This window comes from Marmota flaviventris, chromosome 19 (genome assembly GCF_047511675.1).
Source record: "Marmota flaviventris isolate mMarFla1 chromosome 19, mMarFla1.hap1, whole genome shotgun sequence".
Lineage (NCBI taxonomy): Eukaryota > Metazoa > Chordata > Mammalia > Rodentia > Sciuridae > Marmota > Marmota flaviventris.
The window spans coordinates 21897614-21956084 of record NC_092516.1 but is presented as its reverse complement, the minus strand read 5'-3'; the positions used below and the strand labels follow the sequence as shown (position 1 = coordinate 21956084).

At 43.4% G+C, this 58471-nt stretch overlaps 4 protein-coding genes and 1 non-coding gene across 7 annotated transcripts; 3 read left to right on the top strand and 2 right to left on the bottom strand.

Moving 5' to 3' along the window:
- Window positions 1-17762: 17762 nt before the first annotated feature.
- Trim72 (tripartite motif containing 72) lies at window positions 17763-32017 on the bottom strand. 2 transcript variants are annotated; one of them, XM_027948731.2, is made up of 7 exons: window positions 29685-32017; window positions 24993-25389; window positions 22244-22339; window positions 21926-22156; window positions 21388-21410; window positions 20633-20751; window positions 17763-19731 (listed from the first exon to the last, which is right to left on the bottom strand). In XM_027948731.2, exons 2-7 carry the CDS (start codon window positions 25380-25382, stop codon window positions 19157-19159), a joined length of 1434 nt encoding a protein of 477 aa, XP_027804532.1. In that variant the 5' UTR covers window positions 25383-25389; window positions 29685-32017; the 3' UTR covers window positions 17763-19156. The 2 variants fall into 2 exon arrangements, with proteins under 2 accessions (XP_027804532.1, XP_071461463.1); XM_071605362.1 differs by lacking the exon at window positions 29685-32017 and having other exon boundaries at window positions 24993-25681.
- Window positions 23096-24207, top strand: Pydc1 (pyrin domain containing 1). Its single transcript, XM_027948732.2, has 3 exons — window positions 23096-23518; window positions 23781-23824; window positions 24004-24207. Exon 1 carries the CDS (start codon window positions 23220-23222, stop codon window positions 23487-23489), a length of 270 nt encoding a protein of 89 aa, XP_027804533.1. The 5' UTR covers window positions 23096-23219; the 3' UTR covers window positions 23490-23518; window positions 23781-23824; window positions 24004-24207.
- Window positions 32018-33584: 1567 nt separating the features above from the next.
- LOC114103189 (U6 spliceosomal RNA) lies at window positions 33585-33687 on the top strand. Its single transcript, XR_003584618.1, has one exon. It is a non-coding gene; the product is annotated as a U6 spliceosomal RNA (small nuclear RNA).
- A 1108-nt stretch (window positions 33688-34795) lies between these two features.
- On the top strand, window positions 34796-36042 carry Pycard (PYD and CARD domain containing). The gene is made up of 3 exons (XM_027948540.2): window positions 34796-35135; window positions 35355-35411; window positions 35686-36042. The coding sequence occupies exons 1-3, from the start codon at window positions 34862-34864 to the stop codon at window positions 35937-35939; spliced, it is 585 nt and encodes a 194-aa protein (XP_027804341.1). The 5' UTR covers window positions 34796-34861; the 3' UTR covers window positions 35940-36042.
- Window positions 36043-45338: 9296 nt separating this feature from the next.
- Fus (FUS RNA binding protein) lies at window positions 45339-57171 on the bottom strand. 2 transcript variants are annotated; one of them, XM_027948389.2, is made up of 15 exons: window positions 57096-57171; window positions 55564-55588; window positions 55270-55424; window positions 54246-54390; window positions 53922-54109; window positions 53202-53412; window positions 51581-51615; window positions 50034-50066; window positions 49384-49487; window positions 47898-48027; window positions 47470-47571; window positions 47238-47361; window positions 46518-46621; window positions 46271-46418; window positions 45339-45707 (listed from the first exon to the last, which is right to left on the bottom strand). In XM_027948389.2, exons 1-15 carry the CDS (start codon window positions 57106-57108, stop codon window positions 45668-45670), a joined length of 1557 nt encoding a protein of 518 aa, XP_027804190.1. In that variant the 5' UTR covers window positions 57109-57171; the 3' UTR covers window positions 45339-45667. The 2 variants fall into 2 exon arrangements, with proteins under 2 accessions (XP_027804190.1, XP_027804191.1); XM_027948390.2 differs by having other exon boundaries at window positions 54246-54387.
- Window positions 57172-58471: the final 1300 nt, after the last annotated feature.

Sequence of the window (58471 nt, the reverse complement as noted above, 5' to 3'; positions counted from 1 at the left end):
TGTGCCCTGTTTCAATGTGGAAACTTTGAGCAAAAGCCTGCCTAACCTGAGGCCCCCACCAAGCCCTGCACCAAGTGTAAACAAAAGTGACACTGGACTGAAGAATTGTCCCCAGGGCAAAACACCCCTCCTCTCCTTGCAGCCATCTTCCCAGGTCCCATACACTAGGCTTCTGGAGGGAGAGGACCCAAATCCCACAGCCATGATGGATCCTCAGCACCACATAAAATAAATAAACAAAATAAAGATATTGTGTCCATGGATAACTAAAAAATATTTTTAAAAAAGAAAAGATAATACATCTTAGGAACCCCAAGTTATAGGGATGATGAATGACCAAGCAGCAAGCAAATATTCTCCTTCTGAAGAGATTTTAAGGGCACAACGAGCTAGTAAATGTCTCCCCTTAACTTAAAATAATTATCAAAAGGTTAATTAGTATCTTCATTTTTGAGTGAGATCCCAACCCAAAGTCATATGAACAGGAGACTTATTCTAAGCCCCTACCCTCAATTTACCTATGGAACAACAATTTAATCTGTTTGTCACTGAGAGGAAAAATACTTAACACCCTCAGTCTCAAAAGTAATGGGAAAGGGCTGGAGTTGGCCCAGTGGTAGAGTGCTTGCTAGTATGTGTGAGGTGCTGTGTTCGATTCTCAGCATCGCATATAAATAAATTAAATAAAGGTCCATTGACAACTAAAAAATATTTTTTAAAAGTTATGGGAAATAATGTTTCATAATTTTATACATCCAAACCTAACCTGATTATTACCAACCAGGGAAAAAAGGGTTAAAAAGCTCTAGGCAGAGATTTCCCTAGTTTGGCTGCACTGAAGCTTACATTGGAATGCCAACAACAGACTCAATAAGGGGTCTAGACTAAAAAGGAGGAGGAGCAGGAGGAGGAGAAAAGTATATCCTTTTTAACTTTTCCCCAGGTTGCAAGACAAAAAAATGACTTCAGTCCGCCCCCACCCTTCTTATTCTCTCATGCTGCTTGACTGTAATAATTAAATATGGTTTTGGTTTTTTGTTTTTGTTTTTGTACCAGTGATTGAACTCAGGGACACTGGACCACTGAGCCAACATCCCCAGCCCTATTTTGTATTTTATTTAGAGGCAGGTCTCACTGAGTTGCTTAGCATGTTGCTTTTGCTGAGGCTGGCTTGAATCCACAGTCCTCCTGCCTCAGCCTCCCAAACTGCTGGGATTACAGGAATGTGCCACCATGCCCCACCAGCTAATTAAATGTTTTAGGATGGAAAATTATAAAAGTTTCCGGATGAGAAAGTATTTTGTCTGGTAAAGTAATATTCCTGGGCTAAATTCCGAAATGAAAGAGGACAAAACTAAAGATATGAAGTTGTGAATGTCAAAGTAGATTGCAGGTTTATGGAAGGTAAATCTCAAAAAGTCTGTGATTAAATTGGCTACAATTAGCAGTCAGATGAGGCTACTTTAACCTTAATGTACTGATATAAAGCAAAATCTAAAACATTGATTTGCTCTTATCTACTTGAGGAAAATAAGTCTTAAGGGAAGTGAGATTACACTTGTTTTCAAATGCAATGATTACTTTGTAACTGGTTTAAAAAAACAACTCTTATTTAGGTTATAACAATATTGTTGACACCCTAAATTTATGCAACTAGGTATACATATGTATCTTTCTAAGCCTTGTCTCAGTGTTATATAAAAGTTTATCAAATGAAAGTTTATGTAAATTTACTGGCAAAATAACCAATAAGTGCTCTCTTTTATATATAGTATCTGACATAGAAGGGCCACACTGGGCTGGGGTGTGGCTCAATGGCAGAGCACTTGCCTGGCATGTATGAGGCACTGGGTTCTATCCTTAGCATAATGTATAATTAAATAAAGGCATTCTGTCCATCTACAATTCAAAAAAAAAATTTTTTTAAAGCCACACTTCATTTGAAGACCTGTCTCATCTGCCTCATATCTGTTTGCTCTAAGTCAATTTCTTTCTTTCTTTTTTTTTTTGGTACCATGGATTGAACTCAGGGGTACTTGACCACTGAGTTACATCCCCAGCCCTGTTTTGTATTTTATTTAGAGACAGGGTCTCACTGAGTTGCTTAGCGCCTCACAGTTGCTAAGGCTGGCTTTGGTCTCAGCCTCCCAAATCTCTGGGATTCCAGGCATGCACCACGGCCCAGTTAAGTCAATTTCTGATGATTAACACTGTTTCCTAAATGTATAAGAGATTTAAGGCTATCTTTTGATTTTTGTTAATACATGCAGACCTGTGATTATTGTTTGCATACATTCTGGATTCTAAATTGTGCATTAAAATTTCAACTTAGTTAAATGTGAAACATAGGAAAGCATTTTACCAAGTTGCTGTTCTCTAAATTAAAATTATATATAACAAAATTCTCCACTTTGTATAAAAATAACAAATTTGGATAAAGTAACTTGTTGTCAATAAGTTATATATACAAGTTTGTGTTACTCTTTTTTAAGTTTTTTTTAATATTTATTTTTTAGTTTTAGGTGGACACGATATTTTTATTTTATTTTTATGTGGTGCTGAGGATCAAACCCAGTGCTTCACACATGCTAGGCAAGCGCTAGACCTCTGAGCCACAGCCACAGCCCCAAATTTGTGTTACTTTTCACACTGGAATTAGAATGTCAATGTATTTTTGGAAGGTATTAAGGAGAACCTGATCTGTTCAAAGGTAACATTGTAAAACATGGAAGCATTCTGCCACTTTTTCCCAAAAAAGAAAGTTAAAAGCTCTCTCTCTCTTTTTTTTTTTTTTTTTTTTTCAGTGTTAAGCCAAAGCTTTATAAAATTGTGACTTGCTTAGGTGTGTTTTCAACTTCTGAATTTCATAATTGATTTTTTTTAATTGGTTGTTCAAAACATTACAAAGCTCATGACATATCATCTTTCATACATTTGATTCAAGTGGGCTCTTTGCCTATCTTTGGTTCAGGTGTTATGACTTGAGGCAAACAAGCGACAAGGAACCAGTCGGGTGAGGGTGAGGGTCCAGTGTTCATCCCACCTTACAGCTAACATCTGTTCAGCATGCTCCGCAACTAACAACTGTGATCTTAAATGGGGCATATAATCCATAACTCAGCAAAATTCAAGATAGCTATTACACAAACTGAATGTGTTTTTTCTCTTGTTAATTTCATTTTGTATTTTCTTTGTATAATTCTACGGCTGTTGCCAGTTAATGTTTTGCAGAAGTACTTCTTCAAGAACAAACATAATAATAAGCCATCACCTACAGGACAGGATATAAAGCTAACTTTTAGGAGTAATACAGACCCTAATTAAATAACAGGGGTAAATGACTGTAAGGTTATAGAAATTAAAGTTAAAGCCCAGTTCTCTTACCTTAAGACTGGTGAGATTGGCTTGCTGAATGTTTAAGGCCAAGGCTTAAAGATTCAGGCTTTTTTAGAAAAGAAAACAATATTTGGCTCCTGCCCTCTGAGTCAGCCTAAACCCAGAGAATAAGAGAACTTCTCTAAGGTGCTTTACAACTCTGGGCCTCAGGACTTCCCAATCAGGGAGATTAATGAGACTGCTGGAGAACTAAAAGTCAATCGGTACACCTGCTGCAAAGAGGAGGGTCATTGAACAAAGGAGACATCCCTGATATTCCAAGGGAAGCCACATCATCAAGGAGACCCTACCTTTTTAGATGGCACTAAAAAGAGCTAAGAAGCTTCTCTCAAGTTCCCCAAGAGTGACTCCAATGGGAACTCAGCTGACTCTTAACAGCAGATGGAAACAAGGTCAATTTGGTTAGCTTGGTCTTGAGCACCTAGCAAAAACAGTTATAACCAAAATAAGCCCTACCCTGGCACTTAAAAATGAAAGCAATCATTCTTCTAAATAGAACTTACAATGTACACTTGTGTCATTCTCACAGCCCTGATGCCCTTCCAAATTCTGATGTAAGAAAGCCCCCTAATTTTTACCTAACGCATAGGACTAAAAACATCACCAGGATTAGCACAGGAGCAGCAGGATCAGGAACCTCTATTCACTATAAAAATTGTCAGCACAGGTCATTGCAGATATCCAACAGATCACCAACAGATCACCAATTTGTATTGACTCTACAAAATCAATTGGACTCTCTGGCAACTGTCATCCTGCAAAATCAGTCAGGAAAGAGTGCCATTTCTATGTAAACCAACTGGGAATAATAAGAGACAAAGTTAAATGGCTCCAGGACCATCTAGAATATGAAAAATAGATCTGATTCAGGATCCTTTGTGAATCTGGAATATAATAAGCTTAAAAATGTCACCCATCTTAATATTTCTTTCATTGGGAATTCTTTTTTTTTTTTTAATAAAATGACATTTATAATGGATTTGATAGTCATTACAGAATCATATATTTAAGTTTTCCTTTATACATAAGATCACAGCCAAGGAGGTCAACAATTTAAAATTTTATCACGAACTATTTTTGCCATTATTCTCACAACTAACCATTTTCATGCTTACTACTTCATCTCAAATGGTGACCAGTAAATTTGTTTAGACAGTAATAATAAAGTGCTTTTTCTTTTTATCAGGATAATGAAATGAAATTAAGTAACATACTAAAGATACTGAAACTTTTGATTTTGACCTCTGAAATAAAGATCTATAGGAATTTTTCTAATTAACTTTCAAATCTTCCCTCAAACTTTCTGTTTAATGGCTCCCATGGTTTCCACTGCAGCATTTTTCTTGCCAGACTTAGTTCATTTTCAGCCTGAAGAATCACCTCTTCTATTTGGCCATGCTGAAGTTGCTCTTCTAATTTTTTAACATCTGATTCCGCTTTAACCATTCCCAGTTTCTCATTTGTAATCTGCTCTGTATATTTTCTATACGCTGCATTTTTAGGGATTTGCTCAAGAACATCAAGAATCTTTGTGTACAATATTCTGAGCCTCTCGTGTGGACTCTCACACACAGCCAATCCCACGAGGCCAGTGGTCTTCTTCAGCACACCCGCCATGACAGTGCCCGGGAATTCTATTTCACAATATATGTGTTTTTTTGGTTTTGTTTTGTTTATTTATTTGTTTGTTGGTTGGTTTGATGGTTTCTGTTTGTTTATTTGTTTTGTTGTTTGTTTTAGTACTGGGGATTGAACTCTGGGGTACTCAACAACTGAGCCAAATCCCCAGCCCTATTTTGTATTTTATTTAGAAACAGGATCTCACTGAGTTGTCCAGTGCCTCGCATTTGCTGGGCTGGGTTCGATACCTGGCGCCACATAAAAATAAACATATAAAATAAAGGTATTGTGTCCATTTACAACTAAAAAATATATTTGAAAAAAAGCAAATGTGCTCTTTATTCTGCCTTTAACTTTCCATATTGCTCTGGAAACTAGTTCCTGGGGCTGGCTCAGTTTCCTCACCAACAAAATGAGCCATTTTGGCCAAATAGTTGCTGAAGCTCCTCTTAAGGAGGACCACTGAATCCTGACCAACCAATACACAATAGATGTTTCTGGCAAAATCCCTCTAGTCCCTCCCAATTGCTGGGAGCCCTAGCCCCCAGCCCACCTGTGCCCCTTATTCATCCCATCCTCTCCCAGGGCCCCATCTCTCAATCCCTATCTATTTCTCCTTCCAGGACCCTGGATTTGGCCCCCACCTTATTTTTGCAGAATCTTTGCTGACCTAACCTCTACCCAAGGTCTCCCCTCTTTCCCAATTGTCCTCCCATTCAGACATCCAGAGATCCTAGCCCCTAAACATTCTCAGGAAATCTGTCCTGGATTAGGTCCCCGAAGATCTAGTGTAAGACCTAAAGGTCCATGAAACTACCACATTCCCTTCTCCATGTCTGCAATGTTGCTCCTGAACACAAAGGTGTAGGCAGATCCAGGTCTCAGCAACTCCAGTCCAGAGAGTGTAACTTGATTCTCACAGCAGAGGTGACTCAGCACAGCTAAGGACATCAACAGAGCCTGCTTTGCTGGCCATGCCCCTCCCGAGTCAGTCCCACTCCCGAGTCAGTCCCATTTGTTCCCCTGCCTCTCCCCTTTTGTCCTGCCCCTGTGCAGTGGCTGAGGATCTCTGAAAGCCCTCCTGTCACATCCACTCTGATCTCAGGAAGCTGAGACTCAGACTTCAAACAAGAGTTGGAATATGTGACTGACATCATCATGGGTCCGTCCCCCCCCCCCCCCCCCCCCCCCGGTTTTGCACTTCTGTGTGTTCTGGGGACTTCCAACCACTGTAGTTGCTTATTCCTGCCTAGAGGCTTTCTCCAAGCTTCAGAAAGTGACCCTACCCTTGTAAAGAGCAAGATAGACATGCAGGGGAGTGAACCCCTTGAAGCAGCCCTTCCCAGTGACTGACAGGGGTCAGTGTGTAAGTGTCTCAGGTGGGATGAAACAAGTATTTTCTCACCATTTCCCAGTGGGATGAAGTTCCAACTCCCATAATACTAACCTGCTTCATTGGCTCGTGTCTCACATCCCTCATCTCCATGAATGTATGAATGTTTCTTTTTTTTGGGGGGGGGGAGTACTAGGGATTGAACCCAGGGGTGCTTAACCACTGAGCCATATCCCCCAGCTCTTTTTTTTAATTATTTTTTTTAGTTGTAGATGAACACAATACCTTTATTTTGCTTATTTATTTATTTTTATATGGTGCTGAGGATCAACCCAGTGCCTCACACACATGAGGCAAGCGCTCTACCACTTGAGCCACAACCCCAGCGCCACCACCACCACCCCCAGTCTTTTTGTATTTTTTACTTTGAAACAGGGTCTCAAAAGGGTGACTTTGACTTGGTATCCTCTTGCCTCAGCCTCCCGAGCCACTGGGATTACAGGCATGAGCCACCATGCCTGGCCCCATGCCCAGCCCCATGCATGGTTCTTGAACCATGCCACTAAGCCCTTTTTCACTGGAATCTTTGTCATAAGATCTGCTTCTTGGAGAACCCAACTACAGTGTGATGTCAGAGAATATGTAGGCCAACTGCTTCCCACTCTAGATAAGGAAACTGAGGCACAGGGAAGAGAGATATCTGTCCTTTCTGAAACCTGGTCATCACCATGAAATAGCCCACGTGGCTTTCTTTCAGTAGTGTTTCCCAGACTCTTCATGCAATCTACCAACAGCCCCAATTTTCCCCATGATCCATGTACATTTTTCATATCTGTGATAACCACATTACACCTACAGTATTTAGCTAATACAGTTTAATAGACTTTTTATATTAAATTTATGGTTCAGGGGGTGCTAGGGATTGAACCCAGGAGCACTTTACCACTGAGCTATATCCTTAGTCTTTTTTATTTATTTACTTATTTTTATTTTGAGACAGGGTCCCATTAAATTGCCCAGACTGAAATCAAACTCACAATCCTCCTCCTCACTCAGCTTCCCAAGGTATTGGGATTACAGGTGGGCGCTAGTGCCTCAAGCATCTTTTTTTTCTTGTTAATTTAAAGTTATATATCAATAGATAATATATTCATATGATTCAAAATTCAAAAGGTTCAATAATGTTCATAATGAAGTCTTCCTCCCTTTCCTACCACTGGCTCCCAGTTCCATAGTCCCAGTTTCTTGTATATCTTTCCCAAAATAATCTCTTACTATATATATTTAATATATGTATTTAAAGTTAATGTTATTCAAAAATCATAAGTAAAAGCCAGAATCGCTTGCTTTTGAATAGATGGTAATAATAAAAATAAATACATGAATATAAAGGAAAATAAAATTTCTAGGAACATGAGCTTGACAAAGGCTTGGATCTGAGATTTGTTCTTTCTCTGTTGCAAATATGAATACTGGAGAATAGTACTGAGGATTTAAAAGTCCCATCAGAGACTTTCCCCCTATATGAATCAGCAAGCTTACGGGGGTCCTGAAAAGTGAACAACATTCTGTTAAGTATGTCACTGATAACTGCTAAGGCTGAGTCCCACAAAACCATCAATTTATCATTGGTAGTGCATCCCATCCAGAGACAGACCACATCTGACGGTCTTGAGCTGTAAACTAGCTCTGAGTCAGAATTGGCTTTGCCACTTCCTACTTGTGTTAAGCATTAATATTCTCACTGACTTGAAAAAGAAAATAGCATTGATAATCTCTGATTTACAGCATTCCTAGGCATGTGTCCCATGAGACCTCTCTCTCTCCCTCTCTCTCCCTCCCTCTCTAGTTCTCATTCTGTCATCACATGGACACTCAGATGGCACTTACTCCTTACCAAAAATGAGGAGACACAGAGAAATATAAAAAATAAATCCCGGGGCTGGGAATGTGGTTCAAGCGGTAGCGCGCTCGCCTGGCATGCGTGCGGCCCAGGTTCGATCCTCAGCACCACATACCAACAAAGATGTTGTGTCCGCCAAAAACTAGAATATTAAAAAAAAAAATTCTCTCTCTCTCTAAAAAATAAATAAATAAAATAAATCCCATTGGTGGCATATGTTGGCATTTGTTTTATCTTTTTTTTCCCAGAGAATTTATTTTCATAACTGCAACCATAGTGGATTTACAGTTTGAAATGTTTGTTGTACTCTCTTATAACATGAGTATTTCATTAAAAATAGTTTGGCTGGGCATGGTGGCACACACCTGTAATCCCAGCAGCTCAGGAACCTGAGGCAAAATGATCAAAGTTCAAGGCCAGCCTCAGCAACTTTGCAAGATCCTGTCTCAAAATAAAAAATAAAAAGGACTGGGGATGTAGCTCAGTGGTTAAGAACTCCTAGTTCAATTTCCAGTACAGGGGGAAAAAAAAAAAAAAACTGTTTGACATTATATCTCATACTATTTGGTTCATAACATTCCGTGGTGGTTTGAAGGAAAATAAGGTTACACAGTTAGAGCTGTCTCTATCTATTCATCTAGACTGAACAGGGTATGTTCCCTAGCCTCATTGAGTTTCCTCAGTTGAGTCCTTTCTTGATACACCCACCTCCATCCCAGTCTTGCTAAATTCTCTGCTTAGCCTGTACTGGGACCAAAGTTGGAAAACAGTATCAATAATTTAGATTGGCCATGATTACCACCAATTTTACTAACATAAGCCATCCCTCGAAGGATCTCAGAATACCTGTCAAACTTAGGATGGGGGTTAAATAATAACTGTGTGGAAAAGATCTGAACTGCCGAAAACTGACTTCATCATTTAGTCTCCAGTGAGAACTACTGAGAGCCTCAGCTATCTCCAAAAGAATGGAGATGTAATTCTCACATTCTGCAAGAGGGTTGAAATGAGTTTATGAATTTGAAAACATTCTATAAAATCCTAAAGCAATACCTACATAAAGTGTGACTGCATTGAAATTAGGATATTATGAGTTAGGGTTCAAGTTTCAAGCTCCAGTTTAAAATAGTCTAGAAACAAGCCAGGTATGATAGCACACACCTGTAATCATAGCTACTTAGGAAGCTGAGACATGAGTACCACAAGTTAGAGGCCAGCTTTGGCAACTTAGTGAGACCCTGTCTCAAAATAAAATAAAAAGGACTGGAGATATAGCTCACTGGCAGAGCACTTGCCTAGCATGCAGGGAGCCCAGTGTTCAATCCTCAGTATCACAAAAAGAAAAAATATCTTAGAAACAATGAATTTTCCTACAATGTGCTGGTATCAATACAAAGAGCACATGCTCAGGATTCAGAAGTCCTAGTCCACTGGCAGGAGCTCACAGTGCAAAGACAAGCATGTGTCATCACTCAAGCACTTTGAGGTCACAAAAATACCCCATGCAGATGACACTTAGGACAGAACTTTTCAAATTTTTTCTCCAAAAGCCACAAGGAAAAGAACTCCATAAAAAAGGACAAGGTGTCAAATTAGGAGAAAATACTTGCAACACACATATGTAATAGACAAGGATAACTATATGTAGTATATAAAGAACCACTATAATTCATCAAGAAAAAGGAGCAAAGTGATAGAGCGTGTGCCCCTGGGTTCAATACCTAGTACTAGAAAAAGGAAAAGAAGCCGGGCACCGTGGTACACTCCTATAATCCCAGAAGCTTGGGAGGCTGAGTGAGACAGGAGGATCATGTGTTCAAAGCCAGCCTCAGCAACTAAGTGAAGCCTTTAAGCAACTCAGAGACCCTGTCTCTAAATAAAATACAAAATAGAGCTGGGGATGTGGCTCAGTAGTCAAGTGCCCCTGAGTTTAATCTCTGGTACCAAAAAAAAGAAAAAGAAAAATGAACAAGTAATATATTTATTTATAATTTTATATGTATACACATATACATATGTATATGTGTATACATATATATTTTTCAAGCTTTATTTATTCATATATATATATATATATTTCAAGCTATTTTTAGAAGAGGATTTATAACTGATCAATAAATGCATGCAATGATTTTGAGGTGATGAGTAGGCCAATTTTTAATTATTACACAATGTATACATGTGTTGAGAAGTCACACTGTACCCCCATAAATATGTACAATTATATGTAGTAATTAAAAATAAAAATATAATTTTTAAAATACATGCATGGAGTTGGAAGCATAGTTCAGTTGTGGAGCACTTGCCTAGCACAGGTGAGGCCTTGGGTTTGCTCCCTAGCTCTACACACACACACAAAAAAAAAAAAAAAAAAAACATGCAAAAAGAAATGTCTGAATTAAAACTGAAACCATGTTATACCATCTGTTTATTTATTTCCTATCATGTCTGCAAAAAGAAAAATAAACTTTGAATTTGATAATATTGAGTGTGCTGGAGAAGATTTGGAGAAACTATTCTCATGTGGTGTTGTTTGGCGGGTAAATTAATAGAATCTTTCTTAAAACTCCAAAGTTGTGCCAGGGGTGTGTCTCAGTGGTAGACTACTTGCCTAGCGTGCATTAGGCTCTGGGTTTGATCCCCAGCACCAAATAGCCTTTTTTTTTTTTTTTTTTTTTTAAGACAGGGTCTAAGTTGTCCAGACTGTCCTCAAACTTCTACTCTTCCTGCTTCAGCCTCCCAAGTCACTGGGATTATAGGCATGCACCACCACACCAAGCTAAAAGCCCCACATTTAAATAGGGTTACATGGGCTGGGGTTGTGGGGCTGGGGTTGTGGCTCAGAGGTAGAGTGCTCGCCTAGCATGCGTGAGGCACTGGGTTCAATCCTTAACACCACATAAAGTAAAATAAAGACATTGTGTCCACCTATAATTAAACAATAAATATTTTAAAATAAATAAATAGGGTTACAGACACACCCTTCAAGATTTCCCCGCCTAGAGAAAAAGCAGGTCCAGACCTGCAAAGGTTCTACTCTCGTAAACTTCCTCAATGAAACAGAGAGTTGTAGCTTTTCCCCTCATATCCCTACAGGGAATGCCCATACATCCAAGCAAGCAAGAAGTTGCTCCAAAAGAACCCCTTGTGGAGACTAGTGATACCTCTCCTGGGCTGCAGGAACTGGACAGCCTGGATAAAGCTGGGTTAAGTTCTTAGGAAAACTTATGAGAGTAGGAGATAGAAATGTGTTAGTCAGACAGGATTAAGGGCTGTCCCCCCATCCCATGCAGGAGTTTACAAATAGGGTAGACAGCTCTTGACCAGTGACTCCACTGAAGCCTGAAGTTCTTCATCAGAACCCTAAGCCAGTCCCTGAGGCAAAGCAGCGCACGATCAACATACTGATTGGACAGGGGACTCATGAACACCAGGTGCCCTAGTGGACTCAAAGATGAACTGTTTTTAAAATTCTAGCCTATGGTCTTCAAGTCCAACTTACCTCCCCTCTAACCTTTTCATATAAACCCATAGACAACAGACATCTGTGAGCAACTCACCCCCTGCAGAAGCTCTGCTTTCTATTATTTTTTAAGAAAATATTTATTTTTTAGTTTTAATTGGACACAATACCCTTATTTTTTTAATATTTATTTTTTTGTAGTTGTACACAATAACTTTATTTTATTTATTTATTTTTATGTGGTGCTGAGGATCGAACCCAGGGCCTTGCACATGCAAGCCGAGCACTCTACCGCTGAGCCACAACCCAAGCCCCTCTATTACTTTAATATATTCCTGCTACTTTGCTCTCACCCTTCATGTCTATGGATCTCATTCTCAGAATTCAGGAGACAAAAAGTACCACATAGATCCTTGCCTCTCATCTGTTCCTTCTCCTCAGGGTTTGGAGTCCTAAATGAGCAAAGAGACTAGTGTTGGCTTCTAACCTGGAGGATTCCACAGGAGGGATAGATATAGCTGGGAGCAGCTCAAGGTGGTCAGACAAGGAGAGAAATAAGAGCATGTCCTTTTGGCTGGGCAAAAATATGTAAAACACCCTAGAGATCAAGTGAGTGCTGACAAAAGTAGCAGACTCGTTTTGTGATAGGCCCCTACCCAAGACAGCTGATTGCCTTGGCAAAGGGACCAGGCAGAGAGGATGCAGGAAATGCAACCCAGGGAGGAGTGGGAACAGGGCAAAAAAGGGTTGTTAAAGAAGACTGGGGATTTAGCTTGGTGGAGTGCTTTCCTAGCTTGTGCAATCTAGATTCAATACACAGCACTGCAAAAAAATAAATAAGGGAAGAAAGAAAGGCCCAGGTCAATCAGAGTGTCCTCCTAAATCATCTTTGAGGAACCCAACACCTCCCATGGGGAGGATCTCAGACTACAGGCATACCAATCATGCGTCACCCTGCCCTTTCTCCTCATATCAACCCTAACTTTTAAAGAGTCAGCAGAACAACAGAAAGGAGGATTCTGGGGAAGGCTGTGGATCAAGAAGAGAGTGCAGCCCTGTGCCGTGGTGCAGCTTGTAATCCCAGAGACTCGGGAAGGACTGAAGTTCAAGGCAAACTTTGGTAACTTAACAAGACCCTGACTCAAAATGAAAAATACAAAGGGCTATAAGCTCAGTGGTAGAGGGACCCATGGATTCAATCCTGATATAGAAAAAAAATTAGAAAAAAATCCAATTAATGGAGATATGGTAAAATAAGCAATGGCATATCCATACAATGGAATACTATGCAGAAAATATACTTGGTGGGGGCAGCTGGTAGGAATTGAACCCAGGACCTCACACATGCTAGTCAAGTGCTCTACCACTGAACCATACCCTCAGCCCAGTGTAGTAACATGAACAGATCTCCTGACAGTATGGTTCAATGAAAAGAGCATGCACAAAATTACACATAGAATAATGTCAAATTCATGTAGAGTGTCAAGTATATAGAAAGAAAACACAATATATTTTCTATGGGATATTATATACACACACACTATTGTTCTGGGGAACAACAGTAGAAAAAAACAACTCCAAATGCAGTCTCTCCCACTATATATTCAGCATGCTTCTGACGCCAGGGGTGGGAGGTGGGTTTCCTACACATCAAGCAAGTAATGTTGTAGCAACAGACACCAGCTAGGTGCCTTCAAATCTACCTGGGGAAAGGATCAGATCCCACAAGTTGAGGGATCAGTGCCCTGCTGCCCTGATTCAGATGCCAACTACAGGTCACCTGTGCTTCTGACTAACCAGTTATAAATCAGGTGTCAGGTTCCTAAGACCCCTCCTTGAATTTCATTAATTTAATAAAGAGACCTACAGAACTCAGGGAAATACCTACTTATATTTACAGGTTTACTATAAAAGATATTACAAAAGACACAGATGAAGAGATGCATAAGGCGAGGCCTGTAGGAAGGAGTGCAGAACTTCTTTGCCCTTCTAGGGATACCACCCTCCAGAAACTTCCATCTGTTCAGCTACCCTAAAATTCTCCAAGCCCTGGCCTTTGGGGATTTAAGGAAGTTTTATTTTCTTAAATGTAGGTGTGATTGATTATACCATTGGCCCTCAGTGATCAATTAACCTTCAGCCTCACTCTCCTCCTGGAGGACACTTGGCAGATGGGGCTGAAAGTCCTAATCCTCTAATTCTGCCTTGGCCTTTCCAGTGACCGGTCCCTAACCTGAAGCTCTCCAGGGGCTGCCAGTCATCAGTAAACTCAAGTCAAGCAAAATAACATCACTTTAGAAATTCCAAGGATTTTAGGAATTATATGCCAGAAAAATGGGATGAAAAATCAAATATATATTACTGGCCAAATTGGCAACAAAGGAGGAAGAGGAAGGAAAAGAAGAAATCAGGAGTAGGGACCCATGCCTGTAATCCCAGTGACTCAGGAGGCTGAAGCAGGAGGCTCAAGAGTTTAAAGCCAGTCTCAGCAACTTAGTGAGGCCTTAACAACTTATTAAGACTCTGTCTCTGAATATAAAAAGAACTGGGAATGTGGCTCAGTGATTAAGTAAGTGTCCCTAGGTCCAATCCCTGGTACCAAAATAAAAAAAAAAAATCAGGATTAGAAGATGTAGGTGACAAAAATTGTATCCTTATGTGTAAGATATTAATTACATTCCCTCATTATTTATATTGTTTAAAATAATTTTTAAATCTTATATTGCTGAGAGTCTGGAGTCTAAAATAAAAATAACCAGCACCAGTGCAAAACTTCATAGACATCTCTTGTTTAATCTTGAAAACTCATGCAAACTCTGCATTCTGCTTTATAATATGTTTATTTAAATACAAACAGTATGTTCAATTTGTGCTTATGGTTAGATTACACACTCTTCTCACTGCCATCACTGTCAAGAATAATAATAAGGGCTATGGGTGTGGCTCAGTGGTAGAGCTCTTTGCCTGGCTCTGAAGCCCTGAGTTCAATCCCCACCACTGTAAAGTTTAAAAAGAAAAAAAAGAGAGAATATTTCAAGATGCACCATACACCTGTAGAGTCAAGTCCTTTAAGGTGATCCTGAAATAGAGCCACTTTTATATTAAAAGTAAACTCCCTGATAACTGGTTTTCTGCAGCCGGAGTTTCCAAGGAAGTTGAAACTATGACACTTTCTCTGATTAGCACAGCCTAGTTAAATCTAAATATGTGTATTTCCTGACTTTTGTTTCTATAATTTTTTTTAGGGGGGCCATACTGAGGATTGAATTCAGGGGCACTGGACCACTGAGCCACACCTTCAGCCCTATTTTGTATTTTATTTAGAGACAGGGTCTCACTGAGTTGCTTAGTTGCTTTGCTTTTGCTGAGGTTGGCTTTGAACTCGTGATCATCCTGCCTCAGCACCCCAAGTCACTGGGATTACAGGCATGTACCAATGTACCAGGCTTGTTTCTATAATTTTTAAAATTTTTTTTTAGTTATAAATGGTCCTTTATTTTATTTATTTATTTTTTTGTGGTGGTAAAGATCAAACCCAGTGCCTCAAGTATGCTAGGCAAGCACTCTACCACTGAGCCACAACCCCAGCCCTGTTTCTATAAATTTTAAATGCTTCTACAGTTCCAGCAGAGAAACAACCTAACTGCTTATCTCCAATATGATCAAGCTGCTTTAAATTCTTTTTTTTTTTTTACATCATTTGCTTATTTCTTATGGGCAAGTGACCAATTCCATCAAGCTAGGATAGCCAGGAAACAAGTGTTTCCCTGCCTTTACTGCCAGTAACATCTTCATGCACCCCAGGATACCAAAACTGCAGTGTAAAGAGCCACAGAGCTCTATTAGTTGCAAGGCCTAGAGATGTGAAGATAAATGAGATATGGAGTACCAAATCACTGAGGACATCAGAAGGCACAGGAAATGTCTTAGCAGTTTCTCTAGGTTCCCAGGTCCCCCAAAGCAGATGGGGGAGTATTTGTCTTAGTTCATTTACTGTGGCCATAATAAAATGCCTGAGATGCAGTAATTTACAAAAAGAGGTTTCTTTACGTCACAGTCCTGGAAGTCCAAGAGCATGGCACCAGCATCTGTTCAGCTTCTGGTAAAAGTCACAGGCTGCTCCATGTGTAGGAGAAAAACAAAAGTTGGGTGTGTGCAGAAGAGAGGATCATGTGGTAACAGAGGAAGTAAGAGAAAGCCAAGGAAGCCAAACTCACTTTATAACAACCCACTCTCCCCAAAACTCACCCACTCTCAAGGGAATTACTTTAATACCTTAATGAGGGTAAATCTTTTTTTTTTTTTAATATTTTTTAGTTTTTTAGGTGGACACAATATCTTTATTTTTATGTGGTGCTGAGGATCGAACCTGGTGCCTCATGCATGCTAGGCAAGCACTCTACCACTGAGCCACAATCCTAGCCCATGGGGTAAATCTTGCATGACTCAAAATACCTCTGCTTTCCCGTTTCTCAATGTCATTATACTGGCCAGGTATGGTGGCACACACCTGTAATCCCAGCAGCTCAGGAGGTTGTCATGAGGATCACGAGTTCAAAGGCAGCCTCAGCAATTAATAAGGCCCTAAGTAACTTAATGAGACCCTGTCTCAAAATAAAATCTAAAAGCTGGGGATGTGGCTCAGTGGTTAAATGTCCCTGGGTTCAATCCCTGGTATCAAAAAAAAAAAAAGAGGGGCTGGAGTTGTGGCTCAAGTGGTAGCACGCTTGCCTGGCATACGCAAGGCATTAGGTTCAATCCTCAGCACCACATAAAGATATTGTGTCCACCCAAAAAAAAACTAAAAAATAAATATTTAAAAGAAAGAAAGACCATCATTACACTGGGAGCAAGCGTCAATTTTGGTGTGGACAAACGATATTCACACCATAACAGTACTAAAAGAGGAGATACTGTCCTCTAGGACACAAATGCTGAAAGGATCCACTTCTTTGTTTACATTTCATCATCTTACATCCCAAGGGAGATTGACTGGGTCAGACCACTCAACAAGGAACACCTCAATTTGGCAGTGTTGCCCACAAACTCCATCTCTCACCCAGTCAGCCATGGCAGACATGGGATCATTCCCATCAATGCACACAGCTCAAGTCGGGGCAACACTATGCAGCAAGAACATGTGGCCACTGTGAAAAGAAAGTTCCCTGACATAATTCCAACCAAAGGGAACATAAATGACTGAGAGGTCAGACTATGACTAAACATAGCAGAGAGACAAAGACAAGGATAGTACCTGGAAGACACAGGACTCCTCGGATAGTTGGCTTTGGCTGCAGGAGTCCCCCAAACAGTCAAAGATGCTTCTCTCCTTCCAATCTTCTCTTCTTCACTCAGGGTAGGATTTCATCACAATCTGATGGCCCTCCCCATTTTCTCTCACACAGGTATCTGCCCTTATAAAGTTCTTGAATATTTAATCTTGGTATTGCCTTCTCAAGTACCCACTTCCTGAGAAAGAGACTAGGGACTCTTCGATACCAGCATCTCTCCTCAGCCACCCATATAGAAAGTTCAATGCCATGGATGTACATTAGGAAGAAGGTGCTTGAGAGATCCAGAATGGACAGTGAGTAACTCTGGAGGCTTAGACAGTCAAGACAGGAAAATAAATTGTAGTGTTTGGAGTGTCTTGAAGACATTCCTAGAGAGAGAGTTCCAAGATGTAGGGAGTGTAGGGACCCCAAGAATTCTATAGGGCCCAAGTGTAGGAATACATGGGACAGTGATAGAGGGTGAGCATGGAAAATGACTGGGAACCTCAAATGCAGAGCCAAAGACTTAGGGCTTGATCCTATAGGCAACAGGGAGTTGTTGAAAGTTTTGAGCAACTAAAACATCTGACCACATTTGTAGGTTGTTATTGGAGTCATTTGCTTGTTTTTTGTTTTTGTTTTTGTTTTTATTTTCCAATGCTGGGGATGGAACTTATTTTTTTAGAAAGATCATCTAAAGGCAAAGAGGGCAATTCGAAGGCTACTGTCTAAAAACAGGTCATTTATCTCTTCACACAGATTTAATGAGGAAGCTCGATTATAATAGTTTTTATTAATGGTACTGGATTCTACAACCAAGTAATCCTTTTAACTTTATTGCTTTACTTTCTAGCATGAAAGAACTTCTTAAATTAATCCTCCATGTCTCCCAAAGCCAAGGTCTACAGGCCTCCCTCTGAGAGATACACTCAAATGTATTCCCCCTTTAAGTCTTTCTTATCCCACTCACAATCTCCTTTTACCTTCTCAGTCCCATAATCAGCCCCCATCAAGAAAATCCCCACACAGATTCAGGGGACCCCAGGCTCTGTCTGTTACACAGCAGTAGTGACAGATCCAGCCTGTGAGAGTGAATGATCAGGGCCATCACCTTCCCTTTGGATAAATGGTAGAGCAGCCTCTAATCCTACCTGCTCAAATCCCCAAAGGCCTCTCCCTCCAGCAAACTCACCTTGAGCCTTAATGGTTACTCTGGAGCAGCCTCTGAGATAAAACTAAAAGTGTGAACCAAGAGGTAAGTAGTGAGAGGTCTATTCTGTAAACCCTAGTGGGAATCTTTTATTTTCCACAAGCAGCAGGGCCCAAAGAGGGTTTAGCATCAGGTTTTTTCTCTTGGTGGGCAACCTGGGGGATTTCCTTGGTGTCTAAAACATTCCAGAAGCAAAGGGAAATAAGTTGAAGTTTGATTTATTTACCCACCAAGGATCTGGCAGTTTTTAAATGTCTGTAGAATGGAGGAATATATTTTGGACTTATGACTTGATCTAACTAGTGGCTGTCTAAAGAGGCAGGGTGTGCTTCTAAGTGTGATCCCACTGTGACCAGCAGCATCAGGATCCCCAGTGAACTTATTAAAAGTGATCATTTCTTGTTGCCTCAGACCTACTGCATCAGAAAATCAACTATCTATGTTTTATCTAGTCACTACTCCATGATTTGAAAAAGACCATCTGAAACAAGCACTAAGTAAAAGGTCTTCAGGTTTGGGGAGTCTAGAGCTCCTGCCCCAGGGCCTTACAGAGGAGTGGGATGTGAGGCTCCAGGAACCCCTTCTACAGATTTCTCAAACTTCTCACCTCAATCTTCACCAAATCTAACCCGCATTCCCTCTTCTCCCTCAACCTCAGTTTCTTCCTGGAACTCTGGGCCTCCTGGTCCCCAGAGAAAGATTACCTAACTGACCTGACTCTGGATCTCCCTTCCTTATGGGTCCCATTCACAAGGACACCCTAATCTCTCAGTTGTTCCCATTTATGCCAACTCCCATACTTTTCAGAACTTTTGGAGACACCCCAGTATCCAGCCCCTCTGCCCTGTCTTCAGCCCTGGCCACCCGCCCCCCACCCAAGTCCCTCCAGGCCTGACAAAGGAGACTAAGCCTCCTATGGTCAGGACCCCAGCACCCCTCTCCCACCCAGACAGGTGGCTCAGGCCTCCTCCCCATCAGGCCCCACAAGCAGTAGCGGCTGGGCGTTCTTGCCCTTGTCATGCCAGCACACGTCAAAGAAGGGATACACCGGCCCAGGCAGGCGCTCGTGGAAGGCAAAGAGCAGCTCCAGCGCGTCGGAATTACTAGCATCATAGAAAGAGAGGACACCATCACAGAAGCTTAGGTAGAGGCCCACCCGTGAAGGCCGCCTGTCAGAGTTTCGCAGAGCACGTGGCTCCTTGGCCTCCACGTGCGCCTCCAGGATCTTGCCATCGCGCAGCCCCAGCAGCCAAAGGCCCTGTGAGGGTACTGCGTGCAGTCGGCCACGTCGGGTGGCATCCGCTGCCATCACGCCGAGAGCCCAGCGAGGCTTGTCGCCCACCTCTACCTCCCAGTAGTGCTCGCCATCGGAGAGCAGCTGGTGAGCCACCACCGCCACGGCCTTGTCGAACTGGCGAGTATCCTCGCCCGCTGGCGGCGCTTTCTGCTCGGAGCATTCCACACGGCGGCCGGAGGGAGACACCACCAGACTGGGGTGCGCTGAGCTTGGGTCAAAAGTCAGCTCCTCCAGCGCTGCCAGAGAGACAGTAGTCAGGCCCTTGCCTCCTTGAGCCTCCTCTCTACCAGCGTAGGGCCAGCTTGTTTCCTCTAATCCTCTCAATATTTCTGGATGTGGGCCCCTCTCTGCTTTCTAGCTAGGGCCAAAAACACACCACTGAACTTCAGTTTGCTCAGCTGTAAAAGGAGGCCGTGATTACCTCTCTAGGTGGTGGGGAGCAAGACTAAGTTGATATAAGGAATACCACTGACTATCTGAGTGAGGCCCAGGGTCACAGAGCAAGAAATAGGGTCTCCAGCAGCATCAAGCACACATTCTAGCTTGACCTATCCTCTGGGCCATAGTTGTCTCTTAAATATGCTGGGGACACCTCCAATCCACCCCAACCCCCAGAGGCAGTAAGGGCAGCACCAGGCATAAGTGTTTGTATGGAGCTCTGTAACCTACAGCACTCAGAGGTGCTCTAGCTCATTGGAATGGAGGCTGAATTCTTGGACCTCCCCAAATATAGTCCATTAATATCAGTGTCTCACCTAGGCCAGAGTCCTCAAGGTTCCAGGAATTCTGCAGATCCTCAGCCCCCAATTAGCAGAAATCATCAACTCCATACCCAGAGAAGGGCAGGGACTGGCCAAGGATCATACAGGGAATCAATGGTTCAAACCCAGGCCCCAGCCTCCCATCTGCTGCAGCAGCAAAACCCGAGATTAGCTGCATTCTTTCCTTGTCAGAAACCCACTGTCAACCCCATGCCCTTAAAGGTCCTCCTCCAAGTACAAGTTATAGGGCTGCAGAGGTAAAAAGGCAATGGGCACCTTCCAAGCTGGGGTTGGCAGGCCTCTCTACATGTGGCTGGGGTCTGCTATCAACACCCGCACCCCATTACACAAACCCTGAGTCAGCCCCTCCCAGTACCTGGCATCAGAGCCCGGAACATCTTCTTCCACACCTGAAACTTGAAGTCATCTGAGATCACAGGCAGTTGGATATCCAGACGTGCAGGTGGTGGTGACTCTGACAGGATTTTCTGCAGTCTGGAGGTGGAGAGATGAGAGAGAAGTGATTGTGTGCAAGAAGAGTAAGAGAAAGTGCCCAAGGACAGAAAGACAGAGGCTATGGGAGAGGAAGCTCCAGGATCTCCCCACATCACACTCCTGCTTAAAACTCTTCTACTGAAGTTTCACTTTGGGAATGTAAAAAAAAAAAAAGAAAGAAAAAAAATCCTGGAAATGGATGGAGATAGTTGTTGCACAACATGAATATACTTAATGCCACTGAACAAAAACTGTGCATTTAAAATGGCCAAATTTGTGTTATATACATTCAACCACAATATGGGGGCAGGGGACCTTCTGTTGAAACAAAGTCCAAGCTTCTCATCCCTTTCAGTTCTTGCACTTGCTTTTCACTCTGTCCCCCACTGGCCACCCCTTTCCCTCTCCAGCAGCATCAAGCACACAATGATGCCTCTGTCCCTGCCCATGTCTACCCTAAAGTCCTCAAGAATAAGGACCAGGTCTGGTTCATGTCTATGTTCAATACAAAGTTCAGGGACACAGTAGTGGGTGAATAGGGGTTTGCAGATTTATTGTGAGTAGAGGGTAAGCCATCTAGTGACCCTAGAAGACTAGTACAAGTTGGGCTAAGGAGTAGAGCCAAGTTGATCTCACCTGCTGGTCACCAGGCAGTATTTCTGGAAAGAGAGAGAAAAAAAAAAATAATGGAAGTAAAGCACACAGGAAGGACTCCAGGGATTTCTGAGGATGGGATAGACAAACACAAATGCTGAGTATAAGATCAGGAAAAATCAGAGAAATTAAGATACACACGCTCAAGGCCATCCCAGTCTTTTACCTTTATGTAAATTTAAAAAAAAAAAAAAGTGCCCCCTCACCAAGAAACTTGAATTTACCTGTTAAATATTTACACTAATAATGAATAAATAAATAATTATTATTTTTAGTAAAAAAAAAGAAAGAAAGAAAATTGTACTAATTATGCAAACCTATAATGTCTGTGATATGGATGGTACCCACTTAAAGATAGTATTCTTCTGCACTGTCCAGCCTAAACACAGTCCTGAAGCCTACTCCCTGAATATGTGACCCTGGTTCATCCCTGACCCTCTCTGGGCCTCAGGGTCCCCATTTGACAATGGGATGAAGCCTGAGCCAGGGGACTTGGGAGAGGAAGTCATTCAATGCTCACCATGAGAAATTCAGTCTGTGGCTTGTCAGCTACCTCCTCCAGCACCTTCTCCATCTGCCGCAGCTGCTCCAGGTAAGAGTTCAAACCTGCCAGCTCCCGCCGCAAAGCAACTCCTGCCTCACCCCGAACTTTTTCTGCCTCACGGTCTAAAGAACCCTCCAGCGCAGCCAGGAACACCCGCATCTTGCCCAGCTGCTCCCCAACAGCACTCCGGAACTGACGCACTGTCTCCTGGGGGAAATGGGAGAGAAGCAAAAGTATTTGGCTGGGAACTCCCAGCCTGGACCACCAGCAGGCTCTGCCATGCTAGCCCCTCACCTCCACCTCCATCAACTGATGCTCCAGCACAGCCACACTCTTCTCCTTGCGCATACAGGCCTCCTGCAGCTGCAGCTTCTGCTGTGGGAGTTGTGTCTGGGAAGCAGGGCAAAAGAGGGAATTTGTGCTGCCCACTCCAAACCCACACCTTCCCCCTAAACTCATCCTCTGTAGCTCAACCTCAAAGCCAGCTCTACTTCCAGCCACATCCTCAACCCCAAACACATTTGCATGCCTTAAGGCCATGGTCAGTCAATTTTGTTAACTCATCTCTGGCCTTAGCTTCCACTGACCCTACCCTCTCATAGGTCTTTGCCAGAATCATAAACACAAATGCTGTTTGGACTCCCCCCTTCCACCCCCAGTCAGGGAAGTACAGTACTTGGCACATAACTGGCTTTCAGGATGAATAAAGGATGTGGAAAAGAAGAAATGTAATCTCTCCCTATTCCTGACTTCACACCTTACTTAAAAGCAGAACATCAGCCTAATTTCCAGCCAGGCTTCCTGCACACTCTGGGCTCTGGGAGCAGGCAATTTAATACATAAGATCCCTGCATGGACCAAGTAAACACAGCTGGATCCTACCCAAGACCTGTTAGTTTGTGAAATGAGAGTATAGGGAAACTCCTAATTGCTCCTGCCAAAGCCACTTCTTGCTGCAAGGTCCTAGAATCACCCATGCCTTACTGCCTACATGGCTTCCAACCTCGATTTTTTTCCTCTGCAGAATGGGAGCAGCCATGCCCACCTCAACAAATTGGAACCTTCTATTCTCTCAGGGGGAACCTGGGGGCCCATTAGGTGTTTGCGGAGTCCCCGCCCAGCAGGAGCCAGCCTCCTCCTGGGCTGGCTGCCAGATCAGTCTCCTCCCTAAGACGTCCTCTCAGGCGTCGTCCCCGACTGGTGCGGGACAGACAAGTCTGGAGGCTCAAGGAGCTGGCTTTCGGAGGTTCAGAGGTTGCAGAGCTGAGCCATGGGGAAGAAACGCGACGCCATCCTGGAGGCATTGGAGAACCTGACCACGGATGAGCTCAAGAAGTTCAAGCTGAAAGTGGGGGCGGTGCAGCTGCGCGAGGGCTGTCGGAACATCCCGCGGGGGGCGCTCCTGCCGCTCGACTCAGTGGACCTCACCGACAAGCTGGTGGCCTTCTACCGTGAGGACTACGCAGCAGAACTCACCGCAGCCGTGCTGCTGGACATGGGCATGCAGGAAGAGGCGACGAGACTTAAGGGGGTTGCATGAGTCTCCAGCACCGAGGATTCATTCATTCTGTATGAGTCTGGTACCGGGGCACGGGACCCAACCCCTCTTGCTCGCAGGGCTCCAGGTGTCCAGTTCTGCCCCCGAGTCTTCCTGACCCCTCCTCCTTCAGGTTCCCTCTTAAGCTCCCCTTCAGACCTCTGGCCAACCCCTCCCTGTAGTTTAGCGCTGGGCTGATGTGGATCCTGGATGATTGGGTCCCTGGAGCCCTTCGAGGTTCCTGGGTCGCCTAACACCCTGTTCCATTTAATGGGTTTTGTTCTATCTTCACAGATAAAAGATGGGCGAGTTTGGGAGTTCTGGAGTCATCAGCAGAGGTGAGAGCATGGACTGGGCAGGCCCCTGGGAGGAGGCTCCTGCCATGGGCTAGGAGACCACCAACCAGGACTGGGCTGACTGCAGAAAAGCAGAAGCGGGAGGGGCTGTTAGGCTACTCCCCTGGGGAAGTCTATAGGCCTCAAATACCAGCATAAAAATGGTTATCTACCCCCTCTAGGAGACTGGGGGCTAAGAAGAGGAGCAACAAAATGCTGATGAAGCACCCACCCCCACCCCGGCCCACGCATACACAACAGTAGGGGAAGACAATGACTTGTCTCCTCAGCAGAGATCAATCTAGGAATCCGCCCTTGCCTCCAGACTCCGCTTCCCCCAAACCTGCACCTGTCGTTTATAACCCAATAAATACTTCAAGACAGACCTTCCTGGACCTTTGGATCTTCTTGGCAGCTACATGCATGTGATTTGCATTCGTATAATATGCGCAAGCTAATGTGTGCCATTGTCTCCATTCGTCAATGTTTGTATCTTTCCTGGGTGCCCATGAGGTTTGCAAAACTTGGGGCACATACAACTATGCGTGAGCTGTCGAGGTATTAAGGACTTATAGCTCCTCCAGAAAAGCAACCTGGACTATGCTCTTAAGTGCCACCCTAGGCCTGCACACTGAGGTGCAGGACTAGGCATGCCTTGCCCTTCCTGCCTCCCTTTCTCCCTTTCGGTTAGGCCCCATGTGGTGACTCTCAGGCATGTGGGTTTCGCAGCTTAAGTTCGTGTTGGGTGCATGGGCCTCAGCCAAGCAGCTGTGCACTACAGGAGAGCATGTGCCCCGCCTCCTGGCCATGCCTCAAATCTCAATCCTCTAGTCTTATGGGATCCCACGCCACACTTACTTGCCAGCCTGACAGGACCACCCGGGTCATCCAATCACACATGGGCCATCAGGTTTAGCCCTCAGTTCAGCAGACTCCGCCCCCACAATTCTAGGTTACTCCTGGGACTGCCACTGGGAAATCTAGTTGAGCAGCGCTGCTCCCAGCCCGCCCCCCTACACTGGCCACCTTGACCCATCCGCTTCCCCTAGCAATTCCAGGAGCCCAGGGACCTCTGAAGTCAGATTCAAATCAATGCAGCAACTTCCTGATCCTTCAGGTCCCATGCTATCCAACAACGCCATCCCACCCGGAACCCTGCAGGGTCCAGCACCTTGAGGCGCGCATGGGCCTCAGCCGCAGGCAGCAGGCGGTGGCCGCGGTGTGAACCAAGAGAGGCACAAACACCGCACACTAGTGCTCTGTCCTGCTCGCAGTAGATGCTCAGAGGATCTAGGTGTTCCTCGCAGTGGCCTTGTGGCACCTGTGCCAGACCTTCCACCAGGCGAGCCAGCTGCAGGTTGGTGTTAAGCGCCTGCGGCCGTGTGGGTGCCTGACAACAGGGGCAAAGCACTGTGCCATCCGCTGCTGGCTCCCCTGCCACACGGCCCAGGCAGGCGCGGCAGAAACTGTGGCCGCACTCAGCGGTCACAGGAGCGTCGAACAGCTGCAGGCACAACGGGCAGGATAGCTCCTGGTGCAGGAGACCTGGTGCAGCAGACATGGGGAACCTGGGAGGAGAAAAGGTGGGTCAGGGAGGCCCAAGGGCCTTGGCTGAGTCCTAGTCTGTGTCAAAGGAAGGAGTTGCAGCCTAAAAAGACCTCACATCCCATACTGGAAGGGACTCTGGTTTGGGCCAAGGGGAAAGAGAACTCAGTTTCAGTCACAAAGGCAAATTCAAACATTTCTTCATTAAAAAATATATCTGCCATCCGTGTATGTATAATATGTCAAAATATACTCTATTGTCAGGTATATCTAAAAATAACACATTTTTAAAAATATTAAACACACACACTCACTCACATATCAGTACCCTTAACAACCCCAGTTCCTAAACACAAAGTCAGGCTCCAAACAGTCTTGCCCACTATTCTTGCCCATCCTGGCCCCAGGCATCAGCCTCTAACTCAGGCCTGGTCAACCCCCAGCCCCAAATCCTCTAGAAATTCACCCCTAACCCTCCTCTCACTCATTTCTTGGATTCCCCAGCCCACCCCTCCCCCATATTTCCAGGCCCACAGGACTCACAGGTCTGGTTGGAGATCTTAGAACAAAAGAGACTCCCAGGAGGACCAGTAAGGGTCAACCCTACTGTAGGAGAGTCAGATACACAACAGGAAGACTCAAAGCAAGGACAGGGATCTTACAGGGGCAGCTGGCAGTGGACACCACAGATGATGGGCACATAGTGAACAGAAGTCAGACCCTCCCAGATTAAGCCATGGCCCCAGGACTATATTTAGCTGTCCTGCCCATCCCCTCCCATCACTTCTGGAAACTGTTCTAAAAGTGAGGGCTTAGTCGTCAGCAGGCAGGCATCTCATATCAGGCCACCTGTCCTGGCCCATCAGCTGCTCTCTCCCCAGCCCAGACTGGAGACAGAGCCTTCTACACCACAGAAAAGCCAGAAAACTGGGAGAGCTCTCCCCTTCTTCATGTCCACCTCCACACCCTATGGATTCCTTCCTCCTTGCCTATAACCCCTCCCCAGTTTGCCACACACTCATTTCCCAAGTTTACAGCTCATCAAGTCACAATGATGTTATTATCTTGCAGGAGGGCTTGAAACCCTGAAACAGTTTCTTCTGAGCTAAGGGAAAAGGATTTCTTCCCTAGTGCCAGCACAAGCCCTGAAACAAAGTGGGCTCCCCTAAATGCTTGGAGATTGGAAGTTAAACAGATGAATAAATGAATGGACTGAATCCAGAGCCTGAAGCCCACAACTCAATTCTTCCTTGGGAGCCTCAGGCCTTCCTGTAAGCTTATCTTTCAAGTTTCAGTTTAAATTTCATTCAGAATAAAAAACCAAAGTCCTCCTGAGGCCTACAAAGCCCTACCCCATTTGACCCCTTTCATTGCTCTGATCTGTTTCTCAACTCTCCCTCCCCCTTATTCTTCAGGGACTTTGCACTTGCCACTCCTTGACTGGAAGACTCTCAAACCCAGATATTACAAGACTTCTTCCTTTTCCTCTCAGATCTGTACTCAATGTCACATTTTCCTTTAGACCATTTTTTTTTTTTAAGACAGCATCACACTAAGTAGGCTAGGCTGAGCTCAAACTCAGTATCCTCCTGCCTCAACCTCCCAAGTAGCTTGAACTATAGGACATAGTACCATACTACCACACCCAGCAACTCCCTGATTTTATAACTCTTATCTCCCCAACACCTCTCCTGCTTATTTTTCTCCATAGCATTTATCTCCATCTGACATGCAATGCATTTTACTTGTTCGTTGGTTTACTGTCTGTCTTCTCCTATTAGAATATAAATTTTGTTCAATGCTTGACTCCAGCTTAAAATGATGTGTCCCACCGTAGGGGCTCAATGAATACTCAAAGAATGTAATAAACACAGACTCAGACTCAGTCCCTCTCATCTGGCCTCAGTCTCAGCTTTGCTCAGCCTTTACCCAGTTTTGCTCATTCCTACCTTGAACTCTCTCTGTCCCTCTCAGTCTGAGTTTCTGTTTCAGTCTCTTAATCTCTCCCCTTTGGACTCTCTCTTTGCCTCTCTTTTGGGTTTTTAATATTCAGTACCTTAAATGTGCACATGAGATATTCTGAATCAATTGTCAGATTTTTATTAAATAACTCACAGTAAATGCTCTGGACCACCTTGGCCCTAGGATGATGTGATTTAAAAGCCAGGTCATTTAACCTATGTAAGTAACCAGACTCCCCAATGGTAAGCAACAAGAAAACACTATTTTCTTTGCTTAAAAAGGGGAAGGAAGCAGGCACAGTGTGCACGCCTGTAACCCAAGCAGCTCAGGAGGCTGAGGTAAGAGGATCATGAGTTCAAAGCCAGTCTCAGCAATTTAGCAAGACCCTAAGCAACTAAGTGAGACCCTGCCTCTAAAAAATAAAAAGGGCTGAGGATGTGGCTCAGAAGTTAAGCACATGGACTCAATGTCTGGTACCAAAAAAAAAAAAAGAGGAGGAAGCAGTTGTCACCCTCCTCTGCTTGAATATTTCCCCCCTACTCCAACATTTTAGTAGGTACATAAAATCTCACCAGGAATCAGATAGCCCCTTGCATGTCTTAGCTTTTACGACTAGTCCCAGGACTTGTCTCCAAGTTTGAGAATTCATTCCTTTTTGCATGTTCCATGCTGACAGTACAAGCTCACACTGACCTGCTTTAAAAAATAGCTACACTTGGCTTCTTGGCATCTTGGAGGCTGAACCTAGAGACATTGCTCAGGCTGTAACCATTTGGTCCTCTCAGGAAGGAAAACACTTTATTCTTTATTCTTTTGCATAAAGAGCAACTACCTAAGGCTGGGATTATGGCTCAGAGATAGAGCACTCGCCTAACATGCATGAGGTACTAGGTTCAATCCTCAGCACCACATAAAGTATTGTGTCCACCTATAACTAAAAAATAAATATTAACTTAAAAAAGAACGATTACCTATACAAATAACTATAGATCTAATTCTGTTAGCAGGGAAGTCTCAGGAAGAGTAGTATTCTTTACTGGGATATTGAGAAATAGAGGTAAGTCTTATTTCCCCAGTTCTTTTTGTCTCTGAGTCTGATTTCTTCTCTGCCGTTTTTTGTTTTTTGTTTTTTTAAAGAAAGAGTGAGAGAGACAGAGAGAGAGAATTTTAATATTTATTTTTTAGTTTTCAGTGGACACAACATCTTTGTTTGTATGTGGTGCTGAGGATCGAACCTGGGCCACACGCATGCCAGGCAAGCGTGCTACCGCTTGAGCCACATCCCCAGCCCCTTCTCTGCCGTTTCTGACAGCTCAGACATGGCCTTGAGTAAGTAACAGGAAGGGTGTGGGGACTGTGGTGTATTTGGAGGTGGTCTCTGAAACTACAAGTCACTTCACTTAGGCTCAAAATCCACCATCCAGAATTTAGATTACATTTGAAATTTCCATCAGTTCCAAGTAGGACTTGACCCTCTCATCCACAAGAGTGGGTATCCAGGGTTGGGGTTGTAGCTCAGCAGTGGAGCACTTGCCTGGAACGTTTGAGGCCTTAGATTCAAACCTCAGCACCACACAGAAAATATAAATAAAACAAAGGTATTCTGTCCATCTACAACTAAAAATATATTTTTTTTAAAAATGGGTATCCAGGACTGAGAGGTGACATCAACTCAATCCTTCTCGGCAGATGAATCTGGCCTCTATCCCATGAAAGGGACATTTGACTATCTTAGGCAGGTGGCAAGACAAAAGTGGTGCAAGAAGCCATATCTAGGGAAAGATTGGCTCAAAGACTTTGTGGGAGGTCTGGCCCTGGCACAATTCTTTTTTTTTTTTTTTTTTTAATATTTTATTAGTTGTTGCTGGACCTTTATTTATTTATATGTGGTGCTGAGAATCAAACCCAGTGCTTCACACATGATAGGCAAGTGCTCTACCATTGAGCCACAATCCCAGCCCCCACACTTCACAATTCTTAACTCATTTAAGTTTCATAACCCTATCACTATTTCTCTTATAGAGAAGCCTTAACAAAGAGATAAAGTAGCTCGCCCCATGTTCTGGCAATCTGTGGTCCATCTGGCCCCAGAAGGCATAGTCTCACTTCAGCAATTCAATAGTTACTTTATTGAGTAAGGATAACACATCCAGGCATCTTACCTCCACCAATCATTCTGGCTCTTGTCCAGGGGGGCAAGGGTAAACCTGAGCTGAGACCTGGAGATTCTTGCCTACCTAGGGTCAAAGCTCAGAGGCTTGAGCCTCTGAGGCTCAGAAAGGGGTGTGGATGGGTGGGTATTAAAGGAGAAGGGTATACTGTGGATTCCCAGAAAGTCAAATGCTCCCATTCCTACCTTCCCAGGTAGAAACCATGGTGGCAGTCTTCAGAAACCAGCAGGCTTTGTCTTGATCTCCCTGGGGGACACAGGCAAGTCACTGCCCTTCTCAGAGCACTGATTTCCCTATGGGTTGGTGAGGTGAACACATCATTGACATAGCCCCAGAGAGAAGGGACTTAACTTTCCTAAGTCACACAGCTAGGAGACAGAGGATATGGGATTCAAATCTGAGATCCCTCAACTTCCTGCTTTTCCCATTATTCCTTATTTTCTAAATGTTTTGTAAGTTCTAGAGCATTTTTAAAATAGAAAGTTATACCATTACTATTAATGTTATCAAACATATTTCCTGTACACATAAGCTCTGCAAGCAATTTGTCAGTTTTTGAAGGCAGGGAATGGGACTCTGGGAATCTTGGTTGCAATTTGGGACTAGGAGATAGAAGGACATGTGTTTAACCATTTCATCACTCACTAGCAGGGTAGGCTGCCAAAATAATTTCTGAAAACCTGTTTTCCCCACAGTAAAGTAGAAATAAATACACATATCTCATGGGACTAAGAACTAAATGAGATTATGCATGTTAAGTGCTTAGCACAGTACCTATAAAACAATAAGAGTCAAGACATGGAAGTTCAATAAGACAGTGAAAAAAAGATTCTTCATAAACTTTGTTTCCTTCTGGGTTCACAATGGCAGTATGCTCATTAACCTGCCCAAGGTATCACTTGTATTCACTGAGCTTCAGTCAAAAACTGCTTGTAGGAATGAGGATTCCAGCTCTGAATCACTGCATTTCCCTTGTCTCTTATGTCCCTAACCAAAGTGCTAACACTCTGAGAAGACGTCAGTTAACAATAGCAGCCAGGAGATTGAGGGGCTTAGTCTGAATATGTGTGTAACTAGGATAACACTGGTTGGATGCCACATGGGCTCAACAGGAGTGGTCCTGGATAGTGTTACCCAGAAACAAAAGAAAGGGACATAGTATCACCCCACCATAACCTACATGCTCACCTCCCTTACCATCAGAAAGTTGGGAATGAGGAGTAGTCCACTGATTGTTCTAAGCATCACACACATACACACTTCCTCTCACACTCCCCTCAGTGCATGTTCCTGCAGCACCAAAGTTTAAGTTGAACACATTACATTGGTTTTACTGGAAGCAAAGTCCTCCCCATCCAAACACAGGTTCAAGAGAAAACAGGTTTAGCCAAGTGCAGTGGCCTATACCTATAATCCCAGCAGTTTGGGAGACTGAGGCAGGAGTCCCGCAAGTTCAAAGTCAGACTCAGCAACTTAGCAACACCCTGTCTGAAAATTTAAAATATAAAGAGTTAGAAATGCAGCTAATGGCAAAGCACCCCTGGCTTCAATCCCTGTACAGAAAGAGAAGGGGTGGGGCAATAGAAAGGAAGGGAGGGAAAGAAAGAAAAGAAAGAAATGCGTGTGAAGGATCACATCCTAAAGAAGAGCACAAATAATTTTTTTCTTAGAAAAGGTGATTACTGATAAATGTCACAGGAACTCGCCAGGTGGTACATGTGGCCCAAAGGCCAGCAAGGTGAAGATATGCCTGAGAAGATTAGCAATGGTTGTTGAAGGTCAACACAAGTGGCTTGGCCTTGATTCTGAGAGCTCTAGAGAGAAGGGACAGGGCCATATACATGGGTTAGAAAGATATATCCTTCTGGCCACAGGGTATAAAAAAAAAAGAGTTGGAGAGTCTAGAAGGACAAATACCAGTGAGGAGCCACAATAAACTGCCATAGGTCAAGGAACATTGGCTGTTACACAAGTGCCACTCATGGTAAGGATAGCTTACCCCAGCCTGTGAGGGACATGCTACAAGGATAGGAAGCAGGGCCCTGCCACCCTGCTTGAATCTCTTGACTATAACATTCTTCAGACACCACAGCTTCATTCACTCCTTCATTCAGCCAGTCTTTACTGATAATCTACTATGTACTGGATACTGTCTTGATGCAGGGGATTCTGCAATGAGCAAGACAGATCACTGAACCTGCACTGAATCTGAAAGAGAGGGAATTGAAACTAAGAACTTTTCAAAGAACCAAACTTTTCTCCCCAATTTCTACAAAAGGAAAAGAGGACCAACAATACCTTTTGCTACTTTTAAAAGCTCTAATTCCCATCTCTTACTACCGCTCCAAAAAAAAAAAAAATAATTGATCGATGCCCAGCAGTGGCAGACTTAGGAGGCTAAGGCTGGAGGATCACAAATTCAAGACTTAGCCATTTAGCAATACCCTGTCTCAAAAATTTTTTGATACTGAGGATTGAACCCAAGGATGCTTTACCACTGAAGTACATCCTTAGCCCTTTTTTTTTAATTTTATTTATATTTTACTTTTATTATTCTTATTTTTGACATCAAGGATTAATCCACTTAAGGAATGAGCCATCCCCAGCCCTCTTTATTCTTTAAGATAAGCTCTAAATTGCTGAGGCTTTGAACTGGTAATCCTCCTACCTCGGCCTCCTGTGTCGCTGGGATTACAGGCATGCATCACCCACCTGGCTCAAAATAAAATTGAGTTAAGGATATAGCTGAGTGGTAAAGTACCCCTGGGTTCAATTGCCAGTACCCTCCCAAAACAGTCTGCATGACTCTAGACTCCCCATAGCAGCCACTGTTGCCCTGTCTTCTTGTCCTGAGAAGGCACCTCCAATAAACATCAGCAAATAAACACCCCCAACAAAAATTTTTTTTAAATCCCTGAACCAGAGTCAACCTTCTAATGAGATGAATATTCAACAAATGAATAAATGCATAATGATGTCAGGTCATTTCACTAAAAATAATTATTCTTCTAACCCACCTAAAATGGGAAAATTAAGGATTCCCAATATTCATTGCTATGGTTCATGTGTTGGAAATTTCAACAATGGAAACTTTAATGTGATTAAGCAGTGGTAGAGCATGTATAGCATGCATGAGACCCTGGGTTTTTATCCCCAGCAACATACACAAACATATAATTGCTGAGAGCTACAAACAAGTGTTATGAACAAGGGTAGGAAGGACTCTAAGCCTGGTATCCCATAGAAAGTAACATTTCACTTGAGGACTAAAGATCCAAGCATTTGTCAGGCAGAGATTTCAAGGTTGAGGGAATAGCACTTGCAAAGACAGAGAGGCAAAGGATCCTGGCACATTTGAAGAACTGAGAGACTGCAGCTTGGAGATGGAGGGAAAATTGGCTGAGACACGTTAGAAAGGTTCACAGGGTCCAGACCAACAGGACCTTTATTAGTCATGTTAAGGGTAAATTAGCCCAGGCACAGTGGCACACTCCTGTAATCCCAGCAGCTTTGGAGGTTGAGACAGAGGATCTTGAGTTCAAAGCCAGCCTCAGCAACGGCAAGGTGCTAAGCAACTCAATGAGACTCTAAATAAAATACAAAATAAGGCTGGAAATGTGGCTCAGTGGTTGAGTGCCCCCAAGTTCAATCCCCAGTACCACCACCCAAAAAAAGAGAGTAAATTAGGGCTGGGGATGTGGCTCAGTGGTAGAGCACTTGCCTGGCATATGTGAGGCACTGGGTTCAATTCTCAGAACCACACAAAAATAAATAAATAAAGGTTTGTCAACAACTAAATATGTATTTTTTTAAACAAGTAAATTAAGGCTGGGGTTGTGGCTCAGTGGTAGAGTGCTTGCCTAGTGCATGTGAAGCACTGGGTTCAATTCTCAGCACATTAAAAATAAATAAAGGTATTATGTCCATCTACAACTAAAAAAAATTTTTTTTAAAGAGTAAAATTAGCTGGGGGATGGGGTTGTGGCTCTACTAATAGTGGAGTGCCTGCCTCTCAAGTGTGAGGCACTGGGTTCAAGGTATTGTGCCCATCTACAACTAAAAATATTTTTTAAAAAAATAAATTAGCTGGGTGCTTTGCATACACTGGAATTGGAACGATAGAGAGAAGATTATCATGTCCCCTGCACGAAGGATGACATGCAAATTCATGAAGTGTTCCATATTTTTAAGAAAATGTGAACTAGCCAGGCATGGTGGAGCACACCTGTAATCCCAGCTACTCAGGTGACTGAGGCAGGATTGCAAGTTCAAGGCCAGCATCAGCCACCAAGTGAGATTCTGAGCAACTTAGCTACACCCTGTCTCAAAATAAAGGGCTGGGGATGTGGTTCAGAGGTGAAATGCCTTGAAGAAGAAGAAGGAAGAAGGAGGAGGGAGGAGGAGGAGGGAGGGCGGAGGGGGAGGGGGAGGGGGGGGAGAAGGAGGAGGAGGAGAAATAATTAAAGGTTCCAAATGTAGCAAAAGCTCCAAAGCCATCCCAATCTTTCACCTGCTCTTCTGGGTCAAGTCCTAGGGGTCCAAAGTAGCTGGTTCTTTACCCACAATTCCCTCAACCAGTAGCTCTAATCATTTCCCTGGAAATTTAACCTCCGGGAGGAAATTCTGGCTCCCCTAGGAAATAAAAAGTTCAGGAAACATCAGACAGCCCAAGCTAGTACATAACTGAGTGTTATTATCTCCATTTTACAGATTATGAAATTCAACTGAGATAAAAGTACACAACTATCATTTTCTTTCATACATTTCTCCCTAAAATGTTAAATTTGGGGGTTTTGGAATTCTAGCTGCTATTATTCTGACACGTACCAGTTAGGTAGCCCACATCTATAATCCTAGCTCTGAAGAAAGCTGAAGCAGGAGGATCACCAGTTAGAGAACAGCGAGGCCAATATGAGACTGTCTCAAAGAAAGTAAAGATAATGACATGTGAGTCAGGATCCTAAAGTTCAGGGAAACATGGAGATTTCAGGGTTCTAGAAATCCAAGATTCTAAACCTCTGTACTACAGTAAATGCAATATGAACAGTATGAACAGTTCCTGTTCTGTAGCGGCTGGTGCAAGCCTGGAGACATATCACTCAATGAGCCCCTCAGCAGCTCATCTTCCAGGCCTCACCTCACTGACCAACTAGAAGATAATATCCTGCATCCCCCATGGAGTATAGAGGATTCACTGGGCAGGAACCAACAGCCACAAATGGTTCTTGCCCAAAGCCAACCAGCAGGGGAAGTGATGGGAGTGGGAGGTGCAAGTCCCAGGTCCTGCCCCTCAGCAGACTTCCTGGTCTGCAGGAGGCAGGCAGGGTGAGAAGCAGCTGCAGCAGCCAGGAACCCCAGAGCCATGGGGCGCGGGAGGGACGCCATCCTGGACGCACTGGAGAACCTGACTGCCGATGAGCTCAAGAAGTTCAAGTTGAAGCTGCTATCAGTCCCACTGCGTGATGGGTATGGGCGCATACCAAGGGGGACGCTGATGCCCATGGATGCAGTGGACCTCACTGACAAGCTCGTTAGCTTCTATCTGGAAGCATATGGCACAGAGCTCACGGCGGCTGTGCTTCGTGACATGGGCATGCAGGAGATGGCAGAGCAGCTGCAGGAGGCCATGCCCAAGGGTAAGTATGCCCAGCCCCTTCATCTACCAATTTCCTCCATCCAGCCAAACATGTTTTGCCCTTCCCACTCTTCTGCTTTCTGTTCCCCCTCCATTACAAAATAAATTCTCCTATGCTAGAAAGGGACCTTCCCATTTAGTGTGGAACTTGGCATTCTGACCCAGGGGGCCCTAAGACTCCCAGATAGGGTGGAAATGGAAGTTCATTTTTTTTCCACAGGTTCTGGATCTGTGCCAGCTGGAATCAAGGGCCCTCCTCAGGTAGCAGCCAAGGCAGGTGAGGCTTCCACACCCTATTTGGAGGGGCGGGGATCTCTAGCTCTACCCCATCACCCCCCCCCCCCCCCCCCCGCAGTTTGTTGTCCCTTTGCCAGAACTAGACTGGGCAAACCGGCCCCCCACCCCCACACACACACACACCTCTGGGAGGGAGCTTGGTCTATCTCACTCCATCTGGAGCCCTGATAAGTTGCCTCCCGGGTATTTTTGAAGGGAATAGGCTCAAGCACCTACCCTGGGTGCTCGCTCATCTGTTCTCTCTCCCATCACAGCACACTTTGTGGACCAACACCGAGCAGCACTCATCAATCGGGTTACAAACGTCGATGGGGTGCTGGACGCCCTGTATGGCAAGGTCCTGACTGAGGAACAATACCAGGCAGTGCGGGCAGAGACCACCAACCCAACAAAGATGAGGAAGCTTTTCAGCTTTGCTCCAGCCTGGAACCTGACGTGCAAGGATCTACTCCTTCAGGCCCTGAGGGATACCCAGCCCTACCTGGTGGCTGACTTGGAGCAGAGCTGAGGCATCTTTCCCATCAACCCATTGCAGCTCCAGCTCCCGCCAAGTCATCCCAAATTTCTTAATTTTTGATACACAATATACAAAAAAAAAAACAAAAAACCAACTTGTAGTTGTGTGGTTTTTTTTTTTTTTTCCTCCAGCTCTAAACATGATGTGCAGAGCCATGCTAGAGTTCCTGAGCCATACAGGCTGAGGGTGTCATAAAGCCTGTGCTTTATATACACAAAGCCCTAGAATAAATCCACAGGCTTAAGTTCATTTGACTGTTCATGCTCATAGGGCATCAAGCTCACCAACTGCTTCCTAATTCACCATTTTGTGGTTCTTCCTGCTCTTGTGATTATACACAAAAAGCCCATGGCCAAGATCACAAAGAGAGGCATGTATAAAGGATCTAAGGCCATTGGGGGCCAGATTTGTCCAAGGCATTTAGAAACAAGACTAGCCTACACAGAAGAGCACAAGCCACACATTAATTCTGGAATTCCTTTGGGCACTGACATAAGTAGCCTTTCTCTGGTAAACCCCATCCCAGAGTTACACAGAGAACATGCCAACCATAAAAGCAAACTTTCAGGAAATGAGTTCTGGTGGCTACTTTTTCTCGATGTTATTTTTGCCTCCAAAGAGAAATATTAGTTTCCAAGGAAAAGCATTAAAGAGCCTTTCCAGAGGCTGTTTAAAGAACCTAGGGCAACTGAGTACATTTCATACCCAACTCTTCCTGACCTTGAAGGGAGAAATTTGCAAAGCAAACAGCAGATACCTGAAAGACCCAAATCCTATTCTGGAATTAGAATCTTCAACCACTTTCCTACTTCATTGCCCCACCAGGTATACCTGCAACAGGCCTCCTCTTGAGTCTATCTCCTAGTGGCTGTCACTAAAACTGATGGTGAGGGCTAGGAATTTTTAGCACCGTGGTAGAGCATTTGCCTAGCACATGTGAGGCAGTGGGTTTGAGCCTCAGCACCACATAAACAAATAAAACAAAGGTATTGAGTCTTATACAAAGAAAAATAAAAATTAAATAAACTTAAGACTGATAGTGAGCCAGGCATGGTGGCACATGCCTGTAATCCCAGTGGCTCCAGAGGCTGAGGCAGGATAGTGAGTTTAAAGCAAGCCTCAACAACTTATTGAGGCCCTAAGTAACTAAGAAAGACCCTGTCTCTAAAAATGTAAAGGGCTGGTGGTGCATGCCTGTAATCTCAGCGGCTTGGGAGGCTGAGGCAGGAGGATCGCCAAGTTCAAAGCCAGCCTCAGCATAAGTCAGGCACTAAGCAATTTAGTGAGACATCTCTGCCTCTAAATAAATACAATAATTTATTATTTTAGGGAAGCTGTTTCTTGGGACTCAGTGGGCAGATGCCACTGAATTCAATGGCCCCTACCCAAAAAGCAGGGAAGGGGACTGAGGATGTGGCTCAGAGGTTAAAACCCTTGGGGTCAATCCCCAGTACGAAAGAAAATAAAACTAATGGTGACAAGAGCTGGGCACAGTGGCACATGCCTGTAATCTCAACAGCTCAAGAGGCTGAGGCAGGAGGATGAAGTTCAAGGCCAGCTTCAACAACTTAATGAAGCCCTACAACTTAGCAAGATCCTGTCTCAAAGTTTCCAAAAAATAGGGCTGGGGTTGTGGCTCAGTGGTAGAGCGCTCACCTAGCATGCACGAGGCACTGGGTTTGATCCTCAACACCACGCAAATGGAAAATATTGTGTCCACCTAAAACTAAATATTTTTTTTAAAGTTTCAAAAAAGTAAGGCTGGGATATAACTCAGTGGTAAAGTGCCCCCCAAAAAACTTCACTTACATAACTTCCTTCAAGCCTAGCCTATCTAACCTCTCCCATACCCCACCACCATCTCAGCAACACTATTTTGTTCAACAATCGGCATCATACATCCAGCACCTATATCCCTTAGCTCAACAACCCTGAAATCTTCTGTCTGTCCCTACATGCCCAAAATCGAACTTTTCTCTGGCTCCAGTGGAACTTTGGGTCACAGCAAACCACTTGTCATAGTGTAATGAAGGAGTCTTATGTGATGTACACTAAGTTCCATAAGAGACATCTTCTCAAGCCCTATATAAATGCCATGTTAAACTGGGTGCACTGGCACACACCTGTAATCCCAGCAGCTTAGGAGGCTGAAGCAAGAGAATTGCAAATTCAAAGACAGCCTTAGCTCAGTTGGTGGAGGGCTTGCATTGCATGCACAAGGCCCTGGGTTCAAACCCCAGCACCACCAAAAAAGGGGGGGAAAAGGTTGCAAAGCCAGCCTCAGCAATCTAGTAAGGCCCTAAGCAACTCATTGAGACCCTGTCTCTAAACAAAATATGAAAAAGGGCTAGGGTTGTGCCTTAATGGTTAAGCAGTCCTTGGGTTGAATCACTGGTACAAATAAACAATAAAGTGTAGTTACTATGTATTCCTAGTATCTAACATTTTTTTAACAAAACTTCACCTAGGAATCACACACAAATTTCCTTAAGATAGGTGCAAAAAAAAAAAAATCAGTCCTAAAGTGAAGTGGACCCCAAGAAACAGCTTCCCTAAAATAAATCCTCAGGGAGGTGGCCTCCTTTTCCTTTGGTGAGGCGAAAGGGAGGACTTCATTCCACCCAAAGTCTACTCACACTGTTCAGCATACAATAGTGGTTAAGAGCAGGCATACAATCTTAAGGGCAGTTTTACTAAGGACAGGAATTCAAATTCTAGCTCTACATGTGTCACAAGCTATGGGATAGTTGGTGCCTCAGAAGCCCCTATGCAAAGTGGGAACAGGACAAAGTTCATCATCTAATAGCAAATTCTTCCACAGAAAACATACTTGTTAGCAACTCTCTGCTGGATGGTTTGTTCCTAGCTCCCCAATGCCTCAGAATAGCATCTGAGCCATCTCCACTGTCCCAAGAGCAGTTCAAAGTACACCTCTAGCCCCACCATCTGGCTCATCCTGCCAGTCCCAGATCAGGTGGCAGTTTCTTGAGAGCTTTTGAAGGTCTAGCCCCAGTTCAGATAGTCCCACACATCTTTAGCAAACTGAAGCACATCCCAGGTAAGTCAAGAGTCTGGAAACACCCTGGAAGAGTAGAAGTAAATAGCAATTGACCGCATCAAGTAGAGAAATTCCTGCAAAGACCCAGAATTGGGTTGTTTTTGTTGTTGTTGTTGCTTTGTTTTGTTTTCGATGCTAGGGATCAAACCCAGGGTCTTGTGCATGCATGCAAGGCAAGCATTCTACCATCTGAGCTATATATCCCCAGACCCTAGGATTGGTTCTGAGACATTCAACAAAAGAGCAACTCAAAGAACCTTTCTCTATATACTGGCACTCTATCCCCATCCTCATTGGAGCCACACTAAAATTTTCCAAATTCCAGCCCCATCCCTCCATGATGCCCAGGACCTCGCACAAAAATTAAAACCCGAAGGGAAATAAAAAAGAGCTGTAAAACATTTCTTCCTCAAACTTTACATTCAGCCTACCGTGCAGTGTAAGCATACTGCCTAAAATCCCAGCAGCTCAGGAGGCTGAGACAGGATCACAGGATCGTCGAGTTCAAAGACAGCCTCAGTGAGACCCTGTCTCTAATATAAAATACAAAATAGAGCTGGGAATGTGGCTCCAGTGGTCATGTGGTCCTGAGCTCAATCCCCAGTACCAAAAAAACCCTTACACTGAATATTCAGAAGATTCAGAAACAAGCCAAGGCCGACTATGCCTGCGCTATTTAAATCTAGAACTCATATGCAGGATTCACACCTTTTTTTCTTAGCTCCTAGACAGTACTGTAGCACTCACTGTTTGCATAGTCAAGTTCCCCCTTCATGGTGAAGTAGGGGGAATGAGCAAGAATTGAGAGACTGTCCAACTCTTTTTTTTTGTTAAAGCATTACTCTTAAGTAGGCTGCTGCCTTCCAATCCACCATTTGCACTGGAACCAAAGATTTTCTTAAAAACCATTACAAGGTTGAATCCTCAGATGCTAGAGAAAATATAAAGGCCACCATACAGAAGAAATTCCTCCTGATTAGCCTCAACTATCAGAAGATGGACATACAAGTGTCAAAAGGAGTCCACCCTTCATCTTGTGCTGAGGTTCTGTGGTGGTGCCAAGAAAAGGAAGTCATCTCATAACCACTCCCAAGAACAAGCGAAAATAGCTGGCTATAAAAATGGCAAAATTAATCTCCTTCATCAGAATGCCCCAAGATGATTGTGGTGCTTGAGTTTTTATGCTCAACCACTCTGATAGACATTACTGTGGCAAGTGTTGTCTTTCTGCTTCAACAAACCATAAAATTGTTTTAAGTTAAAGACACGAACGAAAAAATTAATTTAAAAAACACCCACAGCGTATTACCAGAGCATGTATTAGAAATGCACACCTTAGCTGGACACTATGGGGCATGACTGTAATTCCAATTCTCAGGAGGTTGAGGCAGGGAACATCAAAAGTTAGAGGCCAGCCTGGCCCACTTAGCAAGACACTATCTCAAAAATAAAAAAGGGCATGGTGGCACACACCTCTAATCCCAGTGGCTCAGGAGGCTGAGGTAGGAGGACGGCAAGTTCAAAACCAGCCTCCATAAATTAGCAAGGCCCTACAGCAACTTATGAGCTCCTACCACTATTTAAAAAAAAAAAAAAAAAGCTAGGTATACAGCTCAAAGTAGGAACCAAGATTCAATGCCTAGTTAACACCCCCAAAAAAGTATACAATGTACATATTAACCATAAGTGAACTATGTTTAGCATCCCATCCCCAAGATACTTCACTATGTGTAAACATTCCAAAACCTGAAAATATAAGTCCAACCTGAATCTTAAAAAAAAAAAAAACTTGAAAACATCTGAAATCCAAAACACTTCTTTCTGGTCCCAAGCATTTTAGAAAAGACATTTAATTATACATTCAACTTGAAAAGTATTTAGTTCTAGCAATCTCAAACTGACAGGTTTACATAAGCCTCTCCACAAGAACTGGGATCTGCCTTTTATTCAGGGATGGGCCAGCTTCCCTTCAAACTCTAGGGGTGCAGTGTGGGGGGAGAAGTCTTATCACCCTAGAACATTTCAAGTAAGGCCCCTATTCTGAACGGACTGAAGTAAAGCCCTAAAGATACTGCACCAAACAGCTACAAAACCTGCAATTGTGCAATACTGCCACCCCTAGGTAAAGTGTTTACAGTCAGGATTCTACCTGGAAAACAGCTCCTGTTCCCTTTAAAACTTTTTCTCACACTCCCAAACCACAGCCCAACCCTTGGAAACCTTATTCTCCACTTAAAAAAAAAAAGATGCCTAGCTTGGTAGAGCTCTTGCTTGACGCGTGTGAAGCAATAGGTTCAATCAACTAGAGAAACCAGACTGGCTGCTAGTTTCTTACTAGGTAATAAAAGAACAGAAGGCCCAAAATTCAAACACATGGGTCTCACACTTCTCACCAGTGATGATCTGGCACCAAAACCCGATTCTCAACAAACAACATCATTCTCTCCACTGTTATTTCTTGTCTTCATCATTGTGGAAGTTCCCCCACTACCCCAAACTATATCTACCCAAAATTAGTCACCTGTGACCCTACTTCATTTTAAGGGCAAGGCCAATCACTAAAAAGCCTTTTTTTTTGGAGAGGGAGCAGTACTGGCAATCAAGCCACACATCTCCAGTGCCCCACCCCCACCCCTTTGGTACCAGGGATTAAACCCAAAGAACCACAATCCCAGCCTTTTTTTTTTTTTTTTTTTTTGACAAAATCACTGACACTGGCTTTAAAACTTGTGATCCTCCTACCTCAGCCTCCCAAGCTGCTTTTCTAGTCATGCCCCTAGCACCACACCTGACCCATTTATTTTTTGAAACAGAGTTTCACTCAATTGCTCAGGGTGGCCTCAAACTTAACAATCCTCCCATCTAAACCTCCCCACCATTTGCTGAGCTTGAAGCACCTAAACCATTTGAAAGAATCAAACCAGGTGCAGTGTCACATACTTGTAATCCCAGCCACTAGGGCAGGCTGGGGCAGAAGTTGTTTGATTGAGGCCAACCTCAGCAACTTAGCATGACCCCATTTCAAAATAAAACATTAAAAGGGCTGGGAACATGCCAGGCGCAGTTGCGCATGCCTGTAATCCCAGCAGCTCCGGAGGCTGAGGCAGGAGCATCGCAAGTTCAAAGCCAGTATCAGGAAAAGCAAGGTGCCAAGCAACTCAGTGAGTACCTCTGAATTCAATCCCCAGTACTACCCCCCAAAAGGGAAGGGGGATGAGGTCTTGGTTCGGTTTTAAAGCATCCCTTAGTTCAATCTCCAGTACCAAAGACATCAAAACTTGATATTGTCAGCAATCCACTCACGAGCTTCAATCTCCTTCAATTTTAACAGGAGGAATCAGGGACCTAGGCCAAATTTTAATATTAAAACCCCAGCACAAGCGTAAGACATCCACAGACTAAAGGTGAAAGGATGGGAAAAAAAAAAATGCCACTAACATGGATCATGTAAATAAGCAGGAGTTTCTACCCTCATATCAGATAAAGTAGGCTTTAAGCCAAAGTTAATCAGAAGGGACAAAGAAGGCCACTGAAGGGAATTATACATCAATAAAACATAACAATTGTAAATATTTATGTCCCAAATAATGGAGCATCTATATCCATCAAACGAACCCTTCTCAATTTCAAAAATCAAACATGCCACAATACAATACTGGGTCATATGCCTGTCACCACTAGATAGATCCTCCAAAAACTAGATAAAGCAGCTACAGAAATAAAAAGCGCAAGTGATAATTTAGACAATACGTATAGAATGTTTCATCCATCAATGACTGAATACACTTTCTTCTCAGAAACATGGATCCTTCTCTAATATAGACCATATTACAGTTGGCATACAATTGTATTATTACCTTAATATATTTTTAGTATCTTTAGGGTTATTTTGGTAACTCCTTTCCATTATGTGCCTTTCTCATTATTTTTATCAAATTTTAGCCCTATTATTTCTTCTCTATTTCATATATTTTTGGTTATTCTACCACACAATTTAAAAATAATTATCGTTTCTTTATGAATATTCCCATCTACTTTTCTTGTGTTTTTTCCTTGACCTATAAATAAGTGTGCCATTTAATTTTGAAATAGTTGACATGTGGGGGTGGGGTTCTACATATCTTAAGGTGACTGATTTCTAATATATCATGCAGGAAAGTCTGCATGATTTCAAATTTTAAAAATTAATGGAGGACCTGGAGTTGTAGCTCAGTGGTAGAGTGCTTGCCTAGCACATGTGAGGCACTGGGTTCAATTCTCAGCACCACATATAATTAAGTAAATAAAGCTCCAACAACTAAAAAACTTTTTTTTTTTTAATTAACAGAGGGGTTGGGGTTGTGGTTCAGCAGTAGAGTGCTCGCCTTGCACATGCGAGACCCTGGGTTCAATCCCCAGCACCACATAGAAATAAAGGTATTGTGTCCAACTACAACTAAAAAAATAAATATTAAAAAGAATTAATGGAATGATTGTATTGGTTACATACATGTCAAAACTGGTCAAATTACATACTTCAAATAAGTGAATTTTATTGTACTTAAATTTTACCTCAATAAAACTATGGGGGGGGGGTTAAAAAAAAAAAAAAAAACCTAACACAGGAAGCAACAAAAGTAAATGTCTTAAGAGACCTCAACCACGCTACTCAAACCAAATAAATCAAAATCAAAGTTATCCTTGGCTCTAAATCCAAAGGTTCTCTCACATGTTCCAAGTTCAATAAGCCAAGCCATAACATGGCCTGGAGACTTAAGGCCACTCCCAACCTACTCTTGGTTAAGAGCAACCCCTTTCCTGCAGGAAGATTAAGCAGCTGATAACCTTTTATAAAAAGCCAACACCAGAGATGAAATAACTTTTCTAGAATACATATTTGAACAGAGAATGTACGTCAGCATAGCTTCAAGTGAGGCAGTAAGTGACATGACTCCAATGATATAGCAAGTACCTAGAAAATAAAAGGATCTGGGTTCAATCTCCAGAAGCAAGGGAAGGGGGACTTTCATAAGAAAATACTTCCAACAGTGGGTCTCAGTATGTGCCAGACCCTGGATATGATCTCTAGCATCACCAAAAAAAAACTGGGTTTGCTCTTGGCTACTTAACTTCTGTTCACCAAAGTTCATGTTCAACAACTGGCTGGCAGGCATAAACAAGTTTACTTAATTCAATTTGAGTAGAAAAAAATATTTTTTTGTACCAAGAATTGAACTCAGGCACTTAACCACTGACCCACACCGCCCCCCGACCCCAGTCCAAGAAAAATGAGTCTCTAAAGGTCTGCAACGTCATATGCTAAGCGGTTGGGAGTCAGTGTTATATAACTCAATACCCTACCCACACCAGACTTCCCATCCATAGCAATCATGAATCTTCAAGCCTAAAACCTCAAAATACCATAGGCAAAATATAAAAGTGATCTAACTAGACCAGCCTTCCTATAGCAGATTATCTACTGAAGATCCAATTCCCCAAAAACTAGATAGCAGTCCACTTTCTCATCTCCTTTAAATACAAGGGATCACCCTGTACATTCCTTTCCCAGCCATCTAACCCACCTCACACACCATCTCCAGACCTCTTCAAAATTTAACATCCTCTTAGCATTTAAGCAAACAAGTTTGGGACAGAAGTTTGCCCCCTTCAAAACCTCCTGCACAATTGTATCAGTATTAAAATGATAATAGAAATGGTATCAAAAGAGTAAACTCAATTCTGATTCCTAATCTCTGATTCTGAGACAGCAACATAACTGCTGCCCCTCATTTTCAGCTTGTAAAGCGAATGGCCTGGTTTTCTAGGGTTTACGATTAGACCATCAAAACTCCATAGAACCTCCATTGGCACTAAACAACGGAATGAAAAGAGGCACTCTAGTTATTCTCCCAACTTGGTAATGTGCTCTCTCCCATAGTCAGATTTTGTTTGGGGTTTTTGTTTGGTTTGGTTTGGTTTGGTGGTTGTTTATTGTTGTTGGTTTTTCTTTTTTGGAACTGGGGATGGAACCCAGTGCTTTGCAAATGTGAGGCAAATGCTTTGCCACTGAGCTACATCCAGCCCATCATGGTCAGATTTAATACTGCTCCAAATACAAATCTAATTTGTTTGAACCTCAAGAGCCAAGAATTCTTAAAGAGTAAATCTGCTACAAATGGTAAACAAAAACCATCATGTAAATTGTGGCAAAACTCCCATAGACAGGCAAACCTGGAGCAATCAATACTCATCACATCCTGTATTTTCATTTACCCCATTACACACCCAATTTTGCCATGACATAAATTTAAACTCTACTCTCAAGGATACCACTTGTCCTTTTCTCCCCTAGATCAAGTATCAAATACTTTATTTCTAGTTCCTGCTGGGCAGGAACAAATCATTATATTCCTGCTACACAGCATGATCTCAGAGGCATACTCTCCACATTCCTGTCAGGGACATCAATCCTCCAGGAAAGTGAAGAGGGGGAAAGAGTAACAAATTTTAACTAAAAGGATGGTTTTTTAATGGGAACCAGAGGTATGGCTACAATCATGTAGTCCAACACAAATCCATGGGTGTTCAGGAGGTGGAAGGTTACAAAAAAAAAAAGGGGGGGGGGGGGGGGGGTAACACTGGGTACAGGAAGAAAAGCTGTTCCAGAACCTCAGGAGCCAGGCTAATACGGCCTCTCCCTGCGATCCTGTCTGTGCTCACCCCTAGGGAAAAAGAAAAAGTGTCTGTTAGGTTTGAATTACCAGCTTCTCCACCTACTCCATACCCCCAAATATTCTACCAGACCCTCTTAAGTCTCAACCAAGCAAATGCCTTATCTGTAAGTAAAATGCATCTAAAGAGTAGTTCCCGATTTTCCTCCTTTCTCCCACCTCCCCACCTTTCCTAGCTCTTTTGACAAACAGGGTACTGAACCCAGTGCTGCCCTACCACTGACCTCACAATCTTGCTAAAAGCCTCACTAGGTTACTGAGGCTGGTCTTGAACTTGAAATCTTCATACCTCAGCCTGGGATTACAGGTGGATATCCCTATCTATGCCTGGCTCAACCGCAAACCCCCCTTTTTAAATTTTTAAAGAGAGTCTCAATTAATTTGCACAGGCTGATCTCAAACTTGGGATCCTCCAAACACAACTGTCAGTATTAAAGGTATATGCCATTGTGTGCAACTTTTAGCTCTTTACAAAGAAACCATTTTCAACACAATCTTATTACCCCATGTCCTGTGTTCAATTGCTTTATTTTCCTTTTTATACTCTTACTCACCTGGAGTCCATCTTGCCAGGGCCAAAGCCGCCTCTGTCCCCACCTCCCCGGCCCCCTCGGAAGCCCCCACGGTCCCCTCCACGGCCCCGGTAGCCGCCCCGATCATAGCCTCCTCTGCCGCCTCGTCGATCATCTCCATAGTTACCCCCTAGGACAAAAGAAATATATAAGATCTCTATCCTCCTACTTTCCCCTAGCCTCCCTGCTAAAAACTAAGCGATTTTTTTGTCCAACTCCTCTCTCTTACCACCCATGTGGGAGCCTCCTGGTCCCCCTCCTGGGCCATCTGGTTTAGGAGCCTTACACTGGTTGCATTCATTTCTCCAAGAGAAGTTCATGTTCTCACACGTACTAAGAAAAAGAAGGCAAGTATTTTAGAAAAATAGAGGAACAACTAGAATTAACGAGACTTAAGAACAGAAGACAAGAACAACCAATGTGATTACCACTGAACAACCACTAAACCCCAGTCCATCACCTTTCCTGATACAATATTCCCCCACATGCAGTTGTTTCCTATGATCAACCAGTTTGAAAATCATACAAAATTCCAAATTTTTTATTTGCAGGCTTTCTGAGTTGCAGCATGATGGAATCTCTTTAATTCCACACCATCCTGACCCCAAGATTCACACAATTTGTTCAATAGATTTATTCTGCATATATCCTAACCCCACCCACTTAATAGTCATCTAAACTATCAGACCCACTATCCCAATATCACAGGGCTTGTTTTCAAGTAAGCATACAGGATTTTGATACTCTAATTTCCAGCACCCTCTTAGGGATCTTGGATCGATAGTTATCTCCCACAGGTAACAGCAGAATATATACCAACCTTATCTAACACACTCAATTGAATCCTCCCTCAACCACGCAACCCAAATTTCTCATTTCTTAGTTTAGAAATATATCCAAACAATTCTACAATAAGAGTACTAAAATTAAAAAAAATACTTTCACTCACGGATTAGGACATTTCCAGTCCCCAGCTCGTTGCTGACCTCCACCACCACCACCTCCACTGGGGAAACCTCCCCGGCCACCGCCGCCACTGCCACCACCTCCATAGCCTCCACGGCCCATGGGTCCTGGGTGTAGATATAAGAAGTCTGTTCCACTTTCAAGTTTGGTTAACCATCTTTTCCATGCAAGCCCTTACCATCTTCAACATTCACCACCAGGAGGTAGTAGCTCACCTCCTCGCCCTCGGCCTCCACGACCATTGCCACCACCCCGATTGAAGTCTGCTCGGCGAGTAGCAAATGAAACCTTGATAGGATTCCCGGAAAATTCTTTGCCTAAAGAAAAAAAAGGACGTATAAAAAAATATTTAAGTGAGGCATGTAGCTCTGTGATAGAATACCTGCCTAGGATATATGAGGGTTCTACCTGCAGCATCTTGAGAAAGACACTTGATTCAAGGACTGTAGATTCAAAAACACTTGGTACAATCTAAGACTATACCTTCCTAAAAAGGGTTATAATCTAAAACATAAGCAAAAATTAGACTACAATGAAATTATAAACTAAGTGGTGGAAGATTCAAAAGAAGCCTCAAAATGTAACATGCTTCCTAAGGTTAGACACATATCTATGCCCACCCAACCTGTTTCCTCATACATACCATCAAACCAGTCAATAGCTGCTTTGGCAGAAGGTGGGTCATCAAATGAGACCGTTGCCTCTCCCTTCAGCTTGCCGGTTTCCCTGTCTGTGTACAAATTAATCATAGGCTGTCCAGTTTTCTTATTCGTCTGAAAAATGCAAAATATTATCAATTTTGGAGGATAACAATGAAATTTTCCCTTGGTATCCTTGAGGGATTAGGACCTTCCCAAATCCCCCATTATCCATATATTCCATTCCATTACTTAAAAGGACCCAATATTTGCATGTAACAAACACACATGCTCCTATATATACTTTTTATTGGCCAGGGGATGGGGGCAGGGGGAGGGATACTGGGGATTGAACTTGGGCACTCAACCACTGAGCCACATCCCTAGCCCTATTTTGTATTTTATTTAGAGACAGGGTCTCCTGAGTTGCTTAGCACCTCGCTTTTGCTGAGGCTGGCTTTGAACTCGCGATTCTACTGTCTAAGCCTCCTGAGCTGCTGGGATTACAGGTATGCGCCACCACTCCTGGCTCCTGTATATACTTTATTTCCTAGACACTACACTGAGTTAGACCCTAAATTCCTAGGATCTAGGCCTGTAGCTCAGCAGTATACCACTTACTTAGCATGCAGAAGCCCAAGAGTTTGATCCCAAGCACCACACACAAATAAAAATCATCGATTATTTATTAATACCTAAATGTAAATGCTATGTAATTGTTTTACTTCTTGTTTACAACTGATAAGAAAAAACGTATGGACAAATTCAACTCAGACACATCTATTTTTCCAAATATTTTCAATTTTGAGTTTGGCTCAAAGCAGAACCACTGGATCCAGACAGCTTCTGGCATGGCAATGTTTTAAGTGAGGCATGTAGCTCTGTGATAGAATACTTGCCTAGGACATGAGGACCTGGGTTCTACCCCCAGCATCTTAAAAGACACTTGATTCAAGGACTAACACACATCTTCCTCTTCCAGAACTGAAGCTTTTATCATTCTCAAACTACAGCTCTTCCCTTCCCAGTTACTTCTTAGTATCTCACATTCAATCTAAATTAAAACCACAGTCTACACTGTCTTGGGGCACCTTCCTTATCACTCATTCTTTTTGTGCAATTTCCTAAAAAATGGCAACAACTACTGTTCTTTGCTCACCAAACTAAGCTGGCAACGGCCATTAAGACTTCCATTTTTGGGGCTGGGATTGTGGCTCAGTGGTAGAGCGCTCGCCTAGCACGTGCGAGGCCCTGGGTTCGATCCTCAGCATCACATAAAAATAGATATTGCGTCCAACTACAACTGATAAATATTAAAAAAAAAAAAAGACTTCCATTTTTAGGAGCTGCGGTTGTGGCTCAGTGGTCCACCAACAACTAAAAAAGAACTTCCATTTTTACTACTGGCAATCACTATGACTGATTTTTACTAATGTGTCAAATCCAAATGCCTGCCAACCAATAGAAACTATGTACTCTGTTCCACAGTACCTTAATAATACCAATCTGCTTGAAGTAATCAGCCACAGACTCAATTGTAACATTCTCACCCAGGCCTTGTACAAAGATGGTGTTGTTGTCTGAATTATCCTGTTCTGCTTGTTGAACACAGGGGAACATGAAAAATTTAAAAAGGAAAAACAAAGTTAAAATATAAAAAAATTAACAGCCCTTCAATTCTCACATTTGAATACCCATATGGGTTTAGTTTTACAACTATCCATTAGAATATTTTATCACTGTACAGAAACCAGGACTCAGGTGTTCACTGCCCAAGATCACAAAATTCATCAGTGCTTATCAACTTTCAACTGAAGATCCCTAAGACAATTTACATGAAAAAAAAGATTTTTTTTTAAATGCTGTCCAGTTCTGGAGTATGGTCCACAGATGAATTGGCATCACCTGTGAATTGTTACAGATCCTCAGACTCATTCCAGACCCTCTAAATTGCTGAAGAATTATTCATTTACCAAACATTTCTGATATACTCATTTATGAATTGTTAAGTATATCTAAAACACTCTTCCCTTCTCTATCACTGCTTTTTCAGTTTTTTGTTTTATAAATTTCAAAAAACATCTAGGTGAAGTCTAGATACTACTTTAACAACTTTTTCATGCCACCACCAGTGAACTCACCAGAATCATGGCGTGATCCTTGGTCCCGAGGGCCTTAAGTGACACCAAAAACAAAAACAAAAAAAACAAAAACAAAAAAAAAAAGAAAAAAAGAAAGAAAACAAAAACAAGGAAAAGAGCAACTGTCAGTCAACAGGAAAGACAGACAAGGAAAAAATTAATACCAAATTCATATTCTTGCAAAGTATCAGTTAAGTGTTCACAGCCTCACTCCAAACCCTGTCCTGGGCCTGCCCAGAGGAGAATATCATCGGCAGGTCTGGGGGAGACACAGGCCCATTTCTTAAGATCTGTAACCTGAGTCCCCACAGGGACAACGCCACACTTCAGAAAATGCTGCCTCCCCCAGCTCAGGCTGGGAAATGTCCTCAGCGCAGATTTGGGGGGGTGAAGGGAATTATCCATTAAAGTTAACAAACCAACTCATAGCTTCGCCCTTTTTCTCTCACCCCAGAGAGACATGGGCTCACCACCAGCAATGTGATGTGCATCCATCCAGTTTCTCCAAACTTTAACACCAAAAACACTTATCAATTGTGGAACAATTTTTAATTTCATCTTTAGAAACCATTCTTAAGACCATGTTAAGTTTCCCCAAAACCACATGAAAATTAAAACATACATGATAGCTATTGTATTTTTAAAGCATGTCCCAGGGAACAGACCAGAAATCTTATTTCCATAATGCAGCCTCTTTTTTTTTTTCCAGAGACCATCTTTGACCAATGTTTATCTGAATTCATCATATGCAAATATTGTACCCATACGCAATGACACCTAAATCATGAACCCACGCCTTTGGCTTTAATGTTGAGACAAATCAAGAAACCTTTTGTTAACCAAACCAGAAAAGTTCCAGCTTACTGGGAGACTTCTCAAATTTGCCATTTTTCCATGAATTCAGTTTGTGCTGTTTAAGACCTGGTTATTTCCCATGAGCCACACATGCTCCCAAATCTTTCTTGAAGTAGTCCACACCTTCCTTCCCAGAGCTAGTTTCTATTTGCCCATCTGAGTTAAGTACATTATGTAGAATTGCATTGACACCACTTGGTACTTAATATAAAATATATACCAACTTCACCGTCCTCAGGCAGGGCAATATTTCATGTCCTCACAGAATTAAAACATTTGGAGGTTGTTACACACACACATACACACACACTAGCCTTGGACACATACTGATCAAAAGGATCCTAAAGCCAAGTTGGTACCATGTGTTCCAGCACACTCCCTCCAGTTTCTCAAAATGGTGGTCACTAAATGCCAGGTATGGCAACACCCCTATCAAGAGGCCTACTAGATACCCCTATGAACCTGGGTCAAACCAATTTGATACCAGACGACTGCTGAGTCTTACCCCTGCCTGCCTCCAGGTTAGCACACATCTGGCAGCAGGGTGGCATTCTACCCCACTACTTTCTGGAGGTGGTTATGGACACTTCAAAACCTTTGACACTTAAATTAACACGCTAAGACATCTGCAAATGAACAATCAGACAAAGCATTACCGGGGGTTGGGAATTTTGGAAACTCTGTTCACTTACCACCAAATTTATTGAAGCCACCACGGTCACTTCCGCTGGAGAAGACAAGTTAGAAGAAAGGACATGAAGCTTCCAACGGCTACAAAAGGGTGTTTTTGATTTTAACATTCCCCAAACATGGGTAGGTGTTTTGGGAAAAAGATACAAGTGGCTACTAAAATACATCCCTTCCTGACCAACCCTTGTCTGACCTGTGAGCATGTCACACACACGTGTGCAATTTCTCAGACACAGTTAAGAATTTTGCTTTAAAAGATTATATATCTATTTCCTCTGGAAAAAAAAAATGACCCATTTTCCTTGGTTGTTCTTCCGACGTAGCAGATGTTTTTTTCCTCGTCGTGAATGTTGACAACCCAGTAGTTGGTTTAAAAACCCTACCCCCAATGTACCCAGAAGACATTTCACACCAGGCTGGGGTAGCCCTCAACACATTTTTGTGGATTTTGCTTTGAAAGCAGCAAGCAGACCCAACCCCATTCCATAAAAAGTCAAAACCAAAGGCAATTTCCCCTTAAAGCAAGACAGACTTAGCTAAGCCCTATCCTAACTACTGAGCTGTTTTTGATCACCTCCACCCCCGGGGTCACCCCTTCTACACTGTGAGAAGAGCGGAGTATTTTGCAATGTCACCTTTCATACCTGTGGCACATAAAATGCAGAGCAAGTTAACAGTCACATTAACAGTTGTTTTTCTTTTTAAAGTTTTGCAATAAACACACGCACACAACAGAGTTTTCCTTATTTTGCACATTTTTGAGATTGCCCCCACCCACCTCTGAATACTTACCATATACAAAACTCATTTTAAAAAACCTACTTTTTCCAAAAAAAGTAACACTGACATTCCTCCCCTTTTCAAGGAGATAGTAGGATCCTTCAAATCCTATATATCCAACAGATTTGACAAATGTTTTAACATCAAATCTAAGGTTCTACTTCAGCAGAAGGGAAGGAAAGAAGATCCAGTTGGACAAGCTGATGCTTTTAACCAACCAGGGGAAGGCAGACAGTGGAATAAATAGGTGGGATTCCACTTGTCAAGCATTATCTTGCCCCAAAGGTCTGCACACTTCAGTCAGATGACCCCATAAACCAAGTCACACACAAAATCAGTCAGTCAAATTAGTGCAAATCACGTTCTTGGATTCAAGTGACTACAGAATACGGGAAGAATAAGTAGCCAATTCCTGGAAGCTGAAGTCAGGTTATCCATTACCAACTCCACTGGAGAACACATGGGAATGCATATGCCAAGTTTCCCTATTTCCCAGGAGTGGGATCATCGGTTTCCCTTGCAGAGTTAAGAAGTCTTTACTTCCATGTTTCTTGCCTAGGATATCAATGACTCCAATCCATACACAGCTATGTACTTTCTTTCTTTGGAAATAAAAGCATCATACTCAAACATCTACTCACAGGTGTGGATAGGAATTTAGCCTCCCAAGTTCTCATAAAAATAAAATGGGAAAGTACAAAGAAAGTCACTGCCCCAAAATCAAAGCCCTCACAGATCCCCAGAGAATAAGAATATTAACCATGCACTAGGGACTGGTTTCAAGGGAGATTCATGCACCCTCCACACTCCCCAAAGATAAACCCTGACTCACAAGACACCTACCCCATGCCGCCTCTGCCTCCACGGCCACCTCCACGACCTCTGGGTTCATAGCCACCACTGCTGCGGTTATAACCACCGCCACCGCCCCTGCCACGGCCCCCTCGGTCCTGTTGGCCTCCCCCGTAGCCACCGCCGCCACCACCACTCTGGTCCTGATTGCCATAACCACCGCCTCCACCACTCATGGAGGACTGATCTTGGCCATAGCTGCCTGTGGGAGAAGAAAAGATACTTTTTTTGTGGGGGCAAAACCAGGCTGGAGATGTAGTTTAGTAGTAGTGTGAGAGTGCTCAGCATGGACAAGACCTGGGTTCAATCCCCAGGGTCAGGGGAGGAAGCCAGGCCAGGCGTAGTGATGAATGCCTTTAAGCTCAAAGGCATGGGAGGCCGTGGCAGGAGGATTTGAAGTTCAAAGTCAACTCCAGCAATTCAGAGAAGCCCTCAGCAACTTAGCAAGACCCTGTCTCAAATAAAAAGCGCTGAGAATGTGGCTCAGTGGTTAAGCATCCCTGGGTTCATTCCCAGGTACCAAAAATAAGGGGGTAGGGGAAATGAAACATTAATAAAAGGACCAACAGTCCCAAACAATAAGAGACAATAGAAATAAAAGAATATGAGAAATAAAAATAAAAAGAACTAAAAAAAAAAAACTCTTTGATAAGGGCTAAACAATAGAATACAGAAAATAAGTAGGAGACACAGCTGAAGACCCCTTCTTACCTCCACCACCACCTCCACCTCCTCCACTGCTACTGTTGTACTGATTCTGTTGTCCATAGCCCTGGGGGGGATTATAGGAGCTTTGCTGCTGTCCATAGCTTTGCTGCTGTCCACCATAGCCAGACTGTTGGCCATAGCCTCCACTTGGGGGTTGCCCATAGCTGCTGCTCTGAGAACTGCTACCATAACTATGTGGGAGAAAAAACATCATAATCTTACCATATCCATTATTCCCTTTCACTTTCATCCTACCCCATTCTCTTTACCCATCACTAACAATTCACCCTAATCTTTTGTGTCATCCATCCCCCACTACCAACTTACCTTCCAGAGGTGCTACTGGGAGCCGGTTGCTGGCCGTAGCCAGGATAGGACGACTGCTGCCCATAAGATGATTGGGAACTCTGGCCACTGCCATAGCCACCAGTGGAGCCATATCCCTGGGGAGCTGACTGAGTGCCATAGCCTGCTACAAAGAAGAGAAAGGGAGTCGTAAAAGCTATGAGGAAATTTAAAACAAACAAAAAAGGCAGGAAATGGGTTAAACATTATGTATCACTTTACTTGAAAAGTCAGTTTAGAAAAATGCTAGTATCTCAACTGATCAAGTTACCCTCTTTTAAATCCTAAAATTAGCCGAGTGTGGTGGCACATGCCTGTAATCCCAGCAGCTCTGGAGGCTGAGACAGGAGGATTTTGAGTTCAAAGCCAGCCTCAGCAACTCAGACAGGCCCTATCTCTAAGTAAAACATATAAAAGAGCAGGGAGAGATATGACTCAGTGGTAATCCACTTGTGGGTTCAATCCAAGTTACCAAAAAATTATAAATCCTAATTAATGCTCCAATTTCACTCTTTAAGATAGTTCCAGTTCCAATTCCCTTACCTATCCCACCAAAACCAAAAGATCCGTATGTGTTAGCTGCATTTTAACATGCTGGTATGTATACAACATATACCAGACAATCCACATTATTTACAAGTCCAACATTCAGGCAAATTTAACCTCCTTGTATACCACATGATGTATGGTAACCTGACTTAAATCATTTCCAAGCCAACTATTTCCTCCATGTAAGAATCAGCCTAAGACTCCTCTCCTTTTCATGTCAATAAAGGAAACAGGAAAAGGTCAACATATACAGAAAAGTTTCAATTTAAGAAAAAAAGGAAATAATTACAATCCATAGCACTTCTGGTTTGAAAGGACTAAGTCTCCAAGGAATTTTAAAAGTTATGAGATTGAAAAGAAAATATAGGAACCAATTTCAACATTTCAGCACTATTCAGGTTTTAGAAAAGCAGCATTCAGAAAGAACAGAAGTAACCCAGAGTAAGAGGGACTCAACTGTTTTGGGTCTGTCCATAAGAAGAACCATAGCTGCTCTGGCCATAGCCTGAAGTATCTGCTGACTGGCCATAACCACTGTAACTCTGCTGTCCATAGGGCTGATTGCTCTGCTGGGAGTAGCCCTGCCCAGGCTGGGTGGGGTAGGCCCCGTAGCTAGAAAAAAAGAAAAAGCTGCACTGAGGAAAAATTACCTTAGAAAAGAAAAAATGAAAAACAAAAAAATACAAAAGGGAGAATTACCTTGACCACCCTTGCCCTTTACAAACTCTGGAAGCCCAGAAATGGCACTCACCTTTGGGTTGCTTGTTGAGTATAGTCTGCAAAACAAAAACACAATCACATTATCTTCTAATCACAGAAGTAAATTCCTCAACTTAATAAGTGCTAGGGCCCCAGATTAAGAAAAGCCAACAAAACTTGATTGCAAGAAAAGGCATAAATCCCCCCACGAGATACTAATTTGTAGACAAGATGGCAATACAAGTTTTCTTACAATAAAGAAAAACAATACAAATTTCTTCAAAGAATCTGAGCAAGTTCAAAGATCTTGGTGGACATGGACAGCTATTATGTTCTGCAAACTCAATGCCACAAGCTGCTCTAAATTTACATATATTTCATTTTCACATCCGTTTTAGGAGAAAGCTATTATACTAGTTAAGATTCTGCATAAAAGAGCACAGGTTTGAATTCAAGTCCAAGGCAATGGTGTTCACAATGTGGCACCCTCAATAAGACCAAAGATTTGTCTCTCAAAAAAAGCCATTCTTCACCCCTTTGACCAACCTTGGAAAAAGCCAAAGCGGTGTTTTATAGCACAGAGGCAGAGAACCAAGACAACAATGACCTTTGACCCCAAATGTCAAAGACAAAGTGATGTCCTCAGGAGGCAAAGTCACCTGATCCTCAAATCCCTAAGCCTGTGGCTTCAGATTATTATTTTCCACAGAGATGAAGAGATTCATCAAGCTAAAAGCAGAAAACACTTTCAAAATGCTATATTAAAAACGCACTAGGCAAGATCGGGTCATCTCTTCTGTACAGGAAATGAAGCACTTCCCCCGCAGGAAAAGGCAAAACGACAGGGAGAGGGCGTGGCCTCGGGGGCCGTACTTTTCGCTTCTCACCTCAGAAAAAGGGAAATTTAGGCGGGAAACCGTAGTGACCCCGTCCCCCAGTCCGTTGATCAATTTCCCTGCCCGTCCCCAACCGTTAAGCGGGCGCGAAGCCCCGATCCCGAGCCTCCGCCCCGGCCGCGTGGCAATCTGGGCGGGAACCGAGCAGTCCCGCCCATTCCCTAAGGACCCCAGAGGCAAGGCCCACACCGGACGCGCGCGGCGGAGTCTCCTGAGGGTCTCGCGACAAAAAGTCGGATGAACACGAGGCGGAGAAGTGGGATACGGGCGTCGAGAAAGGGGGAGGGGCCAGCAGAGCGCGTGCGCGCACCAAATGCCCGGATGCAGCACTGCGACAAAGCGGACCAGAGCGCGGGGTTGGGTGGGGGAGGGGGCCTATGCTAGAGAGACTGGGCATTTCCACCCTCCCTTTATGCTTCAATCACCAGGTCGCCTCCCTCCCAACACTCACCTCATATAAACGCACTGCAAAACCAAGACTTTCAATCCCGCGAGAGTCGCCAGAGGAGCGAAACAAAATGGCGACACCGACCTGCCCCTTCTACTTTCTCCGCCACCTCCCGCCACAAGGGTGCGAGAAGACCTTACACACGAACGCCTCCCCAGGCCCACCGAAAATCAAAAGCCCAGCTGGGAAAGAACGAAGCCCTGACCAGGCGCACCACAGCCGCCTCGCGCCCTTACATACCGTTCGAGGCCATGTCCGCGCACGCGCGCACAGGCCGACAAGCAACAAAACTCGGACACGACTGAGCACCGCCGCCTCGAGGACTGAGCAACCCCGCCTCCTGCGTCGAGGTTTATGTACGCCTCCCCGCCTACGTACCGCGGCGGAATGTACCAAATATGGAAAAGGAAAGGGGAAGAAGGATCGTATTCCCACCATTTTCCGAGGAATAAATGAGTCCAAACGGACAAAAAGGAAATAGCTTAGCTATAAATTGATATACTAATGTATATTATAATTTTTTGACGAATAACTCCTGTTTATTTTGAAGGACTAGCCCCCTACTCATGTCAACCCCTATATGTACACAATGGTATGGTCTAGCTGCCTACTGGGGGCGGGGCGAGAGGGCCCAGGCGGTTGAGGGCGGAACTGTAGTCACGGCCTGGAGTCCTGGTGTGGGAACTGAAATTCCACTGGGTGGCCCCTTTCGCTGGCCTCACTTTCACTCTCCGTGGTGTGTTTCTGTCCTCCGTTGCCCTTCCACTGTATTAGACGCCTCGTCCAGTCCGACCACTAACCTCTCTGGTTCTAACGTTTCCTCACTACCCACCCTCTCTCCGTGTGCATGCTTTTTCACGAAACGGTTTCAAGGTGCCTTTTCTTTAGTCTTTACCAGGATTTGTAGATTGTGACGTTTGACCTGAAAGAAAGCATGGACGTTAGCCTGGTTTCCTGGGTCCCAGGCGGGTCCAGCACTGATTGTTAAGCAAGACCCTTTCCACTTAGCCTTGGATAGGGAAAGCCCGGCAGGCCTTCCTTCCGCTTCAAGAACCATTGACGTTAGATTTGGGGTCCCCAGCCTTTTACTGGAAGGATCTACTTTTTATTTTTCTGAAGCACTACCAAGGAGCCAGTGTGCAGATCCCAGGGATTTATATAAGGCTTAATCAATGATTTCAAAATGTACCATTGATGTGTTTCCCATCACAATCTTGTTAAAGTAAAAAGATTTCCATTTTATAGATAAGACCAAGAACAATCTGTGATTATAGTGCAGCTAAGGGTCAGGACTTGAGGTACCAGTTCAGGTGTGAGATGTCCCCCAAAAGCTATGTGTGCGACAATGCAATTAAGTTTAGAGATGAAACGATTAGGTTATGAGACTTTTAACCTAATCAGTGCATTAATCTTTGATAGGGATTAACTAGATGGTATCTAGGCAAGTAGGGTGTGGCTGAAAAGTACCCTGGAGGCACACCTTTGGTGTATATGTTTGCCCTTGTTGAGTGGAGCCCTGTGGTGCCTTGTTCCTGCTGCTTTCCTCCATCACAAACTTCTGTTTTGATGTTCTGCCTCATCTTTGAGGATGGAGTTGGCTGTCTGTGAACTGAGAC

What these genes read in the sequence shown, in the direction of transcription:
- Pydc1 (XM_027948732.2), top strand. Translation starts at nt 23,220, where the DNA reads ATGGGGAAGAAACGCGACGCCATCCTGGAGGCATTGGAGAACCTGACC.
- Trim72 (XM_027948731.2), bottom strand. Translation starts at nt 25,382, where the DNA reads ATGTCTGCTGCACCAGGTCTCCTGCACCAGGAGCTATCCTGCCCGTTG. An exon ending in ATCAGTTGATGGAGGTGGAG is followed by an intron (nt 22,157 to 22,243) that starts GTGAGGGGCTAG and finishes CATTTCCCCCAG; the next exon opens with GAGACAGTGCGTCAGTTCCG. An exon ending in GTTCCGGGCTCTGATGCCAG is followed by an intron (nt 19,732 to 20,632) that starts GTACTGGGAGGG and finishes TCTCTCTGGCAG; the next exon opens with CGCTGGAGGAGCTGACTTTT.
- Pycard (XM_027948540.2), top strand. Translation starts at nt 34,862, where the DNA reads ATGGGGCGCGGGAGGGACGCCATCCTGGACGCACTGGAGAACCTGACT. An exon ending in GCAGGAGGCCATGCCCAAGG is followed by an intron (nt 35,136 to 35,354) that starts GTAAGTATGCCC and finishes TTTTTTCCACAG; the next exon opens with GTTCTGGATCTGTGCCAGCT. An exon ending in TCAGGTAGCAGCCAAGGCAG is followed by an intron (nt 35,412 to 35,685) that starts GTGAGGCTTCCA and finishes CTCCCATCACAG; the next exon opens with CACACTTTGTGGACCAACAC.
- Fus (XM_027948389.2), bottom strand. An exon ending in AGCAGATTGGTATTATTAAG is followed by an intron (nt 48,028 to 49,383) that starts GTACTGTGGAAC and finishes TGCATTTTTCAG; the next exon opens with ACGAATAAGAAAACTGGACA. An exon ending in GACTGGAAATGTCCTAATCC is followed by an intron (nt 46,622 to 47,237) that starts GTGAGTGAAAGT and finishes TCTTTTTCTTAG; the next exon opens with TACGTGTGAGAACATGAACT.